Here is a 72,089-nt window from a genome sequence, read left to right as displayed (position 1 = left end):
CATACTTATTCTTAACCTGTACAATAAAGTGATTACTACTACTATGTATGTAGTGTTATATTAACTATCATTAGATTATCCATTCCATATTATAAAACTACTATTAAATCCTCCCATTATGCAACTACATATGAATACAAATGATTTTCGATTTAATTTACCAATTCTAGAGTAATTTTATCTTAACTTGGAATTTCGTAATAAAATCTTCGTAAAAAACTCACTTATGGTTAATGTGCGTAAGGACCTTTTTCAGATGGAAAATTCCAGATGGAAAAGACCCTTCTCTGATGGCAAGCCACAATTTATCTCTTTTGCGCGAATTCAAGAGCGTTTCTCTAAAGAGTGTTCTAGCTGTCGTATTATCTGCGACATATTTCTTAGCTTCGAATCGCATGCAAATTAGCTATGTGCAGTTACATTTGAGGGTGTTCGAACTAGCTGCTGACTTGTAACAACATATTAACAATTCAAGGCAGTTCTGCTACTCATCTACATGCTTATTTTACTGCAGCCACCTTTTGGATGGGTCCGCCAAATATTAGTTAGCCGCCTTAGATTCCATAGACAAACGCGCTAGGAAGCTTATTGGAGATGCGGGATTAGTAGAGGCTGCAGAGCCTTAAACACCGTAGAAAGGTAGCTTGTTTATCGGTATTCTACAGGATACATTTCGGGGAGTGTGCGATGGGATTACATAATTTAATCCCCCCATCTCCATTCTGCCACCGTGGGACTATAGACGCGGACTTGCGTTTCACCCTTACGTCGTTACTCTGCCACTGATTCGTACTAAGCGCTATGCATCCAGCTTTATCATGCGAACGGCTAAGGAGTGGAATTCACTTCCTGCAAATATATTCCCAGTCCACTATAACTTGGATCTTTTTAAATCAAGAGTGAATAGACATCTTTTAGGTAAGCATGATCCACCCTAGACTGCATCGGCACTTACCATCAGGTGTGATTGCGGTCAAATGCTTGCCTTTTTTTAATAAAAAAAAAATGACCTTTCTAGAATGCAGTGATCTAAGCATACACAGGGACAGACAGACAGCAGGAAGCGACTTTGTTATATACTATGTAGTGATATGTATGTACTGTTAAATTGTTTTGGTGAGCAATAAAGAATATTTGTATTGTATTGTATTTAACATTACGTAGCGCATCAATAACAGTAGTAGGTAAGACATACATATAATATCACACAATTATTAATTCAAAACTAATAATTCAATAGCAAACAGTGTGCGTATCCGTTGGGGCGTCAACCAAGATAATCAGTGAAACGCAAACATACAGATTAAGAGAAGAGCAAATATTAACATACGGGTATATAATAATCATACGGGTGCCCTGGAATTAGGGGATTACATTTGATAGGCGAGTTTATATATCACTGCACTTAATAGGTTTTCGATGGAATAAACAGGAAAATTATAATGCTATTAGCATTAATTAAATTAGATTTTAGTATAATTTTCCTGGTAGTAATACTAATTTTGCCAGACAGTGATGGCAGGTGGGCCAAAATGTTAACGGAATGGTGGCCGCTTTCAGACGAAAGGAGTGCCTGGCGTCCGTTGGCTCGTTGGGTGGACGACATTCGGAAGACTGCGGGTCACTTCTGGATGAGATTGGCTCAGGACCGGGATAAGTGGCGTACTCGAAGCAGTTGGCGATAGAAGGCTGATATGATGATGATGAATTAGTACATTTCGATGCTAGTGCGGAAAGTATGTTATTACTCCACGAGTACCGAGATATCTTGCCACGAGCCGTAGGCGAGTGGCAAGACTCGGGACGAGTGAAGAATGACATTTCCGCACGTGTATCGAACGACGTTTTTAATACAGTTGCGAAAAAATAAGAAAAGCAAAAAGTTAGGAACGGAATTCGAAACTTTTATGTTATTAATTCTGTGACATCATTGACATTGACATTATGAAGAAGTGTTTTTCTAGCTTTTATTCGACTAGAATAGATTTTGTTATTATTATTGAACCCACTTCAATGAGTTTTTTTTTCATTGCATATTCTATAAGACAGAAACAATTGTAAATATTAAAACATTGTACTATTATTACCTAAATATCGTTATTTATGATTATTTGTGTATCGTATATTTATAAAAACAATATCGAATGTTGCCTTTGGAAACTTAAAACATTCTTGCAGTAAGAAAATACGCCTCTTCTTTGACAGGCGTTCCGTTCCATTCAGACAACTTATTAAGAACGGTTTTTCAACATTAAAAAATAATCGTGTTATAATACTTATAATGATAAAGAGGTAAGTAATAAAATATGAAATATGCATATTTTTCGTATTCTTACATTAACAGTAGGTTTTTATGTTGATTACGACGTTTAAAGGAAACTAATATTAACACTCATCAATAAGTAGTCATGAATTGGAACAAGTAAACATTTAAAAAAAATTGGAAAAGTAAAAAGCACTAGTTCGCGAAAACCAACTTTCCGCATGCTAAACAGCCACGAAAAGTAGCACTTTTTGAGCAACTGTATTAAAAAATAATCTTTTGATACACTAGCTAGCAGCTCTTGGAGCTGATGCGCGTATATCGAAGCACTTGTATTTTATTTTGCACTTTTCAAAGTTCTAAGTGTATCCAGTCTTTTTTTGAAAGTGTTCACTGACGGTGCACTAATAACAAATTGTATCATTATCATTACAAAAATTAACTTGTAAGTAGCCAAGTAGCCATCAGATACATTGGAGCTGCTAAGATGCTGAAAAATTTGAGGTCTTCATTGGCGACTCCGATGTATCTGATGGCGACTGTAGTCAAAAAAAAAATATCCTACCCATTTTGTACTTTATCACAGTGACAATAGTATGAGGTCTAGCGAGTTTCATATTGATGGTCACTATGACAAGGTATGAAATGGGTCGGAAATTAAATGATTTGACTGTATGTCACAAGCATATCTAATGCTTAAAAGAAGATCCCATCCCATGCTGTAAACTACTTGTAAGGAACCAATAAACATTTTTTCATTTTCATTTTCATTCATTTTCATGTTACAATTTGTTTGCAGCACCCGCTGCTATAGTTGGTTCTGACCACTCGTGTCAAATGATTGTTCCTATGATAGTTAAATAATTTAAACCGACTTCAAAAAAGGAGTATTTTTTTGTATGTTAGGTACATACAAAAAAGTGCCTCACAACTCTGTCATCTCTGGACCGATTTGAACATTTAGTTTTTTGTTTGAATGTATATAGTCCCAAGTTGGTCCCGTTTTTTAAAAAACCTAGTTCTAATGATGGGATCCGTGAGGAATCGAGGGAACCCCTCAAATCTTATAGCTATATAGCGATTTTAGTATTTTAATCAACAAGCCAAGCATTTTAATCCAAAACACTACCATTTGATGAAGTGGAACTGCTGATGATGACCAGAACGGGTCTATTTAACAACGCATATTTCATTTTTGGCGATTTGTCCTCTTCGTTATGTTTGGTTAGCAAGTAAGTTCTGAAGGAACATTTGTATTAATTAAATCAAATTAAATAATCATTTAATTCAGGCATGACCCATGGAAGTGTTAGTAACAAAAACTTAAATACTAATGTTACAGAGTACCATTAATTAAAACCTACCATGCAAAGCAGTATAATTAGAGCTAGCTAACATTTTGTTGTATTGATCGCTGAATCCAATTAATAATATTCCGGAAAGGAATTACAAACGGGTTCTCCTTTATTTAGTATTAGAGACGCAATAAAATAAAGGATTGTCGGGCGACGGGTGTTTGTCGCTGAGAGACGTAATCGGCTCAAAGGATGTGGGTACAGTTGAGGAGAGAACGGTTACAGCAATAACGCTGAAATTTTCTATTTTTTTCTTCGCGAATGTAATAAATGAAAGTTAAGTAGTACTGATCATGGGTCCTGATCTATGGAGTTCTGATTTATGCAGTGGTAGCACAGTAGTTTACACACACACATTACACTAAACATTTTATTGTAGGAAAAAAAAAACAGCAAAAACACACATCATTAGCAAAAAAGCTAAGGCTAGGTTATGTTTTAGGCGCGGTAGTATATCTAATTCTTTCTATTTTTGGTTGGTTATGACAACAAGAATGAAATACTCATAATAAGAATTTTTAAAAGTACCTAGTAAGTAAATAGTTCATAGTCTGCATAATGGATCCCTTAAAGGGATAAGTTTGCCTTTGTACTAATGACGAATGTTTTTTATCCTGTTTGTTTTAATTTTTGTACAATAAAGTGTTTTACTACTACTACTACTACTCACGACAACTAAATGTATTAATAGTTTGAACACGATATTATCGTGTTAAATTGTAGTTTTGTGTGTGTAATAAGTTTTGTATTATATCGTTTGATATAGTAAACTGTTGGTGATAGTTTGTTCTGTTTTAAGCAATTGTGTCATTTATTAGGGTTCCGTACCCAAAGGGTAAAAACGGGACCCTATTACTAAGACTCAGCTGTCTGTCTGCCTGCTTGTCTGTCTGCCTGTCTGTCCGTCTGTCACCAGCTGTATCTCATCAACCGTGATGGCTAGACAGTTGAAATTTTCACAGATGATATACTTCTGTTGCCGCTGTAACCACAAATACTAAAAACAGAACAAAATCACTATTTAAGTGGGGGTCACATACAAGAAACGTGATATTTTTGCCGTTTTTTGGGTAATGGTACGGAACCCTTCGTGCGCGATTCCGATTCGCACTTGGCCTGTTTTATTTTTAAGATGTGTTAATTAGTAAATAATAATTATTACAAAATAAATCATCGTGCAAACACATAACAGCATCAATAAATTGCTCTGATATTTAGATTAAGGTAATTTTTAAAACTTGACTATTTAAAAGTGCTCGTTGCTAGGCCTATTTGAATAAAGAATATTTTGACTTTTGACTTTGACAGCACTTAAAAACCGACCAAGTGCTAATCGGACTCGTACACCGAGGGTTCCGTACTTTTTAGTATTTGTTGCTATAGCGGCAACAGAAATACATCATCTGTGAAAATTTCAACTGTCTAGCTATCACGGTTCATGAGATACAGCCTGGTGACAGACACAGACAGACGGACAGCGGAGTCTTAGTAATAGGGTCCCGTTTTTACCCTTTGGGTACGGAACCCTAAAAAAACTTTATTATAAAATAGCAAACACCCATGTTCGCGACTGTACCCGACTCCGCTCCTGTATTTACTTTAGTTGTATCAACGTAGGTAAGAATCACAGCCGGGCCCCATTCCACTTTTGAAATAGGATTTTCGATATGACACTTTTGTCCGCCTGAAGCATGACGCGTGAAATTGCCTCAAAATGTGAAATCAGATTATGTATTGGGTTAGTGATAAAAGTGATAAAGTTATTTTGTGATATTGTTTGCTATTTTGACGGGTAACTTTGTGCTTGACTTTGAGAAAGTAGGTGCTGATTGGGGAATTCGGGAATTTGTAAAAATAAACTTTGAATATGTATGTAATTTGCGGGTTTTGAAAGCATCATAGAGGATTTATGATATGTGTGTAGATAAAGTAATTTAATTTTGATACTATATAATGTACGTTGTAAGATTATTTGTTAAATAAGTTGGTAAGTACTTTCCATTAAAACTAGGAAATATTAAATAATAATTATGTTTTACTCAGCCGTATTTGACGTAACACCAAACCCAGTTTTTTTTTACCTCACGAATTGAATTGTATAAATTTGAAAAATAAACGAACATATTTTATAGAATCCTTACGAAACAAAAAGGGGTGATTTAATAGATTTTAAACCAGAAAATGTAAAAAAAAATGTAACATTCCGAGGAATTTCTGGTGGATTTCTAATGTACCATAGTTATACAGGGGGTATATACAGGGTGATTCATGAGACGTGAGCAGGACTAATCCTGCACACTCAGTAACTGTTTATTGATCGATCACCGTCGTATTTAGTTGAAACATTCCACACTTTTTCATATTTTTTTACTTTTTTGGTGAGAACAAATTTAATTCTCTACAAGCATGGTTACCCTACAACACCTAATTAATAAACATAAAACCTCTTTAACCGCAATGACAGCATTTTGATTATGAAGAAAATAAACTGACAAACTTGAGTGAGATACGAGTTTTCAACAGTAACCAGACCCTGATGAAGTGATGACACTCAATTTGACACAGAATATCGGTAGTTTAGTACTTATTCTACTTGTAGAGCGACCATAAATGTCGTAAATAAATTAATCTTTTTTTCACCACGACTAAAAAATTAACGTTAATCTCACTAATACTCTTTTTTTTTTATACCACGTCGGTGGCAATCAAGCATACGGCCCGCCTGATGGTAAGCAGTTACCGTAGCCTATGGACGCCTGCAACACCGGAGATATTACACGCGCGTTGCCGACCCTAACACTCCTCTACACTATGAAACAGTTGCTTGTAATTTACGAAATGCGCAGTGTTGATCCTGCTCACGTCTTATAAATCATCCTGTATATTTAATGAATGATGTTTCCCGGTTGCTGCGATAATACTACGTTGAAATACCAACTTTTTATACGAAATTGAGTTTTTTAGCTTGCGAGATAAACCTTAGATTTAGCGGCATTCATCGCGGAATTATTAATTATTACATATTTTTGATTAAGAGGCAGGGCTCTAGGTCCGTAATACATGATCTCTTCAATTTTGAGACAATTTTTTGTTGCAATTTCTTCAATATGTCGAAAAAACCGGCCAAGTGCGAGTGGGACTCGCGCACGAAGGGTTCCGTACCATTACGCAAAAAACGGCAAAAAAATCACGTTTGTTGTATGGGAGCCCCACTAAAATATTTATTTTGTTCTGTTTTTAATATTTGTTGTTATAGCGGCAACAGAAATACATTATTTGTGAAAATTTCAACTGTCTAGCTATCACGGTTCATGAGATATAGCCTGGTGACAGTAATAGGGTCCCGTTTTTACCCTCTGGGTACGGAACACTAAAAAGACAGTGTTTAGTTACAAAGTCCAAAACTGTTAACTGACATAGTTATTGAAAAAAACTGATACAGTTTCGGGGCGAGTTAGTTTAATCAAGCGCGGGCAGTTACCGCCGGGCACTGGAAGCTAAATTTTTTTATCACTCCATCCGCTGAAATATTCAGGAGCCGCCCGTAAACGGCGGAACGATGTTCAGTCCGTTCAGAAGGTGGTCTACTGAGGGCGAAAAATTGTAAATGGCTTTATTTTTGTGCTTCGAAAATATGGAATAAACTAAATACCACCGCCTCTCCGTACTAATATGTCAATCACCTTCAGTTAATGTAAAAAGAATTATTTTAAGAGAACAAAAATGTGAATGATGATCTGCTGCATAATAATAATGTATAATATTGTTAAGTTAAATTAAAATCAATTCTATGTGTTAATTTTGATCCGCCTGGGACGCAAATGCTGGACAGGGATAGGTACGTAAACATTATATTTCTATATAAAAATTGTAACTAAATATAAATGAGCATCTTCCTAAATATTGTCTTCGGTTACCGCGATAGTTACTCATGAAATAAAACTATGAAAACGGATTATATCGCGTATATTGAATTTATAATACATCCCGACGTTTCGAACTCTTTACAGCGTTCGTGGTCAACGGGTGACTGAGGAAAAATTACAAAATGCAAAAATACCCACATACTAAAATAATGAACAATCATAGACTACAAACTTTAAGGCTGGTTGTACATGCAAAATCGGTTCATAAGGCTAGTTATACACTATAATTATTTTTCAAGTAAAGATATATATATATACGCGATAAAAATAAACTATGCCGGCTCCAACCCTACACCACGGACCCGAGAAGATTTAATTCCCACACACACACACACTACGGTCTCACAGTCTATGTCTCGCTTGCTCCTTTATCAGGTGGACTACAGGATCCCAAGCTGGTGGTAGAGAAAAGCCATCTTCCCTATTAAAGTTTGGATATTTCTTAATCTCAATGGCCTCGCGCAGCATTCTGGGTATGTAACGCTTCTCCTTGGCAAGAACCAGAGGCTTATCAAACTTGATTGAGTGATTGGCTTTATCCATGACATGCTCACAGACAGCAGACCTAGGTCGACGGTGCTTGACATCAGCTATGTGTTCCTTCACCCGAGTGGAAATGCTCCGTTTCGTCTGCCCGACATATGATAGGCCACACTCACAGTCCAGCCTGTACACTCCTGCAGTCTGTAGAGGGGTATTGCATTTTACAGGCCTCAGGAATTGTGACATCTTCTTCATTGGCTTGAAATATGTTTTTATAGAAGCACGCTTCAAGATGTGGCTGATCCTGTCCGTGACCCCCCTGACAAAAGGCAGAATGGCAGGCCTGCGCTCGACTGTGGGGATCTTAATGTGGGACCTCTGGTTGACCCGCGGTATCCTGAGCTCGTTTGCCTGGAGCGCGCGCCTGGCATGCTGGAGCTCCGCGGTCAGATGCTGGTCATCACATATCCTCTGGGCTCTCTGAAACAAAGATTTGCCTACTGTAACAAGTTGACTGGGATGGTGATGCGATTTGCCATTTAAGTACCTATCAGTATGAGTAGGTTTCCTATACACAGTGCGACCTAGGGTGTTATCAGGATTTCTTTTTACCAATACATCTAAGAAGGGGAGAGAACAGTCTTTTTCCAACTCCATAGTAAATTTTATTTTGCTATGGATGGAATTTAGGTGATCCAAGAAAGTTGAAACACTACTTTTTGGAAGTATAGTAAAAGTGTCATCTACGTATCTTTTAAATATCTTCGGTCGCACAGGAGCCAATGAGAGTGCCCTCTCCTCGAAGTCCTCCATAAAGATGTCAGCGACTACTGGAGACACCGGAGACCCCATGGCCACGCCGTCGACTTGAAGATAGAATTCACCATTCCATAGCAAGTAGCCAGATGTAAGGCAATGTTCCAACAGCTTAGCATATTCCTCTGACATGTTCTGCTCACATAACCTCTTCTTGACAATTTCAATGCAGTCTTGTACCGGTAGGCTTGTAAATAGCGACTGGACGTCAAAACTGACCATGATCTCATCATCAGTCAATGTTAGGTCTTTAATCTCACCGATGAAATGGTAAGAATCCTTTGTATGCGTGCTAGTGTTACCACGTAATGCTGAGAGGGCTCCCGCGAGGTACTGAGCCAATTTATATGTGGGAGCATCTATCTGGCTCACTATGGGACGTAGTGGGGCACTAGGTTTGTGTATTTTTGGCAACCCATACAACTTTGGAGGCACGGGGCAGTCAGGAACTAAACTTGCAACATTCAGATCAAGGCTCTCCGAGTAATCACTAATTAGTTCTTTAGTGGTTTTCAATACTTTCATAGTCGGGTCCGTCTTTACATGTTTGTAGGTTGTAGTATCCGCTAATAATTCCCTAATTTTCTGGTTATAATCTGAAGTATTAAGTACAACCGTCGCATTTCCCTTATCCGCTCGAAGAATAGTAAGGTCTGGATCATCGCGTAACGTTTTCAACGCGACCAATTCATCTCTAGGCAAATTCCTTTTTGGAGGCTTGGCTTTCCGTAATAATGACGAAACATCCTGCCGTATAGCCTCCAAATCTTCCTTCTTTACCTGATTTTTCACCAGACAGTCTTCTACACAAAAGGGATCTTTCGCGGAGCCACAACATAATTAAGACCTTTTTCTAATACTGAAAACTCAGACGTCGACAATTGTTTACTGGATAGATTGACAACCGACCGATTTGACACTGACAGCAACGTTCCGTTAGCGCTATTATTCTGAAGCCCTCCGTTATCGCTGCGTCTCGTTTTCGATTTTAACCTGTCAAACTTGGCACTTTGTCGTTTCTTGCATCTTCCTAAATGTTAATGCAGGCTATATATGTATTCCCCCTATAGCTTAGCTAGCTATTAAGTTTTTATTATTTTTCTTAACAATGCGACCTTTATTTTATTGAAAATATTAATAATCCTAATGTTTATACTGACATTGGGTCATTTTTAGGGTTCCGTACCCAAAGGGTAAAAACGGGACCCTATTAATAAGACTTCGCTGTCCGTCTGTCTGTCACCAGGCTGTATCTCATGAACCGTGATAGCTAGACAGTCGAAATTTTCACAGATGATGTATTTCTGTTGCCGCTATAACAACAAATACTAAAAAGTACGGAATCCTCGGTGCGCGAGTTTGACTCGCACTTGGAAGGTTTTTTGTTGTTTTTGGCATTGGACCTGTCATAGAAGCGGAAGACGAGGGTTCTTGACTCATTAAGAATCAGTCATTAAGCACTCGGTTGTATCCTTATATCGGATATTTTGTACAAATCTTAATATTAGAATATTAGAAGTGACATTTATTCATGTACATTTTTGGCAAAACTTTAGTTATCTTTTACGTAAAAACGGCACATAACCACAGGAATTTCGGAAAACCATCGTACTGTTAAAATTAAATATTGTTATCACACATCCATTCGATTACACGCAGTCAAAAAAAAGTGATTTTACTAAAGTCAATTTAGTCATGCAGGATGTCTCTAATTATTGCGTAGGTATAATTATTTGTCCGAATTAGGTATCTTTCACCACAAGTTTTTGCCAGAGTCCCGCACTATGCTGTCCCGCACACTCCGCTGGCTCCACAGAAAACCAGCACCGTTGACCACGCTAGTCGTGCCAACTGCATGATTGCTGAGTGGAGACCATTTCGGCTTCACGTCTAATATATTTCTACTGTTTTGTTTATCTTTGTCTTGTATTTGCTATATATGTGTTATATTGATGTGTTGTCTGAATAAATTATTTCTATTCTATTTTATTTCATAATAATAAAATGCATCCAGTGCACCCATCACCGCCCGTTAGCCATTAGAAGGCGTGAGCACAGTAGACTGCGAACCATAAACCACGTTTACGATACGGCAGTGAAACCGCGTGAATTACTTACAGGATCCGGAATACACCCGCGGGACTATTGCCACCGCATTTTTTTAACAAATTGGACCTAATCCAACCATTTTATTGCGCTATTCTGAACATTGATGTGTGCGTTTTGTTCTACATGTTGTTGTATGTAACCTATCTATTGTCGAATGTGCTAATTATATAGTAATATATCTTAATTAAATTATTTTACGGAAGACGAACTGCCGGTAGGCCTCCAACGAGATGGAGCGACGACCTGGTGAAGGTCGCGGGAATTCGGTGGTTGCGAGCGGCACAGGATCGGTCGGAGTGGCGAGCCTTGGGGGAGGCCTATGTCCAGCAGTGGACGTCTATCGGCTGACATGATGATGATGATGATGATGAAATTATTTTATCAAATACTTTTATTTGTATTGTTAAAAGTAATCTATATTATTTAAATTATAAATAGACACCGGGTGGTGTAAAGGTACTGACAAAAACTGAAGCAGCGAAAACTGAAGACGTTGATTCGAATCCGGCCTCGGGCACTGGAGTCCTTCCAGGATGGTTTGGTTACTTTTTATTATTTTCTGACATAATATTTCAGTCTATAAACCGAATGTGTAATTTATTGTGTTCTGTAATTGAAGTATTGCAAAACTAACTAAGTAAACTAATTTTGTTTAAATTAAATTTAAATTTATTTCTATCTGAATGCAGGTCAGCTATTATTATGCTTAGTTCAGTGGTTCCTATTTAACCTTTTTAGTACTGTGACCCCTTTGACTATCTAGGGAACTCGATTGTACCCCCTCCTCCATAATCATTAGTATTTTTTCTTAGAGATAAGTACCCCCGTAAAATGCTAGTTTTACCCCCACGGGGGCAATTACCCCCAGGTTAGGAACCGCTGGCTTAGTTAATTAAATTTGCAAATAAAAATGATTTAGAAAATACATACTTTATGTTTAATATTACATGTAGTTACCCTTGCTTGTCAAATAAGCCTAATAATAATAGATACGAACAACAGCCTTAAAATCCCTAACCATCCCATCCCATCAAACCCAACTTTTGTTTAAAGATTTTACCTTGAAACATATTTGGAACAAAGTTAGCTCTGGACCCCATATTAGAGCCCCGGTAATATCTACTAAACTTTAGTAAATAAATCCCCCACATTCCTACAAACTTACCGACTCTTAGAGCGTTTTCACATTGTCCGATCCGATATCGGATGTAGGATGGATCCCACATCCGCGTAGTCAGGCCGCGGGGGCGCGCCCGGGCGCCCTTTAGCGGTCACGCACACTACAACAAACATTATGCCTACACATACGCACACAAACAATTATCGGTCCGACAGCTGACGCAGGGGGCCCCGACATGGCTGAATTTATCGGAAGCGCCTTTCCGGTATCGGATGTCGGAAGGCACCTATGACAAAAACGGCTGCAGGAGAGTGACATTGGCATTAAGTCCGCCTTTTTTGTGTTATTTGTAATTTTTTAGTAATATTGATTTATGAAATGAATTATTATATACAGAGAAACACATATATCTTACATTTTACTTCCTTCCGACATCCGATATCGGATCGCACAATGTTAAAATGCTCATAACTGCCTGCAAATCACAATATTGAAAGCACAATAAACTATTTACAGTTAGGTAGATACTCGTATGGTGCTACCTAGTGCGGTAATTAGCACTTTTACGTGTCCATTTCGAACATTAAAAGTAATTAATAATGATGTACTGTAAAATGTTGTACCATAATTAAATTTACCGCCACTCGTTGCGAATTTTCTCCTTTTCTCACTTGTATAGTAATGTTCCATTACTTAATAATTGCAAGCCCTATTAAAACGACATAATATCGTCTATTTAGTGTGTCGTTTATTCAAGTTTTCCAGAAGTGTAAATATCGCCTTAGTGCTGTCAATATGCTCACGCCTTATTGACTGCTGGCCCCTGGAACAATGCCAAACATCTCCAAAGCATATGCAGTTCACAAAACATAAATCCACCTTTATTCCAACGTAATAAGACATCGTATTTTTAAAAGCAGACGTTAAATTAACGTGGTAGAACCGGTCAGTTACGCCAAATTAAAAGTGCCGTTGAATTTTTTTCGTATAACTTTAATTCGGGAGGTTAAGGTTGAGAGTTGCATGCATCTTAAAAATGTGCTGTTTGATGCGTTGTTTAGGGGCGTCAAGGGAAGAGTTTTAGCTGAAAAATTGCTGAAATAACAAAAGTAGTAGTAGAAAAGTTATGTTTTTATCTACAGCTGATATAGATAACTAGAACATATTTGGAGCCAAAAAACAAACATCGTAATTCAATCATAGGTTATATCATTATTCATGTTACTTCTAAGCGCCACTTGCACCATCCTACTAACCCAGGGTTAAACTGTTAACCCAGTGTCAAACTGTACTGGTAACCACGGTTAATCCCGGATTAGTGGGATGGTGCAAGTCATGCAAGTGGCGCTAGAAGAAGGAGGACAGTGCTACACTTAACACTTTATTAACCTTAAAATAAGTGTTCTTACTAACCCTCACACTAACCCGGTAACATGGTGGTGGTATTTTGGAGGTAACTAGCAGAGGCAGCTTCTCTTCGGCCTGCGCGTTCCAGTCTTCGGCGTACGAGCTTCGGGAAAAATAGTCTACGCTCAACACTATACTTATAGACTTACTTAATATAATTATATTATACTATACTTATACTTAGAGGTTATACTTTTGCAATTCAGTTCAAAATCCATTTATGAATAGGTACTACTCGAAATAAATGAAAGTCGATTTACTCTTTTTATAACTGTGTTACAGTATAATTTTGACGTTGTACTTAAATCATTGGATTATTTTATTATAGTTGAATTTCCATCAGTATATCATCCTGCATTTCAGTCATTCATTTGGCACTCTTTCCAGACAAATGCCTAATTTATCAGGACTTTAAAACTTTGTCGTCAGTAATGCATGAACACACGGTTCTTTTGTGATTATAGTTTAGCCAATTGACTATTTTCACGTCGTCACGTCACCAGTTACGTCAACCAGACGCTTCGCGATTTCTGCAAACAACGCCAAATGCATGGAGACTATATAAAGGAGCAAAATCTCTCTGTATGAAAAGTGTCCATAAAAAAACAGTAAGGCGCCACCATACACCGAAATAATAGCAAAAACGACCTACGTAATTTGGTCGGGTTATTTGTTGCCTTCTATGGTACATGTCATACTCATGTCCCAGAGCCTACCTAGCGCTACCTATTTACAGCTGAAAGCTGATCACTTTTGCAATAGTTCTGCCATAAGAGATTGTCGTCCTTTCTATACCGTCCATAGCCAAATGGTACTACAAAACGGTACTCTCTACCGAAGCTCTTATATTTATTACGTTTCAAAATTTCAATATGTGATAGATTTTTATTTATAAATAAATACGAGACTTTGATTGCTAGTATTATTTTTCATTGAAACTATGATTTTTATTTGAAGCCAATAGATTCTCTTATCGGAACTAATAATATCGCATGGGGCTTTCGAATTCCTTGAACCCTTTCATCCTTTTCCTTTGTAGTAACTTCCTTCCTGTGCAGTAGCTTGTAAAATATTTCATTGAGAGTAGGCTAATGAAAAATTTTACCTTTTAATCAGGGGCAAATACCATGACAAAGCTCGCACAAAATTTCCTCAGGAGTGAACTGCAAGACCTGGTTATTGTTGATGTGCTCAGCATCAGGCATATGCTCCGACTTCCCAAGGGGTGATTGCATGGCAAAGTGAGATTTCAAAATATTAGCTATTCCCTTGTGGTCACTTACACAGTATACGCTCGCTGGAAGGCTACCTTTTTTATCTAACTTGGCGGTATTCTTCCAAAAACCTCGGAAGTCATTTTTGGAATGCAATTCAGCAAGACGGTCCATTTTGGTCTGATGACTATGATAACTTAGACTTAAACACACGCCTTGATTCAACCATATTGTCATAGATTCGACCACCTGTCGGTTTACCATGCCAAAGCCATATCTGGAACCTAGCCCTAGCTTCTCTGAGCCTGACTGACATGCTTGTTCCACCCCATCACGTGATTTGTCCACCTTCACGACTCAAAACCTCATCATCCCCTAAGGCCCCAACTAATGTATAAGTACTGAGAGGTTCGTCTATATCAATTACGTCACTGTAGTCTTACCATTCTGATTACTATTTTACCAATGACAAAAATCATTCATACGTAAATTTAACCCACGTAATAAGCCGTTACCCGAATGAATGTATTTCCGAGGACACAAATAACCTTCGAAATATACAGGTAATCCGCAGACCGATGTAGGTACGTTCGAATTGGCCTGAATAACCCTGTAAATATACAGGTAATCGACAGGGGCCGTAGTCAATTAGCGACCCGAACTTTGGAGCTTAACGCGGCCCGGATAAAGTTTCCTGAACGCCGCGAGATTAAAACCAAGAAAAAAGGGTGGAACAAATTGAGAAAGGGTAGAGAAATATCTCGATTCGAGGAATTTTTAAGAAACGTATGTTATTAAAAAATTAAGAAATTAAGACATTTTTAGTAGCTAAGGTAATTGTGGCGAAGACCGGCAAATACATAAGTAAAATTATGGGTAGAGAATACTGTCATAGGGTAAGAGAGTTCGTTTTTGTACACGTACATACTTCGCTCCGATACATTTCGCATTGGCTTCTCCGTTTGAATAAATTGATGTACTAACCTACATATATCCGCAGCCGTATCCTCACGGTCCCCTGTTCGCGACACAATTTTGACAAGAATTTCAATTTTGCTGTGTCCCCTCACCTAATGAGCATTTAAAGATAGCCGCAATCCGTCATTGTCGGGAAATTGCTAATGCGTTTTATATCGCCGGCTTATCCTAAGCCATGTTTATATTTGAAGTTAGCTTTGGAATTACTTGTTTATATTTTAACATCTTTTTTAAATAAATATTAAACCGTAAAGAGCGTACGGCTTTCAATCCGGAGATAGTGGGATAAAACCCCCTTCTCGTACCAATAAGTTTTTTGGGACTTCCTCGCAGGCCGCACACCCTTACACGCTAGTCTGCCAATGCTATTAAAATCGGAAATATCCACCGAAACTTTTTTAATTGTTTTTGTTTATGTAATAGTTCGGTTGAGTACTTTACCCAACTTAGGTACCGTACATTTTTCTTTACCCAAAAATTTATTTTTATAATTTTGAAACTCCTATGAGTACCTAGATGCCAACAACGTCGCAATCTTGTTTAAATCTGTCCTCAAAGCTAGTTATACTAACAACACTAAACTGCAAATGAGGACCAAGTTTCGGCAACAGATTAATACTATTCTAGAGGCAAATCGCGCCAAATTGGAGAAGGAATGTCCGAAGCAAAGGTACAACTCCTAACAAACTTAGTCTGGAATCCGACTCCGAGGCAAACTTGCTAAGGCTATTGAAGCTAGAATTACCTGTAGTACTTGATTACTTAGCGCTTTGTTAGGTACAGTCGCGACTGTAGTCGTCGCCATCAAATATTTCGGAGCGGCCATGGCGTGCACAATATCTGACTGCGCACTCTATCGCCTTGAAAATAGAGGCGTGTTTAGATATTTGTGAGAGCGTAGGCCGCTCAGATATATCTGATGGCGACTGTACTATTTAAGATTATTTTTATCTAATTGACTGAGAGAAAGTGAAGGTCTCCTTTTCAGCTAGGGCGAAAATTCTTTCGTAGGTATGTCCGGATGTTCTCCTTTAGGGGTAGCATTTATCAACCGATTCTCGTCGATTCAATTTTCGAAATTTTTTCAAAATGACAAAGCCATGGGGGTTGGCAAGTTCTACAGCAGGGGTCATCAAGGTGGACTCGGTCCAGCGCCAGATCCGGCCCGCCGACCTATATTGTGCTGTACATTACTTTGCTTATTCTAATAAACTCAAGTAGAAACGGGCCGCGATGGTTATTTTGTATTAAAAACTGGACCCCTGAAGAAACTAAATGGTGACCCCTGGTATATATCTTACTGCCACTACTGGGTAAATGTAACTTTTATTATGGAACCAATGCCGAAATCGCGAAAAAAAAATTGTCTGTTTCATACATTCCGGCTGATGTGGATGCCGCTGATTTCTATGGGGCAGCCAAATTTTTTTCCGCGATTTCGGCATAGTAGCCATAATAAAAATTGTTCAGTATGACCTATAAACTACGCAGAGTAAAGCTGGGGGGGGGGGGGGGCGTAGCGTCACGGACTCGGTAGACCTCGTCGGAGATGGCGGGATGAGTTTGACGCCTTTGATAGTAACTGGTGGGAGGCTTCAGGGGATAGGGATACATGGAGTAATAGGAGGAAGTCCTTTGCCCAGCAGTGGGACAATGGCCTCATAATAATACCAAGGTCCGACTAAAGCTACAAAGGGTTTGTATACATAAAGCTATACAAGTTACCATTTCACAACGCAGTAGTTATTTCAGTTAAGACCAAGCTCAGCAAGAGAATGCATAAAGCATTAGATACTTCTCTAAGTTCATACCCAAACAAATCATCGGGATCTGACTCGACCGCTGGCTGGCTACCAACTAAACTGACCGCAACATCAAATATGTGAAGTCCTAGCCGGTTCCTAAATAATGATTCCCCATAAAGTTTGTTCAGCCTCATGAGTTATGGCGTGTCAACACGCCACCGCTCGTCGGGCTACGGTACATAAATTGCAGCTTCTGTATTCACATCGCTTGTCGACCTTAAGGGAGAGTTTATCCTAAAAAAACCAGTTAAAAAGTGACTGAGATCTTTATAAACTTCCTACGCTTACCCCAAAACATGATAGAAACAAAATGTAAACGCCGCGCCATCCTTAAAATTTGTATTGCTGCGTTCAATCGAATTTAATCGTGTTATTTATTCTCTAAGGTTACAATCACAATATGCACAAACAATCCGACGATGTATTACTGATAGTTTCAGAAAATCGAGCGCGCGTCTCTCTTGTTCCAGTCCTAATCCAACGCCACGCACAAGGCACGAAAACACTTGAAATTTGCATCATATGTTGGAAACACGACTTGGAGGCCAATTCGAATTTCGAATGTACACCAATACATGTACGGAAAAGTACGAGCGAAAGGCACGATAGCTAAATGACATCATTTAGGTATCTTTCTATGTCAGTGTACGTTCGAATTGGCCTGTTGGTGGACATAAACTGTCGATATATTGCCACATATTTCAATAGTTTCTTGGCGTATCTATATTGGTCTTCTAGTTGCAAACATTTAGTTGGTAAGCAATAATGCTGAAACTTTCCGCTCATCCCTATAGACTATACCAGCTATTACTTCGCTCTACGATGAAACGGCGTATCTCCATACGAGTCTCCTAGTGAAATATGACTTTTTGGTATTTGTGCTTCTTGGACTGTTGTCTTCGTGCAACATTTAGTAGGTCTTAGTTTGTACCATCCTTTCTCAAGGGAAATAGGAGAATTTTTTAGGGATATGCAACTTACTGTCTTAAACCACGTGTAAAATGCTACAGACAATTAATTATTAGCGTTTACATTTTTTTAACTTTACTCAAATCAGAGGTTCGCAATTGCACTGTCACTTTTGATTCGGAAACAAAGAGGAGACTGCAGTTTCAAATTTGTGATTTAAAAAAGTAAGACACTAACGAACGCAAACAGCGCCACAGTAGACAAAACTGGACACGGTACAGAAAGAACTAGAAAACTTTATCCACAAATTGGTTTTGCTTTGCCTTGCCACAGACATTTGTTTTCTACGTGATCTATTCTAACTTCATTCACTTTGGACTGCAGAAAATGCATTGCTACTTTAAATTGAGCTCGTTTTATAGTAGTCAATAGCTACCAATTAAACATGTAATTGAGTTCTACTTATCCCATCCATAAGTGTGCTCCGCGGCCTCCTAGCACGGCAGTCCTAGGGCTCCGCAAAGCCTCTGGGGGCTCCGCGAGAAAAAAATAAAAGAAATCAATAACCAGCTCTCCCATATCTTTGATTCACAGTTAATTTGACGAACGAATTTTTTTTTTATTTGGGGCTCGGTCAAATAGCTTTCCAAAAGGGTTCCGTCGCCAAAAAAGTTTGAGAACCGCTGACTTATCCAATAGCCTATGCGTTCAAAATTGTACAAAAATATTTCAGAATATTTTTTTTCATTTTAATTGTTTTTACATCAAAGAGTTTGAATCCTGGATAGAAATGACAAAACTTTACGCTGGCTATACCTACATATATTTTCCAAAATTTGTAAATCGATAGTTAAAAAGTTAGGGATAGTCTGTTAAGACCGTAGCAGCAAAGGGTCAGGTAGCTCTGCTGCCCTCAGTGCCCAATAAAAAGAATCCACCTGTATACCCAAAGTGAAAATTTTTTGTACTAACAATCTCTGTGCTTAGCCACGGACAAACAGACAGATGAGCAGATGACAATGGCGAAGATTCCTAGTTGGCTACGGAACTCTATAAAGATACTTTAAAAACTGAACTCCACTTTATAACCGATTAAATTAACACCACACATAGTCGGTTAGCCTAAAATAGTTAGAACGCCTCAGGACCCAAACTAATCCCATCTCCCATATTCTAGAAACCAATTTCCTCTTCATTTAGGCCCTGATTGATCCGGAAACTTCACCAGGCGCCAATAATCCAACGCACAACTTTTTCATTTCTCTTTGAGGTTTATTCGGATACAAAAATTATGATATTGTTATGATTTACCACTTAGATGGTGGGCAGTTCTCAATTGAGCGTTTCTTTAGAAACTTCCTGCCTCGCACAGCTAAATTGCGGAATGAACGCCTGCGGTATTTCAGGACCGATACCACCTTCAAACCTTAAAGAAAAGAGCGTAAACCCTTCTTAAAGGCTGGCAACGCAGTCCAAACTTCTCTGGTGGTGCGGGTGTTCATAGGCGACAGTAATCGCTTATCATCAGGCGATTTGTCTGAGGCAAGGTCCATGTTTTGGAAAGTTATGATCAAAAAAATAAAAATAATGTTAACCAGTCGCCTTTCGGTGAAGGATCGTGATGAAACCGGAGTTATCCTAACGAATCCTAATCGCCCAGAGTAACCCAGAGAGGTTGGAAAGTCAGGATGGCCCTCACTTTCGTAAAAATTGGTGATAATAACAAGCTTCATAGGTGATTTTCAACCCTATTTGACAACCCTAGGAAGGTGATTTTGTTTTCATCTTTGTTTGGCTTGCTTGGCGAGCAAGGTGCGCCCAGCGATTAATATCAAACCAATATCGTATTCTAAAATCTGAATGCATCTCCTTGTCGGCAAAGTTTGCTGCCGTTATGCGAAACTTTCGAATTAGGTGCAAGCCTCAGTGTTTGTTAAAGGTTTCATTGATTAGGGTGCGAGCGAAAGTTTTTCTGATTTAAGTTTAGTCGAGAATTCTTCAGCATACCTATCGATAATAACGCGGCCTACTTCTTAATAGTTTTAACGGGTTCTACTCGGCTGGAGTCACGGGCCGTGGCTGTATAAAAGGAAACGGTACTTCTTGTTAATAGGACAATATTTATTCCACTAGACTTATATTGACCGGTTATCACGGTCTATATCAAAACTCTAATATTTATTCCGTCATCTGCGCCGATTCGAGACTCATTTTCAAGCATACCTGGGCATTAGAGTTTTGAATGATTCACGGTTAGTTTCACTAGACTTATATTGACCGTGATTACCTTTTGTATTATTTATGAGCTCCTGATGATATTTCGACACAGTTACATGCATCATGTTCACGGGATCACGGGTGACCCGGGTGACGGGGAGGACGCACGAGGGTTAATTATTAGTGCATGCGAAATACGATGAAAGTCTTGTGTCAGATGCACGTCAATCACCACGACAATCGTCTAGGTCATATAAACAAGTTCAAAACTATACCCAATTAATTTTAACAAGCAGAAACGTCTGCGATCGATGCTATTAAGCTTAGAATAAATTTAAAAGTGGAAAAATTACTGCCTTGGGTGAGACTTCAACTCACGGCCTCTGGATAGATATTCCAGCGCTCTGCCAACTGAGCCACCAAGACCTCATCCATAGTCAGCAAATCTTCCCACTATATGGGTCTAGGGGACCCTAACGACATCTACCGTAAGAGTGTTACACTTCTTAAACGGCCACTGGAGTTCCAAGTCATATTGGAAATTCACCAGTTACGATGTGCTACCCATTCTAAATTAATCAAGTCTCACCCAAGGCAGTAATTTTTCCACTTTTAAATCTATACCCAATTGTTACATTAAAATCAACCCAGGACATGTTCGCAAAAATATAAACCATAAATAAATGAAAATAAAACAATAAAAATAACTTTCCAATTTCGCTTGTGCTTACCTAACAAAGCTAATAGCTAGATTCAATATTACAATGATCTCCCATAAACTCCCGTGCTCATGAATATAAATAATCGCTCAATACAAAGCCAAGTTTTCATATAAGCGGCAGGTGTGTTGTGCTAACAAACTTCACTGACCATAGGTATACCTTAAGCCGTTGTGATAAGGTTCAAAAATTGTCGGTTGACTTACCACCTCAACTATATCCCTTAAGCGATAAATCACATCTGACCTCGGATAAAAAACTCCACCCTCATACATAAGCATGGACCCTTCCGATCGTTTTCGGAAATGATTTGTTGAGTGGGAATACTGGATTATTTTATGCAAACACTTGTAGTTTATAGCGTTGTTCGCTTCGGAAGGTTGTTCACTATATGCCGTTGAAGATGTACCAAAACTGTTCTGTTAACGACTATTATAATTTAATTATAACCACCAAGGTGCTAGACGTCGGATAAGTCATTAACAAACATGAATGGCGGGACATGTTGCTACGCAGTGATGGCAGGTTGGCCAAAATGTTAACGGAATGGTGGCCGCTTTCAGACGAAAGGAGTGCCTGGCGTCCGTTGGCTCGTTGGGTGGACGACATTCGGAAGATTGCGGGTCACTTCTGAATGAGATTGGCTCAGGAGTCAGGACCGGGATAAGTGGCGTATACGAAGAGAGGCCTATGCTCAGCAGTGGGCGATAAAAGGCTGACATGATGATGATATGATGATAATTATAACTCTAATGTAATGGTATAAAAGCTTATTTCGCTAATAATACAGGAAATGTCAATATCTGTTATCGCGAATTTTTTTTTTTAGAGTTCCGTAACTAAAGAAAAACACGGAAATAGGATCACTTTGTTGTCCTACCGTCAAACAAAAAATAGCGGATATAGGGATCAAAATATACTAGTCAAAAGTTCTGTTCGAAATGAGTGAATTTACATCTCTATACCCAGTCGAGAGGTGTTTAGAGTTTGACAATAAGCGAATGGACGATGCTTCAGAGTCACTCGGGCATATCTTTGCTTTTGTTTGCTTTAGGGTCAGCTTTTCCTTTCAGAAAGTTTCACGGGTTCAGTTTCACGGGCAGTTAGGTACGAGTGCGTTGAAACTTTTAACTTTCGGGTTTAAATAATTGGGCAAGTACCTATTGGTTAATATTTTGTTTTTTGCGATATCTACTTTAAATTGACGTTTGTTTTCTTCTGAAATCCTACTTTTATTTAGCTTTAGATCGTACTCACTCGAAATCGTCAGCACTTTCACTTTCAAATTAATTTTCCTTTTTTTTTAGACATTTTTCAGATGGAAATGTTTTGTACAGAAAATTTCAAATCGCCCGTAAGCTTTTTTTGTTTCGGATGTCCAGACTTTTACCTGACATAATCATATACTTACACATCTGAAGCACGCAATGTCGTTGCAACGATTACTCATCATGATAGCAGCTAGAAGGCTGTCACCAAAAATAATACATATTTCGTAGAAAAAAAACTGTTTTGCGTATGTGTCGTGGCCAATTCATAGAATTTGATCATTTCATGAAATGCCATTTTAGAAATTGATTACTTCATGAGATGGTTAGGTTACTTTTTCAGGATGCGGCCAACCGATCATTTATGAAATGATTGCCACATCATGAAATGAATAATTCTATTATGTGACCACGACACACTTTTTAATACTTTTACTGATGGGAAGCAGTCAACGCTGCCCATGGACATAAGCAACATTCTGATGTTGCTCCTTACGCGTTGCCAACCTTTGTGAACCCTAAATACCTGCTTTTTGAAGAATCTCATGTCATAGAACAAGGGAAACACCTCAGAAGGTAGCTCGTTCCACAGTAGGGATCATGCATAAATGGCTGTTTGAAAAATATGTTCTCTATAGATATTTTTTAATCTATAAATTCGGCTATCGGTTTATAAGAACAAAATCTATTGTAGTTTTCAATTTTCCACTAACCTGCCCCATTTGAATTAAACGCCTTATGCTCGATTTAACACCGACATTATATAATCAAAGTCCACTTAATAGAACAGCACTTAATTCAGCTCTATACTCGCTCTATTCAGCACGCCTAATATCGACGCGTAATCGAACGCAAAATGAACGCAAGCCAGGCTATGTGAGTGATGCAATCAGTTCAACTCACTACGCCTTTGGCAAAATGCTGGGACAACGCGAGGAAGATGATGAGCTTAGTTCCAAGCTAAACACGCATAGGTAAAGATAATAAAGAAGTGCGAGTCGGACTCGCCTACCGAGGGTACCGTACAAATTTTACCGTACAATTTTACTTTTGTTAGTCGACCACCAGCCTAAGCCGACATGTTCACCTCATATTAGCTCTACGATAGCATCACGCTTACAATCCACGCTTACTTAATGGCATTAATGTAATGTAATAAATAAATAGTATGTAACAATCTTACACAAATCGACCTAGCCCCACAGTAAGCTCAGTAAGGTTAATATATTATTATTCTGGTTACTAGAAGACGGTATTATATATAATAGATAACTTATTACTAAACTCTGACCATATTCTGACATTGTCTTCGGTTACCGCGATAGTTACTCATGAAATAAAACTATGAAAACGGATTATATCGCGTATATTGAATTTATAATACATCCCGACGTTTCGAACTCTTTACAGCGTTCGTGGTCAACGGGTGACTGAGGAAAAATTACAAAATGCAAAAATACCCACATACTAAAATAATGAACAATCATAGACTACAAACTTTAAGGCTGGTTGTACATGCAAAATCGGTTCATAAGGCTTGTTATACACTATAATTATTTTTCAAGTAAAGATATATATATATACGCGATAAAAATAAACTATGCCGGCTCCAACCCTACACCACGGACCCGAGAAGATTTAATTCCCTCCTAAATTGTAGGAGGGTATCCCAATATGGGACCGGCAACAAACTCGGCGGGACACATCTTTTCAAAACATCAGAATGTCCAGCATCATCCAACACTACGGTCTCACAGTCTATGTCTCGCTTGCTCCTTTATCAGGTGGACTACAGGATCCCAAGCTGGTGGTTTTTTTTTTTTTTTTTTCTCTACCTCCAGCTTGGGATCCTGTAGTCCACCTGATAAAGGAGCAAGCGAGACATAGACTGTGAGACCGTAGTGTTGGATGATGCTGGACATTCTGATGTTTTGAAAAGATGTGTCCCGCCGAGTTTGTTGCCGGTCCCATATTGGGATACCCTCCTACAATTTAGGAGGGAATTAAATCTTCTCGGGTCCGTGGTGTAGGGTTGGAGCCGGCATAGTTTATTTTTATCGCGTATATATATATATCTTTACTTGAAAAATAATTATAGTGTATAACAAGCCTTATGAACCGATTTTGCATGTACAACCAGCCTTAAAGTTTGTAGTCTATGATTGTTCATTATTTTAGTATGTGGGTATTTTTGCATTTTGTAATTTTTCCTCAGTCACCCGTTGACCACGAACGCTGTAAAGAGTTCGAAACGTCGGGATGTATTATAAATTCAATATACGCGATATAATCCGTTTTCATAGTTTTATTTCATATTCTGACAGAAAAATATGTAGGTCATACTCCCATAATTCCAAAAAATTTAATATGTTGGTGTTGGGTAGATATAGCCTTCTTGAGTTTACCGTGAGGCTTAGTCAATTTGTGTAAAAATGTCCTATAATAATTATTTATATAATTTATTTATATATTATACTGAACCAATTTAACTCTAGATCGAACCCTAAATCTTTAAACAAAAATAACTTTTACGCAGAAAACACCAACATATATATATATTATACATATGATTCGTCAAAATGTATGAAACAGCACATTTTTTCGGCGTAAAAGTAACAGTGCCCAAATAGTGATTTATTCGGTATAAAACTTGCTAAATACGTCCTACTATTCATCGCACGCATAATATTGGCACTAAATGCATTGACCCTCCCATTACAAAACCCGCACCCGGAATGAACGCATCCCGGCGGCAACCTGTGAGCGTAATTACATTTTGCTGTAGGTAATGGAATAGGTATAGATTTGATTTTTTCTGAAATCCTCTGAAATGAAATGAAAAATCTGAAATGAAAGAAGCGCTGGTGGCCTAGCGGTAAGAGCGTGCGACTTGCAATCCGGAGGTCGCGGGTTCAAACCCCGGCTCGTACCAATGAGTTTTTCGGAACTTATGTACGAAATATCATTTGATATTTACCAGTCGCTTTTCGGTGAAGGAAAACATCGTGAGGAAACCGGACTAATCCCAATAAGGCCTAGTTTCCCCTCTGGGTTGGAAGGTCAGATGGCAGTCGCTTTCGTAAAAATTAGTGCCTACGCCAATTCTTGGGGTTAGTTGCCAAGCGGACCCCAGGCTCCCATTAGCCGTGGCAAAAATGCCGGGACAACGCGAGGAAGATGACGGAATAGGTATAGATTTAGGCTACTAATATCGTTTCTTTACGGAGTCTTTTGAAACTATTATTATGATATTGTTAATAACAATTAAGTTAGTTTTCTTTGTTCTACTCCAGCGCTTCTATTTGTCAATAAAATAACTGCCAATGATATCTACATAAAACAACTTCATCTGAAGCGCGGTGCTCGGCGCGGCGGCGCTTGTTTCTAGGATCATAATAGCAGTGTTATTATGAATATTCATACAATATAGTACAACTGTTGTAGTTTTTGAAACTAAACTTCGAGGGAAAGCTCTGCAAACCAAACCTAATCAAGGGCCGGAGTAACAAAACGAGACGAAGTCGAATAAACCCTTATTATTATACCTGTTGCACAAAATACTATTGATCTTTAGATCGTAACGTATTATGTAGTATCAATAAAATTATAAAGTTTGAATGATGGCAAAGGTAGTGTGCTATTTGTAATAGTCAGATATCGTAAATTGTGTAGCAATTTTGTTGTAGCATAGTCCCAACCGTAATTATTACCAACATAACTTATTAATGCTGAAAAAGGATTGGATGCTGTTGATGGGACTGCGTCGTTTTTGCAGCGCGCCATATGTTCGCGGAGGCGCGTACTGACTGCTTCGGTGCGATAATACGCAATAGAACTGCCTCCCTGATGCGTCGCGTGCGTGACAATTCCAACAGCCTCGTGCGCCTAGTGTTAGAGTCGCCCGATTGCGCCGTCTGGAAACACTGGTACGATGTACTTATGAGATACAGAGGCTTAGTTTATAATTTAGTATAGGTTTAACTAACATAGGCTTAAGGGAATGTACACTAACACTACTAATGTACCTGGTCTGAAATAAAATATATTGTATTGTAGTAATTAGTACCAACAGCATCCTGCGAATGATAGCGGACAGGGTTCTGTCCCTACTTGTCACATTGCGAGGGATTGCATTCTCCCGACACTGTTATTTTGTTATAAAAGTCTCGCTGTACATACCTACCTATATCTACTAACCCCTTAATTTGTAAGTTATTAATAAAATTTGTCTTGGTCACATGAAATAAATGCATTAATTGATATTAAAATTATTTTAAAACGGGTCACTCACGTATTATTAAGTCGAATAGCTCGACATGTTTCGATGTTGCGATGATCCGTGAAGAGGATCCTCGTAAATTGGATCGAAACATGTCGACCTATTCGACTCAATAATACGTGAGTGACCCGTTTCAAAATAATTTTAATATGTTTCAGTCTCACGGTAGTTTAATAGCATTAAATTGAATTAACTTAATTCAATTAGAGTAATATGAACCTTATTTGATCGTCAATCTAAAACTTGTTTTAAGTTATTCCTTTGACTGAACTAGCTGCAACGAAATTGCTACAAACTTTACGATGACTGGTAGTTAATATTATAAATTGCGTTAATATTTATGATGATAACTTTGTGATTTCTTCGAACTACAAATTGGTCAGGCGATGAATTATGGTTTAATTTTCGGCGTATCCCCATTTGTCCCCTTAGGGAACAGATGGGAATATATATAATCCTCATCATCATGTCAGCCGATAGACGTCCACTGTTGGAAATAGGCCTCCCCCAAGGCTCGCCACTCCGACCGATCCTGTGCCGCTCGCAACCACCGAATTCCCGCGACCTTCACCAGGTCGTCGCTCCATCTCGTAATAATAATAAAATCGTATAATAGGCTTTTCATATAAATCATTCCCAATCCGCCTCCTGTATGGCGGCTGTCGCGTGGGCCGGGGACAAATGGGAATACACCTAGTTTTCAGACATGAAACTAAATTATTATCTTCATATAACAGCAGACCCATAAATGCTGATATTGTGTTAGGTACGTCTTTTCGTGTCATATTTTACAGTAATGAATAAATTATTTTAATTTAAGAACATGCCCTAGTGGGTGTCACCTGTCGGCTGTCACATTCCTGAAAAGGGGCCGGGCACTTTGCCTTGCGGTCTCTTTTTAATCGTCTCAATTTTTTTTTACTTGCCATTCATTTGTGAATAAAGCGGAATTTAGTAAATGAGAAATTCTACTAATGTTTAGATTGTTTCTTATTTTTGTTAATCCAGAAATCGTGTTATTGTTGTTACAATTTTAGTTTTTTTTTTCTCGACTGATTACAATTGTGACACAATTCATGAGCAATTTATTCAGATATTATGCGTCGATATTGTATGTATATTGCTATTAGTGGATCTTGCTCTTAAAGTTTGACTGACTGACTAATTTTGACTAGTGGCCCGCCCCGGCTTCGCACGGGCAGTTCAACCAATTTACACAAAACCTTAACAAATTATACGAATGCATGAAAATACGTTCAGTAGTTTTTGAGTTTATCGCGAATATACATACATACATACAGACAGACGCGGAGGGGGACTTTGTTTTATAATATGCATTGATTAAGTTCCAATAACCAGCCAATTCCGATAATGATATTTAAATCATATTATTTAGTCATCGTGCGTCTCACCTGCGCCAGTACATGTACGGACAAGTTCGAGCGAAATGCACGATACTTGAATGACATTAGTCAGATGTCACTCTGATATCAGTGTACGTTTGAATTGTCCTGTAAGAAAAAAATAAGCCTTGTTTTTAGAAAGAAAGAAAGAAAGAAAAGTCATTTATTGTAACAACCAAAAAATTTTTTTCAAGCTTAGTTAAAAAGTTACCTTATTCATGTTCAAAATAAAAGTTACAGTTGTTTATCAGGCAATGTTATGAAAGTGAAGGAAGCGAAAGAGCAATGTCAGAATCGTAGCAAGTGGAAATCCGTGGTCTCTGCCTACCCCCTACTATACTTTTGTAGCCGAACATTTAATTTTATACTGGCATATCACCCAAAATCAATATTTATCGAATTTAAACTCCTTCAACGCGCTGAGGGTACAGTACAACAACGCCTTTCGTATTTTGTTGAAATTACCGCGTTTCTGCAGTGCGAAGGGCATGTTTGCGGACGCGAGAGTCCCTGACTTCTTCGCCATTCTGAGAGCCAGGTCGGCTGCCTTCCGGGCGAAACTGCTAGCCTCTAACAATGAAATTCTGTCACTGGTAGCTAAAGACTACAGTGACGAATTTAACAAACATTGGCGAAAACTGCACCGGTCCGAGAACGGCCATCTTTAGTGCATAAGTTTGTAAATGTTTTATTTCATTGTTTTAGGTTGCAAGTTTTAGTATTTTGTACTGTATTTTTTTATTTTATTTGTACACTTTTATATTAGATTGTAAAAATTGGGTTTCTTGCCTGCCAAATAAAGAATTTATTTATATTATTATTTATTTATTTAAACTGTTGTGAGACATACTAACATTAAATAATTTCACGGTTTAGACTCACCTGTTGTACGCAATACACGGTCATCTGGAACGCTGCTCGCACTATTAGTGCTTGAGAAAGGAGACCTAGGCTCTCCGAAACATGTCGCGCGAGTGTCTTAAAACAAGTGAGTCTAAACCGTGAAATTATTTAATATCAATATTTATATATAATTTCACGTTTAACTGGTGTACACTGTACAACAAACAGTGAATAATGAATAAAGCTAAATTACAAATCAACGCAACCTTCGATCGCTGAATAATTGAACCCTAATTCGGTTCAGCAAGCTTCACGCCGTATTGATTGCCTGCACAACATTACACTCTTTGATAGATAAAGATAGTCTTATTGCGATTCCTATAAGAGGAAAGAGAAAATAGTGCCATGCTTTGTCCTTATCACCTACCGGGTTCTTTTTTCATGGTCGGGTTATGGCAGCATAGGTAGGAGGCGATGGCGAAATACCGAAATTTATAAGAGTGAAAGAGAAAAAGGATTATGCTGTCATACATTAACCTGTCAATACATGAATATGTCTTTTTCTTACCCCTGGTCGCTCGGTTTCATGTCTATAACTACTACACTATGTCTATGGTCGTAGCTTAATGTTGTACTGACACGAAGTGTCAATATTTGTGACATTTTCAACCAAAAGGTACCACATTGTCGCTTGTCAATAAGGTTGATTTCAAATTGAAGCTGTATGGAAATAGCGCCTTATTGACAACCGACAATAAGTATCATTTTGATTGAAAATGGCACATGTTATACTTTATAGTGTTGGCGGCCTAGCCGTAACGCAGGGTTACGTAAGCGAACAACTCGCGAACGCGAAGCGAAGCGGCGCGGCGCGGCGCGGCGGGCCCACGGCGTTCGCATTCGCAACGAGATCGCCCACGTAGGACACTTCTACCTATATAGGTATCAATTTATCAAAGGGTTGAATCACCCGGCCTCGCATCGCTTCGCGTTCGCGTGTTGTTCGCCTACGTAGTACGCTGGGTATGAATTAAAGAACAGGCATCTTAGTAGTAGGTACTGAACCGTACAAAAAGTCTTCATAAAAAAATTCAAATCCCTTTGAAACTTGCGGCTCCGCGTCAGGGGCGCGCACGGCGATAGATTTTAATTAATTCGTAGTTCCCTAGGGTTGGTTATTTCTGACTAGTTAATTAGAATTGATGCAGAGAGTTAATTACATTACAAAAGTTGGAATATGCCTCTTGAGAAGTAAAGGCTTTAAATTTGTTGTTAATGTATTTTGAGCGGGAGTTTACTGGATGACTGGAATTAATAAAAAAAAACTGTATTTCAGACTTTGTTGTCCATAGAGTTATAAGACTTATAAGTATTACACGAACTTGCAACTAGAAAAGTCTGTAACGATTTTGATAGCACGCACTGCAAGTGTTTTAATACATCATAATAGTAATTGGCCACTCTTAACAATAAGGCTTTTATTGGCTTGTTTCTTTCTGATGTGTTAGGAGTGGCCAATTAAAATGCTTTCATGCAGTCACCCTATGCTTACGTAGCGTTCGAATATAAGGAACTTTAACATTATAGATAGTTCATTTATAAAAGTCTGATGCAGAATTATTACAAGTTAAAATGACATTCGGATGTCAACTACAGCTGCGTTACTGTACAGTGACCAGCAGAAGTTGCTAAGCGGGCATGGTGTTCAAAATGATCTTGACGCAACTTTATTGTTAAGAGAATAAGAGCGTGTCAAGGTAATTTTGAACACCTCGCCCGCTTAGCAACTTCTGTTGCTGACTGTACTGCGCCGTTATTGCCGTCGCTTTATCTGTCAATATCCTTCATAAAATGAGTGACGTTCGGCGCCGTATTACAGTCGCGATTATAACATTAAAATAAGTAAATAATGTTATAATAATATGTGGGAACAATCTTACACAGATAAATCTAGCTTTACTATGAGTAGGTTTTAGCCTCCTAAGTCCCAGCTTTTTTTTAAATGCCATAGTCCTAGAGGCCTCTTGTTCATTTTTTTGCACATAATAAATATTGCATAAGTCCTGAACAGACAATTTACAACTCTATGGATTGTCAGAATATTCCGCGCGAGCATTCAAATTTGAAAGCGGGAAATCTAAACATTTTGTACCGAAATATGTACTATCGGTGTTTATTACTATAGTACTTAATGCTTGGACTGAAGGGTGACTTATTATGTACAAAATTTGGTACCGCAGGACTTAGGAGGCTAGGTGACGATATACATATATGTAAATAAATACATAGATATTTTTAATTCCGTAGACTAAAATGACGTTTCAGATGTAAGACATGACATTTCTTAGTACCACATGAAATGTCATTTTAGTCTACGGAATAAAAAAACAGAATATAGATAACATCCATAACCCGGGAACAAATTCGTGACGAAAACAATTATAAATGACATTACCAGGATTCGAACCTGCGACCAGCTTCAGCAGGATCACTACCCACTGGGCAAAAAATTTATTAATTTTAGCAATTACTTTATACATATAATCTATTAAGTACATAGTTCAGTTTAGCGCCGAAGGTTTGCTTTGTTAATTTTAAATTAAGCCTTGATCCTTTCCAATACTTGCTGGAGGCCAACTCAAATCTACATTTTGAAATGTAAATGATGTCATTTGGTAATCATTCGCGCTTATAACTTACCTACATGTATTGGCGCGAGCGAGACACGGGCAAATGATTAAAAAAAACACTATGATGTCAAACTTTTTAGTTTGAATTACCCTCCTGGTTATGTAAATTTATACGTACTCTCAAGCAAACTTTGCGCTTACACGTTACAGACAATTATCTAGTAAATAAAACTATGAAAACGGATTATATCGCGTATATTGAATTTATAATACATCCCGACGTTTCGAACCCTTTACAGCGTTCGTGGTCAACGGGTGACTGAGGAAAAATTACGAAGTGCAAAAATACCCACATACTAAAATAATGAACAATCATAGACTATAAACTTTAAGGCTGGTTGTACATGCAAAATCGGTTCATAAGGCTAGTTATACACTACAATTATTTTCAAGTAAAGATATATATATATACGCGATAAAAACTACGCCGGCTCCAACCCTACACCACGGACCCGAGAAGATTTAATTCCCTCCTAAATTGTAGGAGGGTATCCCAATATGGGACCGGCAACAAACTCGGCGGGACACATCTTTTCAAAACATATTATACTCAGAATGTCCAACATCATCCAACACTAAGGTCATACAGTTTATTCGTCTCACAGACAATTATCTATTCAAATCTCTTTGTGTGTGTTGCGTTGCGGATATTTCCACTACGTCACCCATTGAAAGATTTTAGTAAAAAATATATCAGAAGACTAAAAAATGTACATTCTAGAAGTTGTTTTAGATGTATGTATTTTTTACTGAAATCCTGCAGTCGTTATTAATTAACTTATTATGTAAACTGAAACGAGAATTTATTATGTGCAATAATTAATTTTAATAATTGTCTTGACGTTTCGAACGCGATATGTTATTCGTCGCAGACAGACCAAGGAGGTTCTTTTTAGGGTTCCGTAGCCAAATGGCAAAAAACGGAACCCTTATAGATTCGTCATTTGTCTGTCTGTCTGTCTGTCCGTCCGTCCGTATGTCACAGCCACTTTTTTCCGAAACTATAAGAACTATACTGTTGAAACTTGGTAAGTAGATGTATTCTATGAACCGCATTAAGATTTTCACACAAAAATAGAAAAAAAAAAACAATAAATTTTGCGTGTGCCCCATACTTAGAACTGAAACTCAAAAAAAAATTTTTCTTCAAACTCATACGTGTGGGATATCTATGGATAGGTCTGCAAAAATAATATTGAGGTTTCTAACATCATTTTTTTCTAAACTGGATAGTTTGCGCGAGATACTTTCAAAGTGGTAAAATGTATCCCCCCCCCCCTGTAACTTCTAAAATAAGAGAATGATAATACTAAAAAAATATATGATTTCCCATGCAAACTTCCACCGAAAATTGGTTTGAAAGAGATCTAGAAAGTAGTATATTTTAATATGTCATAAATCGTAAACCGCAATTTACCTTTCACTCACGTTTCACATAAAAAATACATTTTAATAACAAAACTTCCGTGATACACAGACATATAAGGACGGAGCGAAACATGTCGAGCGTTTTCGACTTAAAATACGTGAGTGACCCGTTATTAATATGATTAAAAAATACATTGTTTAAATTGTGTAATGTACGGAACCCTCGGTGCGCGAGTCCGACTCGCACTTAGCCGGTTTTTTTGCATTAGTATTTGTACACGTATATAAGAAACTATATTAGTAGATACTAATTTAATGTGTAGAATTACACTAATGAACAATATGGTCACTTTATATAGAGGATTCATATAATGAAAATTCGTTCAATTATTGCTAACAATATCACCGAGCAAATGTCATTCAAATTCAAAAATTATTATACAATTGTAGGCAGGGTTTTCACGTGAGTGCATTTACTCTCGCAATTTCAATGTTTCTGGGGTACAATATTTTGCAAATTTATTTAAAACATTTGAATCTCACAGGAAGTAAAATCGACTGAGATCTTCCAAAAATTCTTACACGATTAATTGTGAACAACTGTGAGATTTGCCAACCATTATCAGATATGTTTTTTCTTAAATGGGCGTCAAAATCTATCGAAACTTTTCTAAATAATCGAACCTCTTGATTATTATTTGCGCAGTCGATACAATAAACTAAATCAATCCTAACCCCCTAATTAACAAACCAAACCGCATAATATCAGATCCATATTCGAGCGGAATCAGAAAATGGGTTCTTTATCCAAGTCACGTCGCGCCGTTGATGAAGGCAACCGATCCTCGTTACAGAATCTAATGCGATCGATCCTGCGTAAAACACCCAGTCGTTGCGTTTTACGATATTGCGAAATATGTCTTCATTTTAACAATGAGATGTGGAGACGGTGAAAGAGTGTTTTGTATGTTCCTCGCATAACAAGCGTAGGTGATATTTGGAAATCAGTTTGGTTGTCGAATTGATTGTGCGAGAAGAGTGTAAATAATTGAATGGGTTTTCAAGTCACTTGCGGTCATGGATGATATATCAAACAGACATTTATATAAACTAATGTCGGGTAGTTTAGTGTTGTTTACCAATATCTCAATTGACATTTTGCTGGGACGTCAGTCTTCCGTGACCACAGCTAGTGCAACCTAGCTGAAACGTCGGGAAAAAAGTAAAATAATTAAATTCAGATGTGCTAACTTGCACAATTTTTTCAGTGAATTAGAAAAGGTTGGAGCAATTTCTCTAAAAATAAAGTAAATTTATAATTGTCTGTATATAACATATTTTAAGTAGTCTGTAAGTTGCTAACGTAGAAAATAAGTTTTGTTTGTTACTAACATTTCTATGGACTAATTATGTCTGATACAAATAAATTGAATTGAATAATTATATTTGGTTACAGGAAATTTTGGGATTTTTTTTCTTTAATTCTCCAGCTTAGTAGAAAATTAATAACAATTAGTTGTTTGTAAAACAATAGTTAAGTGCCTGATTCATGGGATAAATTAGCGGCACGTTTCTATAGTGACATGCCGCTAATTTATCCCATACGACACATGCTAGACGTGACATGGGGCGGTGCAGACTCTGTATGGAGGCAGAGGAGACGCCCCTACACATCCTCACAGAGTGCCCCTGCCTAATGCGCACTCGTGACTTGATCCTGGGTGGACATATATTGCGCCCGGAGGAGTTAAAGTCTCTCGAAACCAAAAAGATCCTGCAGCTGTTTGAAGTTGCAGGTTTGGATCGAGAGTTGTAGTAGGTGGCGATCACAATAGATCAGAGATGGTCGCAGTGATACATAGGCTCTGGAGCCTTACATAGCCCCTAGAAAAAAAAAGAAGAAGAAGAAGATAGGTAACTTGATAGGCTTTGCTCGCAATATACTAAGCCACATTTTTGTTTTTAAACACGATTTATAAGCAATGTTTCTCAGAAAATGTATGGTTACTCATTACGGAACATTGTTTATAAACCGAGTTTCTAAACAAACATGTTTATACGTGGTTCTACTGTGACTTGATAAATTTGATATGAATAAGAATGAAACTACTATATAGAATTCTACCCCTTAGGGATAATGACTCCTCTACACGATGGGCCATCCTACTGACCCACTAAGATGGGCCAGCGTGTAGAGAGGGTAGTGCTGTGTCGGATGGCTTATGGCGCGGCGATGGCGATGGAATGGCCACGGTGTCGGTTTTTCGTTCGCACATCAAAGGTAGTGCCATCCATGGTGAGGCCAGCGATGGTGCGTAAGCGTGGCCCATTCCATAGTGCGTCCTATCAACCATCGCATGGCCATCTCGCTCGGCCATCGTGTAGAGGAGCCATTAGCAATGAATTGTCGTCCGCGGTACTTTCGAACCGACGCGACCTTACAAGAACGAGCGTACTCCCATCTTAAATTCTTGGCAACTTGCTACCCCTCTGGTAAAAAACGGTTATAAGTACTATAAGAATAAATTTAATTACATTGTTAAGAAAATATTTTAATTTGTGTTTTTTGAACGTGCGCACCACCACTGCGCGGGAATCCGGCAGACCTTGTCGGCGACGGCGGGATAATTTGGACTCCTTTTTGAGAGACTGGCCAGATGTAACTCAAAATTGGGAGGAGTGGAAGAAGAGTAGGTGGAGGCCTTTGCCTAGCAGTGGGACACAATAGGCTCGCAAAAAATTTCTTTTTTACAAGTAGTCACACTACTTCGGTGAACGGTTCGGTTTGGCGTCTAATTTAATTCGGTTATAAGTAGTCGCATTTCAAAATTGCTGTCACTTGATTATAAAAACTAAAATATACTTCATCTTCATGTAAGTAGTAACAGAAGCAAAGGTTACTATAGAAATGACTTTTCGAATATGTGTTAGTTTTTTTTTCATTTCCGATCGCGTTCTGCATTTTATCAACTTAACCATGCATGTTCTAAGCACACCAGTGATTTCTGTTCAAACTGCATAAAGCCTAAAATGGAATAACATTATCTTTATCAGCGGTAAAATAAGTCGATCTAGTGGATATGTTAAGTCGTTTACTCTGACGAAGGTCGAACAGGGAATCGGACGGCGACCTTACAAAGTAAGTTAGATCAGGAACAAGCCTTTGATAGACACATTCATATCGTGCGGTGGCGGAACAGTCATTCAAATGGAACAATTGAAATTCGATAACATCATAGACATATATATTACTTCGTAAAGACCGGGCTTACGAGCACTACGATGTATCGGACATTGGAGTCAAAATCGCTTTTAGTTACACCAGCGCGCTCAGTCGTGTGGCGAATTGAGCAGTGGAAAGGCGTCACCATTGGTGTAAACAAAGTATAAGCGTACGCATACGATTCCGACCGAACACCGACGCCTTTCCACTGCGCAATTCGCCACACGACTGGGCGCGCTGGTGTAACTAAATGCGATTTTGACTCCAATGTATCGGCCTCATTCGAAGTGCTCGTAAGTCCGGTCTTCACGAAGTACTATATTATGTCAATTTTAATAACAAAACTTCCGTGAGACACAGATTAATAACGGGTCACTCACGTATTTTAAGTCGAAAAACATGTCATCACAATCATGTGTGACCGGTCCGTCACCATCAACGCAAGCTCCTGATGAAGCTACTCGGTACGGAGTGAAACATGTCGAGCGTTTTTCGACTTAAAATACGTGAGTGACCCGTTATTAATATGTATATGTATTATGTCTATGTTTTTTATGATATAGGGGACGCTAACGAGCGGACGAATCGACTGGTGGTAAGCGATTACCGCCGCCCATGGACACCCGCCACACCAGAGGGGTTGTAAGTGCGTTGCCGCACTTTAAGATGGGAGGACGCTCTGTTCTTTGAGGTTTGAAGGTCGTATCGGTAAGTCGTTATATTCATTATTTATATAGGAGCGGTCAAGGAACGCCACGTTTTTAGGGTTCCGTACCCAAAGGGTAAAAACGGGACCCTATTACTAAGACTCCGCTGTCCGTCTGTCCGTCTGTCACCAGGCTGTATTTCATGATCCGTGATAGCTAGACAGTTGAAATATTCACAGATGATGTATTTCTGTTGCCGCTATAACAACAAATACTAAAAAGTACGGAACCCTCGGTGCGCGAGTCCGACTCGCACTTGGCCGGTTTTTTTTTTCACATTATACTAATTCGGCTAGAATTAGGCAAAAAAAAAACTGAGGATATAATAGAATATCATGTAATTCTGAGTAGAAATATCATAGAATTTACTTAATTTGAAAAAGAGTGTAATACATATATACGGTATATACCTATAATAATAATGTCCAAGTTAGCCTGAGTCAAATTTTAGTAAAATAATTTATAAATTGAAACGAAAAAAGTACCTCTGTTAAATAAGACCGGCGGCTGTGTCATAAGGATTAAAAATTAATTAAATTTCTTTCGTACCAAATAGTTGGTACTTTTGCCAGTAAATATTTGTCTCTCGAAACGAAAAGGTAAATTAAAGGCGCAGAAGATACGTATTATTCGACAATATAGATAAAATGAAATAAGACATTGCTAATTCATATTGAGTGTACAAATAAATAAAATTCTAGCTATTATAATTTCTTAGCAATTGGATGTATAGGTAGATAATAAATTATCATAAATTACATATCTTTATGTAAAATGGTTATAACTGTATGTTAAATATGTTGACTGAAGCTAACAAAAAAAATCTCACATTTTTGTATAAAGAGGTTTTTTTTTTAAAGTGTGTGCGTGTAATCTTTACGCGCGATTGAAGTAAAAGCTTCTTTGACGATGACGTTTATCGCTATGTTAGCACTTTGCTGTGTGACCATTACTTCTATAGGGAATTTAACTACTAGTCAAATCAGTTTCTTTTTCAAACTATCAAAACGATTTTGCTTCTATGGAATTTATATGAAACACTAGCATGTGACGTCACAATCAAATTACCTATTCTTTATAGTTTTAGACGGGTTTTAAAATAGAAATTGTGTCTAAAAATAACTGCTGTCTACGTTTCTCTATTAATCTTCTGGTGCTTTATTTCATGCATGGTGTACCCAAACTAATTTATTTTAAATACAGTCAAACACCGTATTATGCGTGTGACATTACTGAGCGTTACTTCCGTCAGAAAAAAAATCTGTGTCTGTGTCTGTGTGTGTAGGTCTAGTCGCGCCTAAAGAATTTTTACTTGAAAAGCTGTTTCACTTAACACATTATTTGCACGGAAAGGTCAATTTTCATTATAAATCTTATATTAAAGACATTTTTAAATTAATGCCACTTGTAAAGACCTAAATTGTGCAAAATCGAAGGCTCACTTGATTTAATTACATGTAAAGTGAATGGAAATGAATGAAGTTATTACGTGTTAAGAATTACACCGGTTATTGATTGCTTTCCTTATGTCTTTCAGTTTTAATGCGAAGAAAATTTACCAAAACCTTTTGAAAGTCTTGTTTTAATAATCTGATAATTTGATGTGAAACTGTCGCGACTTATACTAACTTAAGCTCACGCGATTGACCAAAAATACGTGAGATAACTAACATAATTTTGATGCCAGGTGTACGTTCGAATTGGCATATTATTATCTAAAATATTTAATAGATTCAGTTTTATTCCAATTTAATTTGCGATATTACTGTGAAATACGTAATAAGAGCAAGTGAACTGATGGATTTGCACTTCAATATTGTGCAGCCGTGAGTGGAATACTTTTTCTGCTTTATGCATATTAATAAATTCTATAAAAATGGTTTTTAAAACGTTAAGCGATGATAGAGCGATCCTTTTGACAATTTAATGAAAAATAGTAGTAATAGGAGTATACTGAGCGATTCAAAATTCAACCAAATATTATTTAATGACGGGTTAGAAAAATTCTATTTAACCTGCTCACAAAATTTTACAAGAATCGGTTGAGAATAGGGTTAACAACTGTCAAAGGTTTGTATAGATGGCGCCATCATAGCTTGCCCCTTTATCTATGAGATTTGACTTAAAGAGCTACATTCAGGGCATTACTTACTTACTTCGCTGGCTCAGCGACCCGAAGTGGATCTTGGCCTCCGATACTAGGTTTCGCCATTTCGTCCCTATCCTGTGCGATCCGACGCCATTCAGCCGCCTGGATGTCACATAGGTCCTTCCTCATCGATCCACCGGTACCTAGGCCTATTCAGGGCATTAAAAAAACAAAAATTTGTCACCATTCTAGGTATTGAGAGGGCAAGCTATGCTGGCGCCATCTGCTAAATACTTGATGGCCAACCCCATTGCGACCTGTAGTGAAGAACATCCGGACGTACGAAAGCAGTTTGCCTGAGTAAAAAAGGAGACCTTCGCTAACGCTTCGGTCAATAAACATCGTATCTATGGAAAATATTTTTAACGTTAACGGGTCAAACACATTAAAGCAAATTGTCACTTCTGTGGATCACGCAATAAAAAGTTAACGAGTCTAGTACCAACATATATCGCGTTTTTGTTACTTAAGTACCGTAAAATGGGGTGAGTAGGAGCAAAACTGACATTCAAACCTCGATAACATTTTATTTTTACATATGCAAACGGAATGGTGTATAATAATAAGTGTTCCGGACGTTTGTATATTAGTTTTTATTTTATTTTGGGTAGTTCCATTTCATAATCGATAAACAGGAAAACCACCTCACCCCGTAGTCCCTCGTAATTGGGGTGAAATGGGTTTTCATACAAAGTTGATTTTGGAAGATTGTTGGATCAATTTTTTATTATTATGAGTATTACTATAGCTCCATTTTAAATTCAAAAATACATTATTTTTGAAGCAGTAGCCCTAAAAACCCATCTCACCCCCTTTCAAATTTTCTCTCCCCATTCATAACCCAACTCTCCCCGCGAAACCCACTCATTTTACGGTACTGAAAAATGTATTCTGCCTGTAGGGGTGGAGCGTAAAAATTAGCTTTAGATTCCCTTACCTTTGCAATGCCTATAGGAAAGACGCGAGTTAAACATGCTATAAAATGTACCTACCTATATATATGACAATTACGCGGTTATATATTTTATAATGTTGTAAGAACAATAACAATTAATGTGTTTTTATGTCAAAACCGCGACTTTTATGACTTGAATTTTATGACTACAGCACCATATTCATTGTGTATCAATCGAAGAGTACTGGTGTTGAGATTAAATATAAAATGTGACAACATATTAATTTGATAACACTATTTAATATATTATAATAAACGTCAATTTTGCCCAGGTAAGTAAAATTATCTATTGTAACCTTCCCGACAAATAATTATATTAACTGAATTGTAACATAAATCACACATCGAAATTAAACTATCGTGAGACAATAGTCATATTTCAAAATATTTAGACGTACAACCGCCGCGGACACTCGTGCCTGAAGAAGGATTCCCAAAGAATCCGAAACATGTCGCCAAAAGCGACTAAAATGATAGTGAGTGAAACCGTACTGATCTAAATATTTTATTAATCACACAATATAAAATAAATAAAAACTGACTGAAATAACTAAATAAAACTAGGTCAATAAAATGCAAATACGAACGAACGGCACAAAATGATACTGAACCTCAACAAAAAAAAACACCATTTTTTTTTCTCATGCTCTGAAAGAGGGTTATTGTTGTTTTAAAAGGTGTGCAGAAAATGATACGTCTCTGCACTAGAGCATTTTATTTTCCAATTACAAATTTTATAATTTTTTTACAATAAGCAATTGAAGTTTGGGTTTAAATGAATTTGTTATAAAATTTCCATTCTGATATTTAATTCCCCATTCCATATATAACGATACCTTTGCCTAAATTGTTAATCAAAAGTACCCTCAAGAAATACTATAAAAATGTATGTACTTAAAAAAACACATGCATTTTACTTTCCTTGTATTCGAAATGAAAAGTAGAGTGTTTAATTCGGGTGATAGGCATCATTTCAGCCTCGAACTATTGGCGCTCTCACTACGTTCGAGCGCCAAACAACCTCGGCAGACATGACTGTCTTTAGTTACTTTAAAAAACTTTGTTCTCGCCCTCTTGCAACTGTCTGTAAGCACTTAGCTGTCATTTTAGTTTAGTTTGCGTATCTGCCGCATGGCGCTAGTTATAATCTTAGGCATAATGTACGGCCAAGCTGAGTTCGGCCGGATATAACAGCTGTACGTAATAATAGTGTCTATTGTAATAAGTATTTTTAACTTGTCTCTTATATTATATGTTATTTTATATTTATATATTTTGTATGTTATATTATATATTAATTTTGTTGTTTTTCTTGTTACCTGTCGTGATTGTTTCACCGGATGGTCTCACCGGAAGATCAGCGCTGGAAGTCGCCAGCAACATGCTGAGGTGAGACCATTTCGTGGCACTTTTTCTTTTATTTATGTTTCTCTGTTCTGTATAACTTTCTATTTGTGTGTGCTAACGAATAAATTATTTCTATTCTGTTCTATTATATTCTATTCCTATCATTCCTTGGTTAACAATCTACTATTTCCTGTAGAGAATTATTAAGATGATAAAGTATAGTGGCAATAAGGCTGGAATTGTAGTTTTTTTTATGTATTGTGATAATCAGCAAACGAGTAAACCAGCCGCCTGATAAGAAGCGGTCATCGTCGTCCATGGAACATGTGCAATATGGGAGCACTTATGACCCTTGAGATTGCCGAGTTGCCGACCGTTGAGAACCCTGAATACCTGCTTCTTGAAGAACCTTACACAAATATTTTTTGAAATCTTAATGATTTGTTTAAATCTCGGTTAAAAGGATTTTCTCGAAACTTGTTTTAGAATGCAGCCTGTTAATCCAGATAGAATTGTGGCCGATCTTAAAAGCAAGAATGAAACAGATCGATACCATCGACTTATACAAACTGCATACGACTTTGCAGAAAATACCACTCTTAATGGCTTAAAATATATATTAGAGAGAGGAACATCGATTCTAGAAAGGTATGCGATTGTAATATGTAATGGTCGATGCCGATGACAGGGTCAGAGTGGAGAAAACGAGGGGAGGCCTTTGCCCAGCAGTGGGACACCAAAGTAAGCTAATAAAATAAAAAAATGGTCGATCCCATATTGTGATACAGTAGGTTTTTATGTTGATTACGACGTTTAAAGGAAACTAATATAAACACTTATCAATAAGTAGTCATGAATTGGAATAAGTATAAATTTAAAAAAATTGGAAAAGTAAAAAGCACTAGTTCGCGAAAACCAACTTTCCGCACGCTAAACAGCCACGAAAAGTAGCACTTTTTGAGCAACTGTATTAAAAATTATATTTAACCTGCTCACAAAATTTCACAAGAATCGGTTGAGAATGGGGTTAGCAACTGTCAAAGGTTTGTATAGATGGCGCCATCATAGCTTGCCCCTTTTTCTATGAGATTTGGCTTAAAGGGCTACATCCAGGGCATTAAAAAACAAAAATTTGATTTAAATCCCCCCTCCAATTGAGGGGGGATTTAAATCTTCTCGAGGCAGAGTGTAGAGTTAGAGCCGGCGTAGCTTTATTTGACGTTAATAAGCGCAAGTTAATACGCCTACTTGAATAATAATATTTTTTATCTTTTTTAAGGTTTTATTAGGATTTAGACACTGCCGCAGTATTGCATCGTGACATTAATGCCAACTGCGTTGCTGCCACAAATGTCACAAGTCCTGAAATGGCATACTAATTTGGAGATCACTTTTAATATAATTTTGTCACACGCTTTTCGCTCACTGTTTTATTTATACATTAAAATATTTAAACTGGTACCCTTGTTCGAGCTGCTGAGGTGAAAAATTATTATCCGCAATTTTTCATTTTGCACTAAAATTTTCAGATTATTCTGGATCTCCACATTCATTCTCAGCACGATTTTGTGTATACTGATGGTTTATAAATCGTATATTAAGTTCGATACCAGCGCGGTAGCCGTCACGTTGAAAGAACATACTGTATCTGTAAATGAAGTAAGTTCAACTGAACTTTATACCATAACACATTCTTCATTTCTGATTTCTATAAAGACATTATTACCTATATAGTCTACTTGGTAACAATACATCGGTCATGAGATTCAAAGATGGTTGATGGTTGGCTATAATTAATACTTACTCTTACTCTACTTACTCTTTATGTGTTAACTCTGAAGAAGGCTTATTACGAAGTTTTATGTCTTGCAGTACCCATTTCCTGCGATCACGATTTGTTTTCAAGCAAGAATTAGACAAGACAAATATAACTATACCTATAATGGACTATTAATGTTGCTAAAAAAGTAAGTATTGATACGAAATTGAAACCGACAATTACTTTTAGCCAGACGAGATAATTAAGACTTTATTTGGATCTAAACGAAGCGTCTCACCAATAATTGATTTATTTTCTAGTAATACAGAAGATGATTGGACTGCTGATGATTACAAAAAATTCCATTCCACGCTGGTGTTATGTGCACGTGAAGAGAGAATAGACCAAAATTTTACTTTTCTTAATTTTGATATTGACATGGACATATTTTTTCAGGTAAATTCTTGCTTTGTAATGTAATTCAAATGTTTGTGAAGAAAGTTATTCCCAACTCATATCATATCGCTGACCAAAACCGATTGTTTTAGTAAGGCTGTCTTTCCACTGAGGCGAAAACTCCGCTCCGCCTCAGTGGAGAGACAACCTTACAGTAACAAAAGTTGAATATTGCTTTTTGACACGCTACATCATTTGCCACTCGGCAGTAAATACCATCAATGAATATTAAATATTAATTTTGTCATTTCACGTTTTGGTTCGCATTTCACAGGTTGCTCCAAAACATGAAGATATATTTCATCAATGCTTATGGCGGAATAAAGTGGACTGTTTGAATACATTTCGTCCAACTTTGACCGCGGATGGAGTGTGTCACACTTTTAATAACTTGGCTTCCGACGAGATATTTCGAAATCGCAGGCATGACACTTCGCTAGTTTAACACTCTTTTACTCACTTACTCCGTTGGCTCAGCGACCCAAAATGACACTTGACCTCCGCCTCAAGACAGCGCCATTTTTCCCGGTCCTGTGAGACCTCTCGCCAATTGATGACTCGAAGTTCGCGCAGATCCGCCTCCAGCCTGTCGCACCAGCGATACCTGAGGCGTCCGATAGGACGTCTGCCTGCTGGGCGGCCCAGGTATGTTATTTTCACCGTTCCGATCCTCATCCATTCTCTCAAGATGTCCCAACCAACGGAGTCTGTTAGCTTTAGTCTCTCCCATTATGTTAGGTTCAGGGCCTTTTTACTGACCGTGGATAAAAAATTTATAGCTGTAGACCTCGCAAACCCCCATAGCACTGCTATTTTGAAAAATTTCTTAAAATAAATATTTTATATAATTATCGAACCTGCTCACCAAATTTCACGATTTTTTTTTTCAGATAAAACGGAAACTTTCGCTTTCGCTCGTTCAATATCAATCGTGTTATACGACTGGGAGAGTTTTCGTAATTCTTCAGATGAAATACTATTCCCGTGCTGTATTTTACTTACATTTTTTTTCAGCATTAAACTTAAGCATAGACGCTACTACTTGAACACATCTACTCCTGCAAATGGCTGGTCTCTCGAGAAAGACTATTACAGCTCCGAAATTGACACCTTTCCAAGACGTGGCCGGGTATATGTCACTAATAGAGTCTGTTCGAAAAGAGAAGAGTTGTATTACATTCCACAACTCTTCTCTTTCCGCACAAAGTCTATAAGGGTATATTTATTTTAAGGTTGTGCAATAAAGAGGATTTGTATAGTAAAGTAGTAATTTCTATCAAAATTATTACAAAAAAAAAAACAAATGTAGACAGTTTTTTTTTGTTTAAAAGGCAAACGGTGCAAGAGAAGATATCTACTTATTACTTAAAGAAATAACAGACCGAGACTTTGGGTGTGATGGACAAACTCGACCCGGTTATAAGGTTAGTGGTTGGAAATGTTACTACCGAGGAAATGGAGGGGAGCCCCGCTTCCCCCCTGGCTCTTGTTGCCAAATAATAAAAAATAAGAAAAACTCAAAATAAATAGCACATAGTAATACACTCTTAATACGAAAGCGAGTGGCACCTGATCTTCCAATGCAAAGGGCAAACTATTGGGATAAGTACTATATTTTTCTTCACGGTAGTTACTGATAAATATCTAAAGGTTATTTTAAAGTACTCACAGGTAAGCTCTTGGAAACTTTATCGATACAAGCCAAGGTTCATCAAGAAATACTTCCGGTACCACTTATTTATCCGTGATCATTGCCCCAGAACTGGTTTAAAAATATGACAAGTTCATCTCAAACTATATTATCTCATGTTGCATTCCAATTAGTAAAAGAATATTTGTTCTAGCAAAATGTGCTCCGAGTGATTTCAAAATGAAATCAAAATATGACCAAGTTGTTGAGCCATAAGCCATAATTATCATGTCCCAATCTGTATTACTATTATTAGGTATACCTGCACCACCCTGCTGAATTGCCGCAAGCGTCACTCCACAGCTACGCAGCTCAACCCGGAAAGACTACCTCGTTTGCTATCAAACTTGACATCTTGGATACGGCCCAGGAACTTGCAGGCTATGCGCCACATGTGTACGTCTGCATTATAATCTTTTACCCAAATTATATACGGTGTTGCTTAAAGTATGGATTAAACGAAAGCCAATGATAAAGGACCTATGGGTGTTCAGCTAAAATCAATGGTTTCAGAGAAATCATTGTTTTTTTTTTGTTTTTCCTGAAACGTGCTTACGTAACTTTTGTAGCCAAGTAAATTCAAAAAGTATGAATGTAAATGAAAAAAAGTTCTTACAAAATGATGAGCAGGAGACCAGAATGAACTATTGTCCAGATTTGACTTCCTGTCGGTTATCAATGTATGGATTTCTCTACTACTATTTATTTTCTCTGTGAGTGTACGTGGGTGTCAAATCAGTAGCTGAAGGTCTTCTATCATTGGCCTTCCTTGATCTATGCTGATCGTAACTACCTCGACCGTTGTTTCAATAAAAGTAATTTTAAGATTACTAAAATGTTTAATATAATAGCTATCCAAGAGTTCTAAAGTTGTACCTGATGGGTATAGTCCGCATAATTATATTGTTGTCAAAGAAATTGTAAATTTTAAATTATTAGCTAAATCATAGCTAGTTATTAACTACTATATTGAAACATTTCAGCCGCCAATGTTATTTCACATCTGAAAGATATTTGCAGTTTTTCCAAAAGTACACGTCATCGAACTGTCAGTTGGAGTGTCTTACTAACTACACCATACAGAGCTGCGGGTGTGTCAGCTTCTATATGCCACGTTAGTATAGGTTTTTTAATGTCGTCGTCCAATTCTGTAAACGATAATATAGCTATTATTTTCTTTAACGGGACTTTATCGTGTTTACTTAAGCTTTAAAAATTCCCTTCAACATTTTGAAGACGACATTGCCCTCGTGGTCTCGGAGAAAGATTGGCTAAAGTTAACAGCAGTAATTTAGTATCTTGTAGCTAGGTTCTCCAGTTTCTGGAACTGCCCGCTCTTGGTCTTGTTTATCAAATTGAACATTTTGCAAACTAGGCTTTTATGTACGCGATTAAATCGCGTTAAAGAAAATAATAATGTGTGAAAATCGTGAAAGTTTAAATCAGTATTTAACATTAGGTATTATTTCAGTACAATAACCTTTATGTCGTTAAATCAGATAGGTATAATTATCTTATCCGATTGATTTGCCACTAAAATTAATAAAAGTTAATAGTTATTGTTTCTCTTTCAAGGCAATGACAGCACGGCAATATGCAAAGGAGATCAATTAAAATGTATACAGGATGCTCTAGGTAAAGTTGGGTGGTTTTACGGTAGTAGTGTTAGTTTAAACTAGTTTTATTACGTTGGTTTTAATGTTGATACTTAGATAATTAGGATTTTGCAATTGCAGATCAATATGCTGATGAAGAAGATTTAAGTGACGGTGAGAGCGGCCGTTGTGGATGTCTTCCCGAGTGCCACGAAGTTAATTACGATGCGGATGTTGTTACATCAAAACTTGATCTGCAAGAATTTAAGAAAAGATACAAACAACTCCAAAATAACATTAAAAGCTATACATATGATAACGGTAATTCACAGAAGAGTTACGAGACCAAGAAGAACAGCACAAATGACAAAAATGACACTGATATTGATGTTTTTGCTTCTGATGAATTGTAAGTTAAGCACATAGCAGTATATTATTAGATATCGCTGCCAAGTTAATTAATTTAAGGGAAAAAGCAAAGGTAAAACTGAATTAAGTTCACAGTTTGGGCGCTAAGAGGATTTTTTTCTAAAATTATTCTTAAATATTGTAGTCCAGAGAGTAGTATGTTAGATAGACCAAAGTATAGTTTGAAATAACCGCAAATTTATACGTTGCTGTAGGCCGAGCACATGATTGGCGCGACAGTATCTCGCCTCGAGATAGACTACCCATCTTTTACTAACTGTATGAATTAAAGGGGGACGGGTAGTCTATGTCGCGGCAAGATACTCTCGCACCAATCATGTGCTAGCCCGGCAGAAGATGATTATGAAAAATTATTGTTTTTAAAATTAATTATATTTACCCGTTTTAAGTAGGCGCTGGGCATGACGTTTCACAATATACCTATCCGGAATATATAATATATTCCCGGTATATCTTGCTTTAGCATGTACAATTGGTCACGGCAGCGACTTAGTACCTAAATTATAGTTGTCAGAATGCAGTTTAGAAATAGTTTTGCAAACAGGAACCAACTCCACAAACAATAATTTTGAAGTGTTACAAAAATGGAATTTAGTTTTCGTGTAGGTTCTTGTTTGCAGAATCATATCCATTTCTCAAACCAAGTCTCGTGACAGGGTCGGAATGACAGTGATCAGGATCTACTACAGACGGCCCCGCTTCGTGGCCATGGCGCGCTCGGAGATGGTTGGGCTGTCACAGTTCTTGGCCGACGTCGGCGGGACGCTCGGACTCTTCCTTGGCTTTTCCTTCCTCACGCTCGCCGAGATCTTCTACTTCTTCTCGATCAAGTAAACAATCATTTTTAACCAACCTTAACATTTTTGAAACAGTACGTAGTTTTTCATCTCTTTTCCTTTATTTTCTTTATTCTCAATATTTTTTACTCGTTTGTTGTCTTATGTATATTTGCCGATCAATCTTAAACTAGTAATTTAGTTTTTTGCATTGGTGTCATTGATCGAACTTAAACTATCGTGAGACATATTTCAAAATATTTAGATAAGTACGGTTATTACTCACTATTATTTTTAGTCGCTTTCGTGCCTGAGGAAGGATTCCCAAAGAATCCGAAACATGTCACCAAAAGCGACTAAAAATAATAGTGAGTAAAAACCGTACTTATCTAAATATTTTGGTGTCATTGGTTGAAATTAGGCTATTTAGGACCTAGTGATGGAATCGGGGATAGTTTGCGGGACGTCTTTTAAATATTATTGTATACTCATCTGTACATAGTACTTAAGTCATGCATTTTTCTCTTGACAAATCGTATGGTGAAATACTTACCTTATGTGACGGCATACGTTATTCTAAATTGGGGTTTATTTTTTAAATATTAACAAATGGCAAAACGAAGCTTTGATTTTTTTAGTGTAGGTTTTCTACAATTATTTATTTAGCTTTCAACTATTATGTAGTAATTATACTGTTGTTTAATGTCTGATCATTTTTAGGGTTCCGTGCCCAAAGGGTAAAAACGGGACCCTATTACTAAGACTCCGCTGTCCGTCTGTCCGTCTGTCTGTCTGTCTGTCACCAGGCTGTATCTCATGAACCATGATAGCTAGACAGTTGAAATTTTCACAGATGATGTATTTCTGTTGCCGCTATAACAACATATACTAAAAACAGAATAATATAAATATTTAAATGGGGCTCCCATACAACAAACGTGACTTTTTTTGCTGTTTTTTCCGTAATGGTACGGAACCCTTCGTGCGCGAGTCCGACTCGCACTTGGCCGGTTTTTGTACCCCTTTTCACATAATAAAGACGCTAAGCAAACAACAAAATCAGATTAAGACCTCAGCTGCATCTAGTTTATTACGAACCTAATCCAAGCTCCGGTTGGCGCGGAATTAGCCACTCCGAGGCCATTCGCCATAATTGATTACTCTCTGGTTGCCCATATTGTGAATAAGACCCTGTGCAGGTGCGGTAGACCGGTTCATTTTTCGTAATGGTGGAACCCTTCGTGCGCGAGTCCGACTCGCACTTGGCCGGTTTTTACAACATCATTAAGGAATCTAGTCAAAAGAGACTTTAAAAAGTATTTTCTTATTTTCAGATTGTGTTGCACGTTTCAACAAGAAAACTCAAAGAAAGGTGAAAATTCATAAGATTGACGGTATCTAGATCGGTCATCTAAAAATACATTAACATTAACTACTGTATAATATTGTCTTCGGTTACCGCGATAGTTACTCATGAAATAAAACTATGAAAACGGATTATATCGCGTATATTGAATTTATAATACATCCCGACGTTTCGAACTCTTTACACCCGTTGACCACGAACGCTGTAAAGAGTTCGAAACGTCGGGATGTATTATAAATTCAATATACGCGATATAATCCGTTTTCATAGTTTTATTTCATGATTAACTACTGTAACCAGTTTATTCCCACTAGTTACCACCAATTTGTTAACATTGGTAACAACTAAGATTTTTTTTTCTAGATACCATTAAATCCGTAGACTAAAATGACGTTTCATTATTTTGTAAGACATGACATTTCTTAGTACCACATGAAATGTCATTTTAGTCTACGGAATAAAAAAACACAATATAAAATATTTTAATGTTTAATACTGATAAAATTACGTATTTACTTAGATAAAATAAATATGAAGTGGTAACGTATTGTGGACGGGTAAGGAATGGAATGCGCTCCCGCCATCTGTATTCCCTGATCAATATGACCTCGGTCTCTTTAAAACAAGAGTGAATAGGCTGTTACTGAACCGGTGAGCTCCATCTTAGGCCCTGTCTTCACTTTCCATCAGGTGTGACTAGGGCCAATCGCCGATCAGTTTATAATAAAATAAAAAATATATATTTACGCCGATAGGTGATTCGGTAAACTATGTGTGTGTTTGTCAGGTGTAACCACTAGGAATAGGTGAGTAAAAAAATCCCAATAGTTACAACTTGGTGGCTTGAAGGATTCAGTAAAATACGAATTGTATGCCATTTTATTTAAACTTATTTTGTAATCGATTCTAGATGCCCGGTTTCCTTGAAATACAATACACATTGTACCTATATAACCTACATAATACTGAATGAGGTGCTCATAAATATCTGATTATGCTCTAATTTGTAAGAGCGTTAAAGGACATGCTCAGATTTTATTAGCACCATCAGATATTTTGACACCGACTGTTCCTAAGAGCTTACTGTGTTTAATTTAAATCGGTATGAAATATAAAAATTTAAGACATGTGTAGTGTAAGAAGTAAATTGTTGTCAAATATATGCTTTCGTAACAAAAATAATCACAATTTTTATTTTACCCTTAGTTTCAGATTTAGAAACTAATGTTCAATATTTAAATTAATGAAACCTCAAACTTAAGTTAAGTTTCTATGAAGTGAAATGTATAATTTCTTTGAGACAATAAAGTTCTATAAACCTAACTTAAGCAGCTCTATGACTCTAGTCTATGGTTAAATGGTGCCAGAGTTTAAAAACTGGTTTTAAATAGGTACTTATTTTTTATTATTTGTGGAGAACGTCTTTATTGGTGCAACGTCCATTATATAATATACTATATTATATGGTATAATTTAGGCAAAACATGGCATAGAACAGCTAGAAACCGACACAAATGGCGTGATATGGAGGAGGCCTTTGCCCAAAACTGGGCGTCCAAACGGAATTAACATAGGTTTAAACTTTAACACTACCAACAAATAAATTAAATTCTACACTAACCAAAACAAATACCTACAAAAAAATAACATATGTAAATTAGTCAGCATCAATTAATGTAGATAGAAACTGTAAGACGTTTGGAATAAAGAGCTTTATTATTATTATTTATATATTGTTTACTAATAACAGTTAATCATCGTTGCAAAGTTTTAAGCGACTGTGCGCGCCAAAACACGTAAATTTTCATTACATCTGTGCCCTGTTTATCAAATGCTTGTAGCTTGTAATACAAGCGGAACTCACTTTTTGACAGCTTCTGTTAGAAAGGGACTTTAACTTGTATTACAAGCTATAAGCTTTTGATAAACAGGGCACTGGTTATCGCTATTGACCCCTTCTACACCTTTTAACTGGATTCACTCACGATTCTCGTTAAAAAAAAAATAAGTACTCCGTATTTAAATGTATGTTGACCTTGAGCCGCGCATCCGTCGTATATTTGACCGGTTTTATTTTAATTTTAGAAGTCATTAAAGCTTGTGATGGTGTGCATATGTAACGATGCACCGCAAAAGAATTCAAAGGCTGCGATTATTAATACGGACTTGTTTCAATCAGTATTATATGAACTTTATAAGAAAACTGTTGTGATTATAAGCTCGTGTCAAACTTTTGGTTCATTTAAATTTTCATAGAAGTTAAAATTATTTGACACATGTCTAACAAGTAATAGGATGTTCCAAATTTCCAACGTTCCAACAGAAGTTTAATTACCTATAGTTCTAGCTAACAGTAGTATTTGAGGTAAGTGTTACCGAAGAACCTTGATGTAGTACCTACTAGTCGTATTGCTCATTTATTTTTGTAGATTTTTGCTTTATTTATCTTACTAGCTAATGATATCTGAGGACAGCAGGTTTAACATCAAAGTGATGTTTGCACATGATTTCAGAAGATCAGAAGAATTTGGATTCAGAAGATAACTAAAGAGCATTCTATGGATCCAAAAAGGATAAAGGTTAAAAACGGATTGTGCCATAATGTTCTGGTACAAATCTTCCATGATTTTGCAGAAAATACTACACTAAATGGCTTAAGATACATTGCAGGAAAAGGATTTTCTATTCTGGAGAGGTATGAGTTTCTTTTGCTAATTGTTAAGAGAATAACATATTTCATAACTTATTTTTCGACCTTCCAACCCAGAGGAGAAACTAGGCCTCATTGGGATTAGTCCGGTTCCCTCACGATGTTTTCCTTCACCGAAAAGCGACTGGTAAATATTAAAATGTTATATCGTAGACTAAAGTTCCACTAAAGTCTTTGGTACGAACCGGGATTTGAACCCGCACTCTCCGGATTGAAAATCGCACGCTCTAATCTAACCGCTAGGCTACCAGCGCGAGACAAGTTTTAACTATGTTAGTTGCTTTCTGTTTTGTCTGCGAGAAACAGTACCATCCTATCCATTGGAAGCATTTCACCATATACGCACTTAGCCGGTTTATATTTTGATGTACAATTTATTTAATTATTAATTTTTTATTAATTTCAGATTATTCTGGACCTCTACGTTCGTCCTCAGCACAGCTCTATGTGTGTTCATGGTTTATAGGTCGTATGTGAAGTATGATACTAATGGAGTCGCAGTTACCTTGAAAGAACGCCTAATACCCGTGAACGAGGTAGGTCTAAACCAAATTTTAAGCTCTCAAGCTCTTTCGTTGATTTTAAATCTTCCGTTTGTATACATACTCTGCTTACAAAAGAGTGGAGGTCTTCCTTTCTGACTGTGTCTAAGCAACGTACGTAAACAAATACGAGCATTCTTGTCCTCTAACTCTTTGCTATAAATTGTATTGTATGCCGGTCTTCACAACTTTGACCTTACCTGTGAAAATCAATGCCTATGTCCAAATTTTTGACATTTGTGGCAGCAATGCATCGCAGTAATGTCGTGCTGAAATACTGCAGCAGTAACGCTGGTGTAGTCTGAATCCGAACGGTTTAAGGTGACATTTTGATGGCAACGGAAGCTACACGTATGTTACTGCTGCGGCCTTTGACAATGCGAATTGACTGACTCGGGCGCTCTGTCAATAGTGTCAATTTCCTGGCTTTTATGTGTGACGTTTGAAGCTGCATTTACTGTTGTTAATATTTAACAGACATTTCAATATGTCACTTATTTCATTAAGGAATTTTTTTTATCACATTGTTTTCAGTACCCTTTCCCCGCGGTCACAATATGTCCAGAAGCAAGGATCAGTCAGAAAAGATACAACTATTCTTATGAATAGTAAGTATTAAAAGTTAATTTAATCTAATATGTATAAAGCTATTTGGAGAAAAGGAACTAGAAACTGTGCTTTTCTATGAGAAACCGGAAGCCTAATAAAAAATAAGTGACAAGTGATAAGTGACAAGTGGTAAAGTATGTATTATTTTAACTATGAAGTACTGCCCATAGGAAATAGCGGAAGTAACGCTCAGTAGTGACACACGCACAAACACACGTCAAAGTGCCAACATAGCGATAAACGTCATCGTCAAAGAAGTTTTACTCCAATCCCGCGTAAAGATTACACGCACACACTTTTAGGGTTCCGTACCTCAAAAGGAAAAAAAACTGAACCCTTATAGGATCACTCGTGTGTCTGTCTGTCTGTCTGTCCGTCTGTCACAGCCGATTTTCTCCGAACTACTGGACCAATTAAGTTGAAATTTGGTATACATATGTAAGTTTGTGACCCAAAGATGGACATGTAACGTAAACAAATAAAATTTAAACATGGGGACCACTTTTGGGGGGTAAATGAGAAAATTAAAAAATAAAGTTTTTCAAACTATATCGTGTTACATATCAAATGAAAGAGCTTATTGTGAGAAACTCAACTCAAATATATATTTTTATAATTTTAGGATAAACAGTTTAGAAGTTATTCAAGAAAATATACAAAAAATTACCATTCCCCTCTTTATCTCCGAAACTACTGGGTCTAATTTTTTTTTAATACACAAAATAGTTCTTTACCTACAGATTACAGGAAAACCTATTAGAAATGTGTAGTCAAGCGTGAGTCGGACTTAATTACTTAGTTTTTGATCCGACCCGTCGGGTTTTTTAAAGACATTTCACTTACATTTCACATAAAAAATACATTGTTTAAATTGTGTAACGTACGGAACCCTTGGAACGCGAGTCCGACTCGCACTTGACCGGTTTTTGTTTTAATTTTATTTTCAGCTATACTTCAGAAGATAACTCTACTGCAAACCTCAAAAAATTACATTCCACAATCGTACTTTGTGACAACGGTGACGACATTACTCCGGCCAATGATGGCATGTTATTGAACCAAACAATTGAAATCAATACATTTTTCGAGGTAAGTTTATTTTGAACTAGCGAGCTTCGCACGGGTAGTTTAACAAATTTACACAAAACCTTACAAATAATACATATAAACCTTCCTCTTGAATCACTATCTATTTAAAAAAAACCGCATCAAAATCCGTTGCGTAGTTTTAAAGATCTAAGCATACATAGGGACAGACGGACAGAAAGGGGAAAGCGACTTTGTTTTATACTATGTAGCGGTTGCAATTTAAAAGAAAATAACTATCTTTTGCCCGTGATTTCATCTGCGTGGGATGATGAGTGATAAAACATATCTTATGTACTTCCTCGAGCCTCAAACTATCATACCAAATTTCATCTGCGATTCTGCGGTTTAACCGTGAAGAGGTGACAGGTGACAGACAGAGGTACTTTAGCATTTATGATGTTAGTATGGATGTCTAGAGTGATGGAAAATATAAAACCGGGCTAATCCCGATAAGGCCTAGTTTACCGTCTGGGTTGGAAGGTTAGATGGCAGTCGCTTTCGTAAAAACTAGTACCTACGCCAATTCTTGAGATCAGTTGCCAAGCGGACCCCAGGCTCCCATGAGCCATGGACAAAATGTCGGGACAACGCGAGGAAGATGATGATGATAGGTACCTTGGTGTTACAGGTGGTGCCGAAACGTGAGGACATTTTTGAGGAATGCTGGTGGCGTAATGAGGTTGACTGCATTAATAAATTTCGCCCAGTTTTGACCGCAGATGGAATCTGTTACACTTTCAATACTTTGGCTACTAATGATATATTTCGCAGAAATAGGTAAAGATAGTTTATTATTCTAGTAGGCATATTACAATGCGCTTATGAACGGTAAATAAAGCTACACCGCTGCCATGTCAGACGTATCTCTGCTATCTTTAGATAGCAGAGATACGCCTAACCAGTGCAAAATGAAACTAGACACTATGCTTTACATAATACTTAAACAAAATTTCAAAAAATGTCTTTAGTTACTGAGATATTTCATGTTTTAAGATAGACGTTTTCGAATTTTTGGACATTGAGTTATGCGTATCTCTTCTAACTCAAGTTAGAATAATTATGCGTAACTCTTCGCAGTTTTTTTACGGCAAACTGGATATCTACTATCTCGAGTTATCATAGTTTCGCGTAACCACACTCAGGTAGTACGGCGATAGGCGGCTCGCGGTGAGGCGGGGCGCGGAGGGAGCGGCTCGTCGCTCCTTGCCACGTGTATTTGTTTATTTGTGTCGTTTTCAAGCAAAAGGTACCACATTGTCGCTTATCATAAGGACATTCTGACAGGTTTTTCGTATAAAGATACAAGCAATTTTCGTCCTTATGGTAAGCGACAATGTGGTACCTTCTGATTGAAAACGTCACATTTACATTTCATTACGTACGTAATATTGACCCGGTTAAGTTAGCGTTCCGGTGTTTTTTTATGTTGTTTGTTCAAAATATGATAAATTAGTCTTTAAAATGAGTTCTTTACGAAGTAGCCTTATTACGAATGTGTAGTGATAGAAATGTCGTACAAAACAAAACAAAGGTTGTGCGACTAATTATCTTAGCTAATCTTACTTTGTAATCATTGCTGAAAACCCTGTGAAAAACTAAACTATTTCGTTTTTGTTTTTTTTAAATCTTAAGATAACCTACATAGGTACTGAACTGTTTATCGTCGTCCGCTGTCTGTCATGAACTAGTCGTCAACTGGTCTTGTGATTGTCATGTCATCAAGGCGTGTCGGATGACCAAAACAGCGTTTGCCTACGTTGCACCAAACCTGAGTTCCACTATTAGGTACAGCTCTCCCAAGTGCTCATCAAGGCGTGTCGGATGACCAAAACAGCGTTTGCCTACGTTGCACCAAACCTGAGTTCCACTAGGTACAGCCAGGGTTCAGCATCAGCTCTATCTTGGGTACTGCTCTTCCAAGAGCTCATCAAGGCGTGTCGGATGACCAAAACAGCGTTTGCCTACGTTGTACCAAACCTGAGTTCCACTAGGTACAGCCAGGGTTCAGCATCAGCTCTATCTTGGGTACTGCTCTCCCAAGTGCTCATCAAGGCGTGTCGGATGACCAAAACAGCGTTTGCCTACGTTGCACCAAACCTGAGTTCCACTAGGTACAGCCGGGGTTCAGCATCAGCTCTATTTTGGGTACTGCTCTCCCAAGTGCTCATTAAAGCGTGTTGGATGACCAAAACAGCGTGTGCCTATGTTGCACCAAACCTGAGTTCCACTAGGTACAGCCAGGGTTCAGCATCAGCTCAGCTATATGTATACTAAAACCTTCTCCAGAATGTAACAAACACTTTTCTGAAAACCGCATCAAAATCGGTTCAGCGAGATAATCGCGGACAAACATACGGGTCAAACTGAGAACCTTTTTTTAAGGCGGTAAATTTTGGAGTAACTGACCTTCTGCCGTTAATTCCGCCTTTTACACTTACTGGGATTCAATATTAAATACAAAAAAACACACATACATACATATATACATACACACATACATACATACACATACATGCAAAACATGCATACGCTATTTTAAACATAAGGCTCTTTCCACCAATCGATTGATCTACTTTATAACCAATGATGTAAGGACTGATGGAAATCGGGCTCCTTGTATGTAATGTGAGTTAGCACATTATAAAATGGATTGTCTTGTGTAGTCTGGTTACGCGTTTTACTAGGAGCACTAATACAACGAACTCTTACAACTTAAGATAAAAGAACTACGCGTGACCACCTCAATATTCCCCATGCCCTGGTTATACGTTTTACTAGAAGTTGATACAATATAGTCTTCTAACTTTAGATAAACGAAAACCTCAATAAGCCCGCGAGCCGTGGCCACGCGAAATAGTATGAGCGCTCATACAACGAACTCGTCTAACTTTAAGTTAACATAGTTACGCGCAACCACCAAATGTATGAAACAGTGGTTACGCCAAACTATGTTTATGCGTTTATTTCAAAAACTATGTACTTTTACAAAAGAAAAATAAAGAAATATTATTCTTCACGTCTATTGAAACACAAAACGCATATTAAAAATGACTTAACTCAATAAACTCACGAAATATATGAGTTTATTAGTTTTCACGCTCACCAAAAACTTTAAAGTCGATTTACTCAAAACTGTGTTTTTTGAGATAGCAGAGATACGTCTGACACGGCAGACCGGCTCCAACCCTACACCTCTATCTCATATTTTCAAAACATTACTTATAATTAACATGCATGCGAGTAAATAAAAAAAATACAATTTAAATTACTATAGAATTCATGCAATTACATACAGTAGGTACTTTATAGAAATTTGATTTAAAAATATATATGTACATCAAATCATATAAACACGTAGCTCTTTCAGAAAACATATCAAATTCTTACAAAATAAAAGAAAATAAAATTAATAAAAGAAATGAGAATATATATTACCTACCATAAAGATTGTGATAAATGATGAACAGAAACTGCATACTGCAGTGACGAAAATGCTACGCTGGGCTGGCGGAGTTTCTAGGATGGATAAGATTAGAAACGAATACATAAGAGAAACCTTCAAAGTCGCTAAAATCGAAGACAAACTTTTTCAAATTCGCCTGAGATGGTATGGGCATGTCATGAGAAGAAATGAAGACCACATGACGAGAGAAGTAATGACCATTCATGAAGGAAAAAGAGGTGTAGGCCATCAAAAAGATCCTGAAATTGGTGGAGGTAGATAAGTACGGAGACAACACAAAACCGTACATTGTGGCGTTAACAAATACAAGGAGGGCTGATCCCAAATGATATGGGACATATTATACAGCCAGGAAGAAGAAGAAGAAGATAAACGAAACATAGAAATGTTTTAGTGATTTCTAGAGTTATATAAATTAAGTGTTATACTTGTCCACTGCCTTATTAATTTGTTGCAGCTTACACCAAAAGCGCTACTACTTAAACGCGTCGACTTCCCAAAAAGGATGGTCATTGGAGAAAAACTACAACAGTTCCGCCAAAGACGTATTCCCAAGACGAGGCCGGGTATTTTAGTTTTCATTATATTTCAATTTTACACAGCGTGGAAAGAATGAATGGGCCCTGGAGGGGAAGTACCTCAAAACCTTAAGTTAGCTCATTTTGCTTAAAGGAAATATTCTTTTAGTTTTGAAAATAAACAAAACTGATGCATTCAAAGATCTTTAGAAAGTGTATCCTAAAATTACAAAAAATATATACTTGAGATTCTGACAATGAGCTCACTAAACCTTAATGTTAACTTAAACAAAACAAAACTCGTTCAAATTAGAAATTATAGAACTTCACCTATGTCTATCACCGTAACACAAGAAGCGGTGCCAATAGAACAAGTGGACAGTGCTAAATTCCTAGGAATTACAATAGATTCTCATCTCAATTGGAAGTCTCACATTGCTGATTTAAACTGTAAAATTGCAAAAGCAGCTTATGCCTTATCTATACTCTCTGAAACATGTTCAGAAAATGTAGTTAAGAGCGCATACTATGGAAATGTACATTCACAACTCACTTATGGCATAATTTATTGGGGTGACTCTGTTGATGTTCTTACTACATTCAGGTTACAAAAAAGATGCTTACGAAACATGTTTCACTTGCACCACCGTCACTCAGTTAGAAATGTTTTCAAGGAAAAGCAGATTTTGACTCTAACTGGAATCTATATACTCGAGCTTTGCCTCTTTGTAAAGCGCAATGGAGAGTATTTCACAAAACTGTCCTCAATTAATGATAACTTGCGCGTGCAATATAAATATAATTATCGTATCCCAAAGGTGAACAATAAGCTTATGGACAAAAGTGCCTACATTGCAGCAATAAAAGTTTTTAACAAGTTGCCTGTTGAAATAAAGTCAGTCGAATGCAAACAATTCAAAACCATTCTAAAAAAATGGCTTATTAGTAGAGTGTTCTACAGCATGAAAGAATTTGACGCTTATGACAATAGTGCATGCATGTATTAATTTTGTTATTTAGTTATAGGTTAGTCTTAAGTATATTGTACGTCCGTGATGGACAAACTGTTGAATCCTAAATGTATTATTACCAACATCGTACACAGTTATACAATAAATATTATCTTATCTTATCTTATCTTATCTTTCATTTAATATATAACACGATATACTTAGTTAAAAAAACTTAATTTTTAAATTTTCTCATTTACCCCCAAAATTGGCCCCCATGTTTAAAATTCATTTGTTTACGTTACATATCCGTCTTTGGGTCATTAACTTACATACATGTACCACATTTCAAATTAATTTGTCCAGTAGTTTTGGAGAAAATAAGCTGTGACAGACGGACAGACGGACAGACAGACAGACGCACGAGTGGTCCTATAAGCGATCCGTATTTTCCTTTTGAGGTACAGAACCTTAAAAAGGAAGTCAATGAGAAAGTTAAGTCCTAGGTAGGTTTAATATAATAATGTAATTTTCGTTTTAGGCAAACGGTGCTGTAGAAGACCTCTTCATATCATTAAAAGAAATTAAAGATCGAGATTTTGCATGCGATAGAAATACTCGACCCGGTTACATGGTAAGTTACGCCATATAAGCACCATAAACCAAGTTAAATATTGTAACATAATTATGGTAGTTCGCCTTCCATACTTACAGGGGCCCGTTTGTCAAACGTAGCTTGTAATACAAGTGGAAGTCCCTTTCTAAAAAAAGCTGTCAATAAGGGACTTCCACTTGTATTACAAGCTATAAGATTTTGATAAACGGGCCCCAGGTCAGTATGCTGAGATTAAAGTATGTTGATATTGTATTCTAAAAAATTCTAAAAAATTGCATCAATAATTTATTCTCTATATTATTTACGTCCATGTGCATTCTTTATTGGACGTATTAAGGATGACTCACGTTAGACCGGGCCGTGTCCGGGCCGGAGCTTCCGGCGCTTCGTTTTACATGGAAAACATCACGTGATCACCTGTCATGTCATAGAAAAGTAAGCACCGGAAGCTCCGGCCCGGACACGGCCCGATCTTACGTGAGTCATCCTTTAATGAAACCACTATCTTCGTAGCGTTGTCTTGGCTTCTTGCCACAGCTCTCTAAGCGGGCCCGTTCAGCCACTTGGACTCAAGTAAATATCAAATTATATTTATATTATCTAAATTTAGAAGTATCAATTTCAAAACATTCAAGAATTTGTTTAGGTATACTTCCACCACCCAGCCGATTTGCCGCAGGCCTCGCTCCACAACTACGCAGCGCAACCTGGGAAGACCACCTCTTTTGCGATCAAACTCGACATCCTGGACACCGCTGACGAACTTGCTAATTATTCTCCGAAAGTGTAATGTTTCTACTTTATTTTCACACAGGGTGCAAATTAATAGTTCCTTCAAAACACGGTTCTGTTTTTTTATGTTGTACGCTAGGAAAGAACTTTTAATTCGATTGTCTAACCAGGATGTGGAGATGAAGCAGGAAGCGTTGTGTTTTTTATCTAAATGTTATTTGGCTAACAAATTCATGCACAAAGTCAAAATCTTTTACACATTTCAATCAATGACCTAGCTGAAAAACCAAATTCGGATGGCTAAAATTTGTCTAGAATGAAAAATACGAGTAGAGGCAGACAACAGGCGTTCTTATCGCAAAAAAACTTATTTATTGATTTATTTAGTTTGGCGAATTATTTATTATTATTTATATTTTTGCAGTCGTCAATGTTATTTCCCAAATGAGCGATATTTGCAGTTTTTTCAAAAATATACTTCTTTAAACTGCCAGCTGGAATGTCTCACTAACTACACTGTCAAGATCTGTGGATGCGTCAGCTTCTACATGCCACGTAAGAAATATACACACACACACACACACACACACACACACGCACACACACACACAAGAGTAATTACGGAGCGCATCAATTTTCTAAAGCAGAAAGTCTATGCATGGGCAAACCGTATTCGCCGCTACAGAGAGCGTGTGGATGAGTTAACAGCAAAAAACATATTCCATGACATCATCAAATTATGTAAAAAAAAAATCTTAAATCCAGAGAGGAAAATAGGAACAAATGTTTGTATGGAGAAGGGATCACGCGCGGTCATCCACTTTCCTCTTATTTGCTTAAGAAAAAAGTACCTATTCAGATTGTTTTTTGATTACCTAATATTGAACTAACAACAATAACGTATCTGATTTGTTTTTACAGTTTCTTATAAATATGTTTTTATCTTTTTTAGGTAATGCCAGCACACCTATATGTAAAGCAGATAATTATGATTGCATAGAAAAGGCTTTAGGTAAGTAATTCAAATCTAAGGATAAATATCAGTTATTTTGAAATAGCATAATAATTATGATATGCCTATGACTATGTAGATATGACGGTTTTATAATGTCATTAATTGTTTTTATTTATAATTTATTTGCTTCCATGCATTAAAAATTTATTGCTGTTACAGATCAATATGCCACAGAAGAAGATGTGAATGAAAGCACAACCACCGAATGTTTTTGCTTACCCTCATGCAAAGATGTCAATTATGACGCGGATATTGTCATTACTAAACTTGATCTTAAAGCATATTTCAAGAAAGTGAAGGAATTTGACAAATTAGAAAAAGAATTTGACGATTATGATGATTATAGTGATACTGAAGATGAAGACACGTATGAAACTTCGACAAACGGTTCTGATATTAAAGCTACAACTGAAACTGTAACTGCTGATGATGAAACTAATGTTGAAGCTGCTGACAATAAGTTTATTAGTAGTGATAATGAGACCCAAACTGAAAATGAGTTAGTACTTAAATAATACACTTTGTAATAATCATAACATATCATGTTAAGCAATAGACGTTCAAACTAAACTATAGTTATTATATCCATAATGAAAAACTTTGGAAAAAAATAGCCTAACGTATAACATATTATTGAAATAATATGTCATAATAAAGAAAAAATAATAAGAAGGAAATTTGAACGTCTACAAGTATCAGAATTATACCTAATTTATTGCATTTAGTTATCTTGCATCTCGCTTGCGCCAATACACGTACGGATAAGTACGAGCGATATGCACAATAAGTAAATGACATCATTATGATATCAGTGTAAGGTCAATGTGACCAATTCCAAATTATTTGCATTAATAGTTGGAAATTACCAATTGCTTACTGTTTAGAAAAAAAACGCTTGTTGACGGAATTTTCCGTATGACGGTATTGACGCCGCATTGCCTTTACGTTTGGCCTGCAAGCCCTCCAGTGGCCAAGGTCGGAATCGAACCGGTCTTCAAATTAGTAAAATATGTAGGTACGAGTGAAATGTTAAAAAACTATACAAGTATAATTAACTCACTTGACATTTAACATTTAACTCGTACAAAATTCACTCCAAAAACTACCGGTTTAATGCAAGTGGCTCATTCAAAACCTGGCTCCTCCATGCCACTTTCCCCATAAACATTTACAATAATGTTTTCCTTTTCATCCATTTCATTCTTTAACATTTTTTTAATGCGTAATATTTATAGCAGTGAACTTTTTACCTTTGCAGGTTCACTGAAATCAGAATTTACTACAGACGGCCTCGATTCGTGGCCATGCAGCGGTCGGAACTGGTGGGGCTATCGCAGTTTCTGGCGGACGTTGGCGGCACTCTCGGCCTCTTCCTCGGATTCTCCTTCCTCACGCTTGCCGAGATCTTTTACTACTTCTCGATCAAGTAAATATTAATATTCAATTTGATTTAGTCAAGTGTTAAAATAAACGCTTGCTGGCGTATACGGAACCTTTTACTTTATAAGTTGGTTTTCAACTTTTATTTACTCGTAGGTTAGTACGTAATACCTATCTAAGTTTCATATTTAACCCTTAACTACCTACGTCCGATTTCTATAGCATAACCACCTACGAAAGGTCTGGTAGACCACTATTTGAAATGGGTCTAAAATATTTATAAGAATTATGTTAGAGGGACAATTAAATAATATTTACCTATCTATTGGTTGAAGGCATTTATTAACAAATACCGATACAACATTAATCAATAACATATAGCTTGAACTTAACATATAACATTTTTCTTACTTTTAACAAAAAAATCATTGTAAATCCTTTGGGACAAGGGATCACAAAATATTATTTGCATGATATATTTTTTTATTAATAAATCTTAAAGAACAATAATCACTCTAGCTAATCAGCTATAATTTTTATATAAAAACGTATTATTATTATAAAATTGCAAGCTATTCAAATAGACATTTTTCGCGGCAGCCAATGCACAGCCAATAAATACAATACTTACACATTTTATTCAATACTTAATTATATCTGTCCTAGAAAGCTGAACTTTCCCATGTAGTCTATGTTTTAGATACCTACATAGAACAGTAAAACTAATAAATCTGTAACTTTCACCCTCCCACCTCTAAAAAAGGGGGTAGAGTTCTGAATATATTACAAGTAAAACTAGGACTCTTCTCGATGTCCTGATGAGCCTACGGTTTACATAAAACGCTGTACCGTAACCCCCCCCTCCCCTCTCCCCCGCTTGCTATGCTAAAACTGTACCCCGTTATAAAGGGGGTGCAGTTCTAAATACTTATACAGAACTAGTGTGCCCAGGGCACTTCCCGATGTCCTAGAGAGATAAAATATTTGGTATGAAGCCTATATGATTTCTATACAAAGATCATAAAAATCAAGAAATTTGTAACTTTTACCCTCCATCCCCTATTAGTGGAGTGCAGGCATAACAATTTTACAAAGAAAAAACATAAAATGCGTTAAAATATTAAAAACTACAAGTCCATAAAAATAAACGTAACCTCCTAGGCAAGGTCTCAGAGACCAGCGAGATATAGTATATAACCACCTAGGCAAGGTCGCTGAGACCACCGACGACAGTCTTTTGCTCACCAAATTCACAAAGACACACGTCCGAAGGCATCGATCACATGGCCGGCACTGAGACGGCTGCAGGGAAAGGTACAGGGTCACAGAGGTCCGTGCAATGAACACGTGTTGAGTTATTCACTATTTTGCATTTGCAAAGGTCTGAGAGACCTTGCGTAGGTGGTTAAGGGTTAAATATTATTATAATTTTCTTTATTTATTTTTCTATAAATATAAACACATTAGTATTACTAAAAAACCTAGCCTAGGGTGCCGCCAGCAGCGGGGCAGCAGGGCCTAAGCTGCTGGTGGTCAGGGCCGCAGAGTGAAGAATTATTCTTATTATTTGTATGTCTTACCATATCTCGGGACCATAGAGTAACGGACCTTTGCGAGGCGTGCGTGCAGCCGAAGCCAATAGCGCAGAGGCCCTTTAAGACAAGTTTTATGTTATATAATACACCAGCTAGAACCCATTCACGGGTACAAACAGATACCCGTAAATTTGTCCCAGCTGGCGTAGGGGCTATTGTAAAATACAGTGGAGAAATGCCGGTTATGGTGTTGAAGTTTACCTCGTCAAAAGATTGGGCTATTGCTGAGAGATCCGAACACCTGCCATACCAATGTTTGGAAACGGTATCGGTAGCGGTGACTCGCCGCTAACTAGATGGGCCCCTGAAACTGCCGTCGTAAAGACGACCAGAAGCAACACCGATGTGAGCGGCTCAGGGGTGTCGAGAGGTGTGCGCCGCTTTCTACCCAGTGACTGTTACCGGCCACTGTGCCAACTCGCGTCTTATGCATCTTTCACTTCCACCCCTGGAGCATATAGCTTTAACGACTCCTCTCTGGATAGCCAATGAAGGCAAGCCAGAGTATTAAAATATTATATAATATTTAATTTAAAATATCATAAAACTGCCTGCACCAATTATTAGGATTAGGTTGTATTGCTACCCTAGGCTCCTCAAGCGCGCAGCTTGCTGCGAGCCGTGGTTAATACGCAGAGAAATGATAAAAAGAAGATAACGAATGATACAGAAGACGAATTATTCAATAATAATCTTTTGTCTTTAGATTGTTCTGCACTTCCAAACGTGAGGACTCAAAGAAAGAAGAAACTCCAAGGGATACAACGATTATTTTTGAATCTAGTAATTTATAAATTAAGATATTCTTTAGTTGTAATGTAAAAATAAGAGAATTGAGGTACAGTAAGTACTCCAACTTACCACGTACCAGTGCAATAGTGCCACTTAAGTGTTTGGATTTAATAATAATTTTAAATTATTACTTAGTTACCTAAAAATATATGTGTATGTAGAGACTCTTATCTACAGGCAAACTGTAAAATACAGTTTGCAGGGATCTGTCTAGTTATAAGCTCTGTACTGTGTATTAACAAAAATAAATAAGTAATAAAAAAGCGTGTGTCTTTACGCGCGATTGAAGTAAAACTTCTTTGACGATGAGGTTTATCGCTATATTGGCACTTTGACGTGTGTCGTATTGTACGTGTGTTACTACTGAGCGTTACTTCCCTCAGATAAAAAATCTGAGTTACCCGAGTCGCGCCTAAAAAGTTTTACTTTAATAAAATAACGACTACAGTATCATTACTTACAACTTCAGCATTGTCCCGGGTGGTGTCACCATTAATCATTGCTGTCAAAATGCATTGCTGTCCTTGCCATATTGCTGTTGCAATTAGAATATTCAATCCGTAACCGTAGAAGTCCGTAGATAATGCTCCTACAGTCGCCGTCTGAAAGTAACCTTCATTCTATCAAGTCGAAAAGGCCCTCAAAACTTCAAAAAAACTAGGCGATCCAAAATCAGAAACAACACTGGACACCACTGTGTCGTTATTGTTCAAAGTTTTGTTCCACGCGTGACTCATGCTACCGTACAAAGTAAAAGTTTTGATTACCAATCCCAATGTTCAGTTTGCTACTATTCAATACCTACCACGGGGTTTGTACCTATAACTGGCCGCCGCGCCGCCCATCCGCAACTTCAGTCGCCATCTATGCGTTTAAAATGAAACTTCCGTTTCATTCATATCGTAGTGGCGAATCTTTTACTGCAGTCTCATAAAAACGAGTCAAGTTCTTCAGATTTAGATTCAAAAAACTCGAATTCCTACCAACACTATTAGAAGTCATTAAAAAATTTTCGTAATGATCAGACTCAGATGCTACAATCTCATCGGCTCGGCCATAGAGGCTGAGAAAAAAACTGTATTGATGGGTAACTAACAAGCTATAATTTTTCACTTACTTTTTTTTATTTTGGACCATGATTGAGTCCAGTTTAATTAAGGTACGGATAACGTGAAATTTGATGAATTCTGGTAAAATACCCCCCTATTTTTTTGCAACAACAGGAAAAGTAATAACGACGCTTTCATTTTCACGGATTCGTTCTTCACATTCCCAAGCATTTCATTTCAAAATCACCTTCGAAGATGTTCATAAGAACGCCCGGTCAGCAAAACAAAGGAAGAATGGAATTCTGTACCTTTTAGTAGAAAATGACGTATATCCCGAAGTACCGGTATGAAGAATTGTCCTTTAGTGCTTGGGCTGTCATTAAAAATTGTGGCACGAATACCTGCGGGCTTCTAAAGGAATTAGCCAATGTTGACATGACACGAGAGTTTTGAGGTGGAAATTGAGGCTAGTGATTGTTTAAAGGTTTGTTGGGTGTTGGGTAAGAACATTATTACTAGAATTGCTAAAACATTAATATTATTCGCAAGAGCCCAATAATCTAAAAAACCGGCCAAGTGCGAAAAATCAAAAAAGACCTTCGTCAAAAACCCAAAGTAAGTACTGTATGTGCCAGTCACGTGAGCCGTATAACTCCCGAATATTCTAACATAATCGCTGAAATCCATATTCAGCGAACATAACTTTAACAATAGCTACATAATGTTCCCTTCGGCGATAAGACTGTTTCAGAACTGTTAGTAATGCATGCACGCTTTACAACGGCGCTCGATCGTAAACACGTTTTATTGAGTTGTATTGTAACCGAGCGATGAATTCCTGAGTAGCAAAGCGAGCGATGCAAGATGAATTTTAATACTTTACATAGTTTAGATCTATTCCGTAGTTGTATCTGGTATATTACAGGGAGTTGGCTGTGATGGAAAAGTTGTTTAAACTTATTGACAGTATAGCGAGTGCAGTCTCCGCTACAGCTTGGGCAGGCGTGTCTCACTCCGCGATTTCGTCGCGTCGCTACAAATACATGCGGCCCACACCAATTTTCGTGTTTAGACTGTCTAGCAGTAGTATAGTTGCCGCGCACCGCTCCGGAACGGACGCCTGCTCGCGCGCGTTTTGTTAGAGAGTGCACCTTCTGTACCTAGTACTATTATCTATTATGTGGCTTGGGCAAACATTTTTGGGCCAAACTGCCCCATGACACTCGCAGCGTTACTCCGTTAAATTGTCAAGGAGGTCTATTCTGTTAGGACCAAGATAGTTTTCATACATTATTATCACCTATATAATTAGATTGCTACAGATACTTTTGAACGCGGACTGAATATGTATTTACCTATTATATATCTCTACTCTCTTTTGATTCTGTAGATGTCATTAACGTTTAAAATTAAATTAAAATGAAAAATCTTCCAGCTTTCAGGAACGTTTAATATACGTTGAATAAATCGTGTTTTAAAGTAATTAATCAGCTTCTTCAACAACACCAGTCCCTCATTTCGCGAACCTTTGATTCACAAATGCGAAATTAATCCCAATCCAGGTTCCCAGTTCAATTTAATCAAAGTTAAGTGGGAATATAACGAGGAGGCTTGTTTTGGATACAGCCCTGGATACAAATTCAAATTGCTTGCCGAGAGAACTGCAATCGCTCTTTGCACAAGTGTATCTAATTTTCAAATATATCGGAGAGGTCAAGGTATTCACGAATATCTGACCACGCCTCTATGGTCAAGGTGTTACAGTGCGTGTTCAGATATTATGAGCACCTCGGCCGCTCCGATACATCTGATGGCGGCTGTATTTACTAAAAATAAGAAGATAGCTTTAAAGCGGTGAAGATAGATCGGATAATGATGCTTGACAAAAGTTTAATAAGCCTAAAGGGGCCCACCCATTACCAATCCGCCGGACGATATCAGCCTATCAGTTAGAACAAAAATTTGACAGTTCTGAACAACTGACAGGCCGATATCGTCCGACAGACTGGTAATGGGCCCCTTTACAGATAACTCAAGCTATTACAACCACTGCCTTAACAGTGTCAAACTGGCATATTCGCTGACGTCTGCGTAACTTACTTTCTGTATAATCTTGCTCGCACTAATATGCGAGTACGAGCGAGATGCATATAAAGTAAATCACACACACGCTAGCGAATATGTCAGTGTCAAACTGGTGGTAGCCGTACAGGCGTACACTTTATGTAAATCCATCTTATGAGAGGCAAACGAGCAATTACCGCAGTCTATGGACACCGGCACAGAATAAATAATAGTACTTCGTACAGAAGAATCACTCTCTAACAAAACACGCCTATTACGATAGATATGATCGCTAGGTGGCGCAAGCGTGAGCAGGCGTCCGTACCGTAGCGCTGCGCGGCAACCACTATGGCTAGACACCAAAATTGGTGTGGGCCGCATGTACTTGTAGCGACGCGACGAAATCGCGGAGTGAGCCACGCCTGACACCGGCAACACCAGCCAACCACTCTAGTGCATTGCCGGCCTTTAAGATGGGTCGAATGACCCAAGCTCGCGCACCTAATAGAAATGTAAAATCGGAATGGACATCAGCTCCGTAATCAGCTTTTTAATTAAGGATCCTTCATGGGTAATAAAATTAAATGTTCTTTACTTTACTCATTTGCCGGTTGTTTAATACTTTATTAGTGTTTATCACGTGTATCTTCTTAATTTGTAGTAAACGAATGCGTCTTTAATAAAAAGGTTATATTTAAATAATGAAAGAGAACGTGATTATTTTCTATTTGGGCTTAAGTTTAGTATTACAATGTACTTAAGAATGTTAGAAACTACTACCGCGGTTCTAACCCTACACAACAGCGCGGAGAAGATACCGGCGAAAGAAAACCAGTGGGACTTCAAAATCCGTAACGCGTTGTTGTTCCAGAAAACATAATATCAAACTTTATATAATAAAAAACACAGTATTTTGCAATAAAATAAACCAATATAATAAACCAAAACAGCGAGGAAATACGCCTTGCCCATTGACGGCGATTTAAGCCATTTTTTTTACCTATAGGTTAAGTTTTATTATGTTTTATTTTGTTAATTGCATTTAGTTTAAGAAAAGTATAAAGTAATTAATCAATATTAATTAAGAAAAATTTGCAAAAGAAAAAATAATAAATATTTAAATCTGAGTGATTGTCATGTCAATACATAGGTATCGGAGCGGCCGAAGTGCTCAAAAATATCTGAACACGCACCTAGCGCCCTGACAATTGAGGTGTGTTCAGATATTTGTGAGCGCCTTGGCCGCTCCGATATATCTGATGGCGACTGTACAGCATTTGGTACGCTTCTAATTTTTTCCTAATACTAACTGTTTTCACGTACTGAGTGATTTAAACATGCCTAAAAGTTAAAGAAATCCAAGTTCTATTTAAGTAGACGAAAGTTCGCGGATCAATTTATATTCTTTTGTCGGTCGACCTTTCCGGGATATTTTACGAATAAATCCCTTAAGAATCGCTACAAAGAGTTTCATTTGCATCTCGCCTGGGCCGGACCCGCGGCGTCGGGGCCGTAGGGCTTCTAAATAAGTGGATCGAAATCATCATCATCATCATCATCATCATGTCAGCCGATAGACGTCCACTGCTGGACATAGGCCTCCCCCAAGGCTCGCCACTCCGACCGATCCTGTGCCGCTCGCAACCACCGAATTCCCGCGACTTTCACCAGGTCGTCGCTCCATCTCGTTGGAGGCCTACCGGCAGTTCGTCTTCCGGTACGCGGACGCCACTCCAGAACCTTCCGGCCCCACCGGCCATCAGTTCTGCGAGCAATGTGCCCCGCCCACTGCCACTTAAGGTTTGCAATTCTGCGAGCTATATCGGTGACCCTAGTTCTACTGCGGATATCATCATTTCTGACTCTATCACGCAGAGAAACCCCGAGCATAGCTCTCTCCATTGCCCTTTGCGTGACCTTGAGCCTTCTTATGAGGCCCATCGTTAGCGCCCACGTCTCAGATCCGTATGTCATCACTGGCAACACACACTGGTCAAAGACTTTTGACTTAAGACACTGCGGCAATTTGGACGAAAAGATACTGTGGAGCTTCCCGAACGCTGCCCAACCGAGTCGGATTCGACGAGTGACCTCTTTCTCGAAGTTGGACCTACCTAACTGGACTGTTTGTCCTAGGTATACATAATCGTCAACAACTTCGAGCGCAGAGCCTCCGATTAATACGGGAGTTGGCACAACATGGACGTTAGACATGATCTTCGTCTTGTCCATGTTCATTTTCAGACCAACTCGTTCAGATACTCTGCTGAGATCAGCGAGCATCGCACTGAGGTCCTCCATGGTCTCAGCCATGACTACGATATCATCGGCAAACCGAAGGTGAGTGATGTACTCGCCATTTACATTGATGCCTCGTCCTTTCCAGTCCAGAACCTTAAAGGCATCCTCCAATGCAGCGGTGAACAGCTTTGGGGAGATTACATCTCCTTGTCTGACTCCCCGCTGCAATGGAATAGGCTTCGAGCTCTGGCCCTGTAGTCGGACGGACATGGTGGCGTTTTCGTACAGACACTTCAGCACTTCGATATACCGGTAGTCGATTTGGCACCTTTGGAGAGACTGCAGCACAGCCCAAGTCTCGATCGAATCGAAGGCTTTCTCGTAGTCCACAAATGCAAGGCAAAGGGGGAGGTTATATTCCTCAGTCTTCTGTATAACCTGCCGCAACGCATGTATGTGGTCTACGGTACTATAGCCTTTACGGAAACCTGCTTGTTCGGGAGGCTGGAAGTCGTCAAACCTGCGTGCGAGACGGTTCGTGATGACTCTCGAAAACAGCTTGTAGACATGGCTCAGAAGTGAGATGGGTCTATAATTCTTCAGCAAGGTGTTATCACCTTTTTTGAAGAAGAGCACCACCACACTTCTGTTCCACGCTTGCGGCGTTTTTCCTTCGCGCATGACGGAACTAAACAGCGTCTGAAGGGCCTTAAGGACTGGTTTACCACCCGCCTTCAGGAGTTCGGCCGTAATTCCGTCATCACCTGGGGCTTTGCCATTCTTAAGTTGTTTGAGAGCCATACTAATCTCGTACAGGCTGACGTCCGGGATATCTTCGGTATAGTGTCGAGTTAGTCTAGCTCTAGGGTCTCTAGCTAGATCCACGACGGGTGCTCGGGTTGTTGTGTATAACTGTCCATAGAACTTCTCGACTTCTCCCAAGAGCTCAGGTTTGGATGAGATGATCCTGCCGTCGTCGGTCTTCAGTTTTGTCAGTTGGCTTTGGCCAATAGACAGATCTCTGGCAAACACCTTCGAGCCTCTGTTGCGCTTGATAGCCTCTTCAATACTGTTAGTATTGAATCGGCGTATATCTCGCT

The 72,089-nt window shown here is 37.8% G+C and overlaps 1 protein-coding gene and 2 long non-coding RNA genes across 3 annotated transcripts; all 3 read left to right on the top strand.

The window, feature by feature from the left end:
- The first annotated feature begins 39,731 nt into the window (after positions 1-39,731).
- On the top strand, positions 39,732-47,137 carry LOC134743421 (pickpocket protein 28-like). The gene is made up of 6 exons (XM_063676812.1): positions 39,732-39,736; positions 44,783-44,897; positions 45,100-45,192; positions 45,715-45,854; positions 46,442-46,572; positions 47,034-47,137. The coding sequence occupies exons 1-6, from the start codon at positions 39,732-39,734 to the stop codon at positions 47,135-47,137; spliced, it is 588 nt and encodes a 195-aa protein (XP_063532882.1).
- Positions 47,138-47,176: 39 nt separating this feature from the next.
- On the top strand, positions 47,177-49,698 carry LOC134743809 (uncharacterized). Its single transcript, XR_010128039.1, has 3 exons — positions 47,177-47,462; positions 48,139-48,312; positions 49,593-49,698. It is a non-coding gene; the product is annotated as an uncharacterized LOC134743809 (long non-coding RNA).
- A 12,597-nt stretch (positions 49,699-62,295) lies between these two features.
- Positions 62,296-65,676, top strand: LOC134743409 (uncharacterized). Its single transcript, XR_010128010.1, has 3 exons — positions 62,296-62,367; positions 63,127-63,294; positions 65,550-65,676. It is a non-coding gene; the product is annotated as an uncharacterized LOC134743409 (long non-coding RNA).
- Positions 65,677-72,089: the final 6,413 nt, after the last annotated feature.

Source organism: Cydia strobilella, chromosome 8, assembly GCF_947568885.1.
Source record: "Cydia strobilella chromosome 8, ilCydStro3.1, whole genome shotgun sequence".
Classification (NCBI taxonomy): Eukaryota; Metazoa; Arthropoda; class Insecta; order Lepidoptera; family Tortricidae; genus Cydia; species Cydia strobilella.
The sequence above is the reverse complement of the archived record's forward strand: the minus strand, read 5'-3'. Positions and strand labels throughout refer to the sequence as shown.

What these genes read in the sequence shown, in the direction of transcription:
- LOC134743421 (XM_063676812.1), top strand. An exon ending in AAACTCGACCCGGTTATAAG is followed by an intron (nt 45,193 to 45,714) that starts GTTAGTGGTTGG and finishes TACTATTATTAG; the next exon opens with GTATACCTGCACCACCCTGC. An exon ending in GCAGGCTATGCGCCACATGT is followed by an intron (nt 45,855 to 46,441) that starts GTACGTCTGCAT and finishes GAAACATTTCAG; the next exon opens with CCGCCAATGTTATTTCACAT.